The 72,089-nt window shown below is 29.4% G+C and overlaps 1 protein-coding gene across 4 annotated transcripts; it reads right to left on the reverse strand.

The window, feature by feature from the left end:
- Positions 1–15,474: 15,474 nt before the first annotated feature.
- Positions 15,475–45,582, reverse strand: LOC121120740 (FMRFamide receptor). Of its 4 annotated transcripts, XR_011780686.1 has the most exons (7): positions 45,508–45,580; positions 45,392–45,429; positions 35,241–35,440; positions 26,000–26,537; positions 25,516–25,932; positions 17,777–17,966; positions 15,475–17,717 (listed from the first exon to the last, which is right to left on the reverse strand). XR_011780686.1 is itself a non-coding variant. In XM_040715595.2 (6 exons), the coding sequence occupies exons 3-6, from the start codon at positions 35,426–35,428 to the stop codon at positions 17,844–17,846; spliced, it is 1,266 nt and encodes a 421-aa protein (XP_040571529.1). In that variant the 5' UTR covers positions 35,429–35,440; positions 45,392–45,429; positions 45,508–45,582; the 3' UTR covers positions 15,475–17,843. The 4 variants fall into 4 exon arrangements, 2 of the variants coding, with proteins under 2 accessions (XP_040571529.1, XP_071745375.1); XR_011780687.1 differs by lacking the exon at positions 45,392–45,429; XM_040715595.2 differs by having other exon boundaries at positions 15,475–17,966; positions 45,508–45,582.
- Between the last annotated feature and the right edge of the window lie 26,507 nt (positions 45,583–72,089).

Raw genomic sequence — 72,089 nt, forward strand, 5'->3', positions numbered from 1 at the left:
TCAAGGGATCTCACCTAAGAGGCTCTTTGTGCCTCATTCGGCAGATGTCATATCCTTTCATGGAATAATGCTCCATTGTGCAGATGCCCTTGCCCATCAAGGTCTGAGATAGTGAGTTTTGACTTCGTGAGTCATTGCTTATATACTGTAGAATATATACATTCATCTAGATCTTCTATGGAATCATGGTATACTTCTACATATAAGAACTATGAAGTTCCATAAAACGACAGAATAATTGACTGAAAGATCCAGTGAGGAACAGAGAGAGAGTTATCATCCTCCATCGACTGCTCCTTCATTGAAGTTCTTTAGTAATTTTCTCCTTAAATCAACTCTGCTTCGTCTCCTACTCTAAGAAAACAATTTGATTAATCAATAAATAGTTATATCATCTGATATCAAATAACCCTATATTTATATTATTGAATTGAAGAGTTACACTTTGAAAAATAATAGAAATGACAGTGAGGAACAAAGAAATTTCTCATCCTCCACTCACAACTCCTTCATTGAAACTCTTGTGTTCAATATTCATAAAATATACTCCACTTCAATTCATATCTAAAGTAAAATCTTTCCTTGACAAGAGTAATTTAGTGTCCTTAATTCCTATAACGCACGAATCACTACTGAATAGTCTCTATCACACATTTCAATTCCATTTATAAGTTTGAATTCGTGCTGTACTGCTAATATGGAAAATTATAGATCTTTAACACTTCACTCACTGCCCATTTATTACTCGTAAGACTATTTTGCCTTTGGAAAGCAAGTGGAAGATTATTTTAAACTCTCAAAGATAATAGGCTCCTCTTTTCTCCTTATTTTGGTCTGCAATGCTATATTCTATCATGCTGTTGCATGTTAATAGTTATTGGGAACTGTAAAGTGACTGTGTTTAAAAAAATAAATATTAAGTGACTTCTTAACTTCTGTAGATTTCTATTGTAATATATTTTAATAATTATAATATTAATATTGTTGCAATATCCAAAATTATTGACTCAGGAATCTTCTTCTAAACAGGTGAATTGCTTGATACCATATTGGAATATTACTCTCTTGAAGATCTAGGATCTTTACAAAAATAAATAAATTACTAAATGTGTGCCATAAGAGCTTATTTTTAAATTGTTTGTTTGAAAAAAATAGTTAAAATGTATGAAAATAATAATACGATTGTTTGAGTATTAATGGAACAAATAAAAATAATTGGAACATCAATGATATTCTTCTAAATTTAAATTCCCTATTTATGTGTTCTCCGTTTTTTTTTTTTATGTAATTGATTAATTAGATTTTATTTTAGACATGCAAATACTATTTCGTTATTGTCATTGTTGTGAGGAGAGTAGAGATTTCAAAATCCTTCCTATTATTAGTTGTAGAACTATTATTGGTCTGTATTACAAACTTTTTCAAGCAATTTGAGATTGGGTAGGCATCAGAAAATGTGATTTCCCTAGTGTTACTAAAATATATATATATATATTTACAGAGAATAGTTAAAATCACAAGGCAAAAGAGGCTTATTCATGGCATCATATTCGGTTATGTTAGCAAGATAATTACATTGAACTCTATATATATTATGTTCAAGATAAATGACAAATTAAGATCTTATAATAAGTATATGTTTTTCATATGAACATTTCATGTTTAATGTATACAATCCACTTATTCTTAATTTATTATTGATTTCTTCTGCTTAATATATAAAACAAAATTAAAAACCGTAAAATTTAAGAATTATTTTCATGTTGGTTTTATGAGTATGAGTGTACTAATATATTCTTTCACGCTATAAGGAAGTAAACTAATTGCTCTATTCTACGTCAGACGCCGAACTTGCAGGTCTCTCAGCTGCTTTCCTGAGCATCAAGAAACCCTCTTAATATTCCAAAATACAGGTTGTATTAGTGAAGTACTGGGCCCAAAATACAGCTTAAACTCTGCCGCTGCCGTGTTTCTAGGAACCCTTCTAATATTTTATAATACCCCCAGCCCATGGGTTGTACAGGTGAACTGCTGGGTCCGAGGCAAGTTCAATTTCTCCTCCACCCTTTCCCTGAGAATCAAAGAATCCACCTAATATCCCAAAATACAGCCCGGTTGTCAAGTTGTACAGGTGAATTGCTGGGCCTCAAGGCAGTTTAAACTGCACCGTCGTCGTATTTTTAAGCACCAAAAACCCCTTCTAATATGGTAGAATACAATGGGTGTGTGCTGCTGGTGCCTTAAGCAGGTTAAATTTTTTAACCACTGCTTCTCTGAGAATAAAAAAACCCTTATAATATTCGAAATACAGGTAAAGTTATGAAAAATGCTGTTTAAAGGGCGCCATCGCCTTGAAGCTAAAAAAATATATATTACTAGAACTGTTTCTGGAGCCTTAAGAACTTAAATACAAAATTTCAGTTAAATCCATTCATTGGTTTGGCCGTGATTGAAGGACGAACATCAGCACAAAGAAACTTCACATTCCCGATAGCAATTTTGCCGAATAGAATAATAAATATATTTGATTATGATTCATACTCCAATACTATGTAATTATGATTCCCATTCATGTTACTACAAAAGATAAAATCTCTAATTAATTGTCACAAATGGCAATATTTCATTAATTAATATTTTTTTTTACACATATTACATTCTGATTAAATCAGTTAAAAATCCTAAAAGTTTTTAATTGTAAAAAGAAAACATACAATGTCCAAATAATAATGATAAAAATAAGTCAATTTAAGGATTTGAAATATTATAAGCTTAATTACAATAATAAAGGTGGAAAAGAAAAACCGGTAGATAAACAATCAGATCAAGAAGTGAGGTTCTCGAGTAAGTTCTACAAGTCAATGTTAGTAAACAATAAAGGACTCAAGGTAGAGTGGACACTCAAGGGAAGGAAGGTAGGATTTAGTAGTTCTCAATTGTGATTGGCTTAAAATTAGAACCTGGTACATGTTCCACCAGGCACGTAACCAGTTTGAACAGGCCGTCTCCCCCCTAGTGAAAAGAGAAGAATAAGGGCGGCTACGTCACAACAATAACACAATATTATAATTTATAAGTAGTTGCTAAGAATGAATTTGGGAAGAAATGGCAATGGAAAAAATGGCAGAAGAAAAAGAAATAAACGGGTCTAAGTGGAAAAAATGCCAGATTCTTTTAAATTGATATAGTAACTATCACTAATATAAGTAAATGTGTATATCACGATAAAAGAAAAATAAACAAACACGACAGCTGTTCTAATGGAAGAAGTGCTAATCACTTAATTCTCCGTTATCAATTATAGTAACATTGGATATGATAGATCATTCATATTCAACCAGACGGACTAGCATTTGTATAATACTAGGCAAGAGGAACGATTTCCACTTCGTTATGATACAGGAGGTGATATAGAACGGTGGTCTTCGTCTCTTCATAAATCTTCTCTATTGTCCAAAAAGAACGAAATAGGCTGCATTATATAGTTACCTAAAGGATTCGAATTCTTGAAGTTATTTATCTAGGATTGTGAATTGATACTTCCAATGTATCAATACAAGTTATGAGAACCATAACAAGTTACTTATAGACTCTTCTAATACGAATTTTGTAGATAATACAATGACATTTGAATATGTAACTACGTTTGTAATAAACAATAATGGTATTTAGTGATATTTATGAAAAGAATATTCTCATTCTAAATTGAAATGAATTAATATATAGAGTTGTAATATTCATATACTTTGATAAATATCACTAAAAACCATTATTATTTATTAAAAATGTAGTTAAATATTCAAATGTCATTGTACAATCTGCTCTTGCCCAGTGTCATGCAAATGCTTGCCCGTTAATCCAAGATTCTTGTCAAATATGAATGATCCATCATGTCCAATGATATTATAATTGATAACGTAGAATTAAGTGATTAGCACTTCTTCCATTATAACCGCTGTCGTGTTTGTTTATTTTCTTTTATTGTAATATATACATATTATATTAGTGATAGTTATTATATCAGTTTAAAAGAATCCTGCCATTTTTTCCATTTAGACCCTTTTCCTTTTTTTTTCTCCTGACACTGATCCATATTTTGTTTATTTTTCAACTTGGTGTATACCCAAGTATAATTAATAGTAATAAGCGTTTTTTGTAATGAATTTGAAAAATCAAAGGTATTTATAGTAACGACTTTATCAATGTATAACAGTAATGATCATCGTACAATTTATTCTTCATTGAAGTAATATTGAATATATTTGTTGGCCTCGATATACTAAAAATCAAAAGCCGAATGTAAATGTTCGAATTTGTAAAACTTAAGTACGTCATATCTTGGACATGTTTCTTAATTTAGTGAATTAGTATTTTTCGTTAATTGAAAATGGAGATCAATTCCCGTTACTGGACTATTTAAGAGACTGTGCTATGAATTTTGAATTAAATATATAAATTTTTATAAAACTTCATTCTATTTTGTAATATTTTAAAAGTGAAACTTAATAATATGCATTAACTAAGTCTAATACTGTATACATGTAATATTTTATCCAGAACGTTGCCAAGAAAACGTCAGTTATCAATTACTAGACTAAATTTGTCTTAACTAGATCTTTAATCTCCGAGTATGAAGAGGTATTATTACATAAAAAATTACAGCTTACATTATTATACTTTTCCAGATATAGTTTAAATATAAATATAATGAAAAAATAAATCAAAATCAAATATACTTGGCTAGTACTTCAGTAATGATAAAAAATGAACTGACATTCGTCATTTCAATATATCGAAACAATTTTCAAAAATTAATTAATTTAATCATACTTTGGATTTACAAATTAAATTGTGAAGGATCTAGATAAAAATTGTTAGTTTCGTCAAACCCATTTTGTAAGTAAAGTAATTAGATAAAAATTGAGGTGTAACTTTTGCGTGATGAAGAAGACAAATAAACTCCTTGGAAATGAAATATATCAGAGCTTAGAGACTTTATCATGATGAATTGCTATGATTTGATATCTATGATAATTCTGTTCATAGTCAATAAAATATCAATAAATTGACGATATTTAGTTTTGGATTGAATGATTGAAACAAGTTTCAAGAGCTATTACAGAATAAGGATTCCATTTATGAATTCACTATTTGATTTGGTTCATGGAACTCATATCATCATATGAAACATAAGTCTCCCTCATTCCTCACCACCATCACATTGAGGAATCGCAAATGATCCTCTTCTTTGACAGATATGAAACATAAGTCTCCCTCATTCTTCACCACTGTGAGGAACGGCAATTGATCCTCTTCTTTAACGTTAACTCATATACTTCACTACAATGTCGGAGTACCTAAATGTATCATTCTTTTCAGTAAAATGAAGACATTGTCGTGATTATAGATTGGAATGCAGAGTCAGATACTCAGAGGAGAGGGTATTTTTGGATTTCTTGGATGACAAGTGATTCAGGATGAATTCCTTAAATTCCGAAACACGGATTCGATGATGAGTAGGAGTATAGATAATATCGACGACAAAATTAAAGATATTTAGATGTTAATCTCATGTAAAAATATAATTTGAAAGTTACTTATGAAATGACGTCATTAGTCCACAACCATCATTGGTATTGTTCTGTTCTAATATAAATTATTAAATCCTCCCTTAAACGATCCTATCTGTAAAGAAGCCCGCCCAAATAAATTCGATATAAAAAAACTTCGCTCAATCTAGCCTCACTGCCTTTATTGAATTTCCCATTAAAGTGAAGAGGCCCGAGTTTTCAATTATACATATTTTATGATTGATTGTTATTACAATAATAATAAATGTATAATTTAAGATAAAATATTGTAAGAGGTGGGAACCTAGACTCCATTGTTTAATATAAAAAATATATTTTTTCCGTTGCCATTTTTTCCTAAAATCATGGATCAACATTAATTTCATCCTTTTTCCACAATAAAATTACTTTCAATTTAAATTTAAACGAAGAAGTGAAGCAATTCAATGTAGATAATTCACCTTAATATGTTACACAAATTATTTTTAAACTGTTTAACTTGTTTTTTGCATCTTTGATAATAATGAAACTTCATCAGTTATGATTGAATTGTTTGACACGTGCAAGATCAAAGTCGACCTAATAAACTTAATATAGAATAAAAAAAGGCTTGTATTACTACTAATAATATAGATGACTTAAATGTTGAATTAAAGCACTATTGCCTTCAAATATCTATTCACATCTTAGGTTCCATCCATTATCAAGAAAAATCTTTTATCATTTACCTATTCTATTTTGTTGGATGTGGTGATAGGATCAAATGTATTTTAAATATTTAATAATAAATAATAAAGGATAATTAAAGGTAAATGGATAATAAAATATGATGATGATAGTTATTATCATTACATTTTATTCTTCTTTAGTGTAAATTATAACTTTTGAGAAAAATTAATGTAATAATATATTATTTTTTTATAAGATTAATATTTTTCAACAAATTATCTTAACAAAATTAAGCGACAATAGGCATGCCCCAATTAGAACAAAAAAATAGATAATACATGTTGTAAAGTGTATTAAATTGGGCTTAAAATATGGATGAAGGTTGTTTGGGATTAGTAGCTCCTTAGATGTGTAAATGATTGATCAAATTTCTGATTGAATTTGTTTCAATATTGTAGCAACAATTGAAATCATGTGCATACAAAGCCTAAACTAGGTGTTCTAGTCCAAAGGATATTCTTGTTTTATATGACATATAACTTCTTGAGATAGCGTTGACACTCATACACCAGCTTGTAGCTTCGACTAAACCACATCTTCAGAGGTCCAGAAGATTAGGAGAGAGTCCATGAGGAAATTGAATTCTATCATTTGAGATCCAATCATCTCAGCTTTCCTTCCAATGCAATTAGGGGAATTCTCAAGTACTTGACAAATAGTTGAACCGACGTAACAGTATCAGGCTAAAATATTTTATTTTTTCTAATTATTATAGGATTATGGTAGTAGTTAAATAGAGCCTGAGTAGTAGTAGCCAATTATATATCAAAGCCAGTCGTATATTATTTATTCAAAGGAGTGAAATTAAGTCCTTAGCTTGTACAAATCATATTCGGAAGCAATATTTCACGTAAAAAAAACAAAACAACTGAAGTTGAAACTTATTAGGTATGTTGAAGGATTTCAAAAATTTAGATTTTAATGAGACAATTAACTTTTTCTCCTGATTTCAGTAATACCAGTATTTTAAATATTTATTCGATAGGAACGGAGTAATTTGATAGTTTTCGGTAGGGAATCCTGACCTCCCTTTCCCACGGTTTTATTCAATGCTATTGTTTGGTTATTTGCCTATGAGGCTATGACGTATGTATTATGTTCATTTTATGTTTTCACGTTATGAGAGGAGAATAAAAGAAGAAGAATCATAGTCAACATTTTTTTATGTATGCGATGCGAAGATGGCAATTTGTTTTAAAATAATATGATTATTAAATATTTCATACTATAATTACTAATTAATTTGAGCTAATGTAATATTTCATACATATTATAATTATTAATTAATAAAAAAATTGTTTATTATATTATTATGTATTAACATTTTACATAAGTTACATTGTTCATTTTAAAAGTTGAAACTTTTTATAAATTAATATAGTATATTTTAATTATAATTATAAATTGTCAATAAAAATATTGGAATTTTAAGACTTAAGCTATCAACAAGTGATTGGAGATCTTCTAGGTTAAATGTTTAAATGCCTATAATAAATGAATTTACATTCAATTGCCACTGGCAATGTGCCCAAGCTATTGTAGGGATTTGTTTGACACCTTGTTTCCAAAATTTAAGGAGATATGAATTTAACTGCCACCTCAAACCATTAGAATCAATTGACAATTACTAAGGAAGTTTTAAATACCATGAAAAAAAAATGGACCTAAATAATCCCGTAGTTTTTAACCAACTACATGTACTAGGGTTAATTTGAATACTATGTTTAGTAAACTGGCGCTATATATAGACTTTATATTTCAGTATCGAAGTAAAATTTTTACTTTGTATACGAATAAACGAACTACATTGGACATCCATTGTATTAATAGTAGGCACAGTACACATAAGTTAATATCAAGGCCCTCGATAATAATCTCACCTCTAGAATGAACAGGGAAACCAACAAAAGAAAACTACGTCATACATGTACCAATCTTTATCTCAAGATCATAACCCCTTGCTATTAGAAAGTTACTTGTTGAAAAAATTTCAATAATGGATAAATCATTTAATGAGAGCAAATTAATAACTTAAAACTATATGGAAGATTTTAAAGAATACTACAGTGTAATAAGTAATTACTTATACGACAATAATAATATAACAATCATTGGCATCATGATTTGAGTATTATGCATACCCATAACAATAACTAATTAATCTAAATTGAAGCAGATACATTAAACTACATAAATATTAATAATTATCTAACAAAAATTATAATTAGTTGGAGTTATAAAAGTTACTGTAAATAAGATTGTGAAAATAAAAATTGGATAATTAAATTACACAAGTATGGTATGTTCTAGCTTCATGAAATTTTGTCAGGTGATAGATGACAATTTCAAATTATCTGAGTAAGGCGGGAAAAAGGATTGAAAGTACCACTTTGGAAATATAAACAATTATCCGTGACTTGAATTAATATTAGTATTAAGTCCATAACAATTCGGATTTAAAGACAATTAATCTGACAAAAAGTTGTAATCTCCCTGTGAAGAAAGCCACATTTAATTAATTATTTCAACTTATTCGACAAAATGTTTGGGATCCCCCACTTTTATTCAAGCCTTTTCTTCTCTCTATTTCCTGGCCTTTTCATCTCTTCTTGTCTTCCTATATAATAATTAAATAAATTTTTCAAATATGATAATTCAAACATAAGCTGTATCCCCGAAATATTACAAAGATATACATAATTTTCTGAATGGGGGATTTGTTAAATTATAGTTCAGACTTTCAGCTATCAAATGAGATATTTTTACACTTTCTGGATTTATCATTTTTGGTGTTATGAGCCTCTAAAAATAAACCCCCGTTATCAACTTTAAACAAGGATAACTTAAGTTCTAATAATAATAAATACATTTTAAATATTGTTTTGGAATTTTTTAGCATTAGGCTTTGAAATATATTAATATCATTTATCCATATTTTGAACAAGAAGTGGTTAAAAATGCTTTGAATCTTAAAAATAGCCCAAAATAAAATAACTTTATAACTTTTTTTTGAAGTCTTTGAAGATGATAGAGTAAAACTAAGACTATATTTGGAATTAGGGGATCAAATTCTGCTATTTCCATTTTGAGACATTTTTGCTGTTGAGCAGCAATAGTAATTACTGTCTATGTAAATGCCATTCAGTGTAGTTTTTCTTTCTTTCAATTATATGAATTAGGGCCAATTATGATGTTTAATCTAGCGGTATAATTTTTGTTTTTAGGAAAAAATGTGAAGGAAAAAATGGTAGCGGAAAAAATGGCAAGATAAAAAAAGGAAAAGTGTCTAAATTAAAAAAATGGCAAGATTCTTTTAAACTGATATAATATCTATCGACTATCACCAATATAATATATCATAAGAGAAAAGAAAAATAAACAAACACGTCAGCGGTTCCAATGGAATGAGTGCTAATCACTTAATTCTCCGTTATTAATTAGAATATTAATAGAGATGATGGACTATTCATATTGGGCAAGACTCTTGGATTGACGGGCAAGCATTTGCAAAATACTATGCAAGAGCAGCGATTTCCACTTCATTATGATCCAGGGTGTGTCGGAAGAAGAGGTAGTTGGCTGTGGAGCGACAAACCACTGAGAGGATTCGGGCTGGTAGTCAAAGATCGAGTAATTGGATAGAGCGAGGAAAACTGTAAAGCTCAGTAAAATTGGAGCAATCTGAAATTGCAATAGAACGATGATCTTCGTCTCTTCATAAACCTTCTTTCTTTCCCAAAGAGAGTGAAACAGGCTGCATTACGTAGTTACCTAAAGGATTCGAATTCTCGAAGTTGTTTATCTAGGTCTGTGAATTCATACTTCCAATGTATCAAGCCTAGTATGAGAACCATAAAAAGGTGACTTATAGTCTCTTTCAACGAATTTTTAAGTGTATTTTTCTAGTATGATACAATGCTATTTGAATATGTAACTACGTTTGTAATAAATAATAATGGTCTTTTGATCGGGAATTAAATGACGGGGGGTAGTTGGTTGGGGAGTAAGTGCCCTACAACCATTTAGAGTTTCTAAAAAAAAGCACCCCGAAAAAATCTTCGCTGAAAAAAATTTCGATAAAAAAAAATTCAATGTAATGTATGACTGCCAGTATTTTCTGATTATTTCTTTATAAATTATTGAAATATGTTGCTTTTATTCAAATAAAAAGGAATCTTGTCCTTGTCCTTAGTATTTATGGTTAGTTAACAATAACAAGTGATTTATTATTAACTTAAAGACAAAAACTTAAGTATAAATTAGTCCATATTTTGGCTATTTTAATGCAACAAATCGTTATCATCACCACTACTCAAACTAAAGAAACGACTACTAATTATGTTTGGTTGATATTTCTCTAATTTAAAATTGATTTTGATTATATATTGTGAATACAAGCTCAACTTTCAAATCCTATTAAGTAGCTAATATTTACTTATAACATTATACTTAAACATGACTACTATGAATCATATTCAAGTGGAATAGCTCATAATCTAGATTCCAGAACATAGATCACTTGATGTAGAGTAATTCATTTATACATAAAATAACGGCATGTTAGAATAAACTTATAAATTATGTTTCAATTCTATAAAAAAATATTTTTATTGTAAAATCCTATCATGGATTGTTCAATATCAGTGTTGAGTGATTAATTATCATGTTTATATTAATTAAAAATTGATGCTTAGTGATAAATCTGTTGATAGATTTAATATCATTATTTTTCGGTGTGGTAATATTGAGTTTTTCTTTGTTAAAAATTGAACTGACGTTTTTATTATTTTTTTCATTTTCTGCTACTACAAAGTTTTTCATCATAATGTTAAAAAAGTCATTGTATATTTTGTACACACAAAAAAAAAAGTAATAATAATAAAAAAAGGAATTGACATGAAAAAAAATTGACAAAATGTAGGACAAGACTGAAGACATGGATAACTTAATAATAGTTTGAATGCATAAGATTCTTCTGCAATATTTTGATATTGTCTAGCAATGAGATTGATCATGAAACATAAAAATGTTGCTCGTTGGTCCATTTTTGTAGTAATTTTTTTTTTTGCAGTTAATATATCATATTCTTTGAGCAGATTAAACTTTATCTAATATAATCAAAACTACTTTATCCTTTTTAGTTAATTTTTCATACCTTGCTTTTAAATAGTTGAATGTTTTTTTTTTTGTATCCCACTTTTGAAACATGGACAATGGATGATAGTTTAAAAAAAAAAATCATATAGTTTTAGACATAAGAATATCTTCTCTGGTTAGAAAATTCAATTGTCAGCATCAACTGGTACAAAAAATTATATATTTTTATCTAAAAATATTTGAGCTAGCTTGGAAATTATTTGACTGAAGCTGTTTATTATAATAATTGCATCTTGCTCGGTAACGTCTTCATATTTAGTCTTAAAAAAAGTATGTAAATTTAAAACTTTACTGCATGTTTTTATCAGATTCACAACTATGAAATGAATTATTTCATTCATAAAAATCTGATTGAAGGTAAATCTCCTTTGAAATTTCAAACCTCTTTGAATTATTATAGTAAATCCAATAACTAATGATTAATTAAATAAAAATGTAGTAGTGAAGTTTAAGTTATAATTAACAATTATCTTCTCATAAACAGAGTTATCAAATTTCACTACTTTTGTGTCTTGTACAAAATTTCTAGAGTCCATTTTGTTTAGTACATATATTGAACTTGATCTTTCATTTAATCTACTTTTATTTTTGTGGGTACACAATTAATATCTAACTTTGGTGTGTGCTCCGAAAAATTTCAAATGTCATCTTCTCTCAAAAATTTGTGAGCCCTTAATTCTATTTCATCATTTTTCCGTACACTCCTCACCTGAGCCATTGACCCCCTATTAGCCTATGATAACTTTTGTTGGAGAAAATCCCTACTTCCTTATTGCTTTAACAATTTTAAATATTACTGAGATAGAAGTATAAAAGTATATCTTGGACAAAAATATGATTTTTGACGAATGAATAGTTTTTCTGGAATATGTTGGGATGAGAAGGGCTTTAAATTAATATCTATCTTAAGTTATGAAATTTTAATTTCCTTTCTAACAGTTTTAAAACTTTGATGTAATTAGTGCTTCATAGGGTGTTATGATCCATAAAAATGTTGTTATGACAATTAATTATTAAATATATAATTAACTGATTTTATTATTTGTTAAATTTTATTGTAATAACTACATTTACTCTGCAAACTTATTTAATTTTAACCTACTTTCATACTATGAGTCTGAAATAAATCATTTGATTTTCTAAGTTGGTTATGTAAACACATGGCCAATTTTATTCAAAATTTAAATTTATCAAATTCTGTGTAAATAAGGACAGTCGATATACATAAGTTTGTTAAAATAAAGCAGATTCCAATGATTATACGACAACACTACTGTGATACATGTCTAAACGAACTTAGTTAGCATGAATTGCTCCGATAGCATATGACCTGTATAAACCTGTCCCACAGAACAATTTTTCCCTCACGGACGGTTGAACAAGTGTTAATGTAAGGCCCAGATGAACAGACCTTATTATAAGGTCTGTTCATCTGGGCAATTTTCTCAGTTATTATAAACTCAGCAATTTTCTATAAGTTATAGAAAATTGCAAAAGTTATCCCTTATACTGTAAAGAAAGACATAACAGGGAAATACTGTGTGTAATGGAAGTATTCAAGTATACAAGGTGCACAAAATATCTATGCTGTCGATTTGACGCGCTCTCTTGGGCAAATACGGATACTTAGGTCGCTGATTTGTGTTTGTTAGATGCTTATTCAAACTTGCAGGAGATTGAAATCAATTGAATCAATTGACGTATTTGTTGTCCCAAATATTTGAAAAAGACAGACAGCCCTCCTTGGAATCCACACCGGGAGTGACAACATAACAATTGCTCAAACTTTGGGAGTCAATGAGACGTTCTTTTTCAAGGTTAGGAGGGAACTTGAGGTATCTAAATGGGATTTTGAGGCAACAGCAATGCGGACTGAGGGGAAAGATTGAAGAGACTGTGTCTGAACGCCAGAATTCGTGATTGATCAGGGCCTCTAGAATAATACTGATGCCTACCTAGACGTGCTAGAGACCAATCTGAAGCAACTGGATATACATGGTTGCCAATGAGAGCTCTTACATGTGGCAGCAGGGCACGTTTCCCTGCCACACCTAAAAAAAAAGTTTCAAATGGCCCCAAAACAATTTTGACGAATTCATCTTGCCGGACTTTTGGCCTCCAAACTCGCCAGATCTGAATCTGATTGATTTTCTTTTATGTGGCACGATTGAACAACAAACCAACCGAACCCCATACAACACCAAAGATGGAATATTTCAGTCGGATCAAGAAGGAATTCCATGATTTGCCTAGGGACCAACTGATTAAGGCCTGCTCGTGCTTTTGATGTCTTATAGAGACGAAAATTGAGGCTTTATTGAATAAAATAATTCAAAATCCATCATGCTATCTAAATTTGGTTTTACTTTTTTACTTTGATATCTGGTTGGAGAGAAAATTGGGCTTGAAAAAAATGATTTTCACGGCATTTATATCTTGCGCACCCGGTACTATACTCGTATATGTATAATGTATATAATAAAATGCATTTTTGTACTGAATTTTCTCATTTTTACATTCTTCTATGCTAATAACTAAATTTTGTCTAGGGAGACTCTAGTTAATCGGCAACTAATCAGTCATAACTGCTACGAATTAAGTTTTTTTTTGTTGTTTAGCTACTTTCTTCTACTCCGTCTCCACTCCTTTCAAAAGCAATCCATCATATAAGTTTTAAAATGTTAGTTTGAGTACTGCAATTGTGGAGTCTATTTGCTCAGTTACGTCTTCTTCTTTATTTTCACCATTAAAATAATACATAATTATTAAATTAGAATCTTTTTATTCTTAACGGTTTATCCTTTCCATTACTTTTACAATCTATAGTCTATTCATTTATTTTTCCATCATATCTGTATTCTAAAGTTTTATTTGAACCTGGGATCTAATACACTTGATAGACACAATATATTTTTTCGAAATAATTATTCAATCTCTTTTTAACTTAAGATGGAAATTTTTCCACTATAGTCACGATACCGTTGAAGTCAATGCTTTTTTAGCTTTCAATATAAATATTGTTTGAACTGTGGGGAATTTCTTCAAAATATGAACAATTATTTATTTTAGGCTCCATTCATAAGTACTCAATGTTGCAACAAATAAATAATTGGACGATTGACAACAACAAATTAGTCGGTAATCAGCCAAATTGATTAACGGTGTATCCTTACTTTCAATACTTTGAATAATTATTAATTAAATATTTTGAATATGTATGTTTGTGTATCACTTGAAAATTAAATTATTAAAATGAATCAAATCCACATACAAATCTATTAGAAAACAACTAATATGTATATATATATATATCATATAATACACTTTCAAAAAAGAGTATCTCAAAAATTGATAATTTTTTTCAGAGTTTTAATTACAATAAAGAAAGTAAGTTGAAAAAAAATAAAATATATTTTACAGTGTTAATAGGAAATTAAAGTAGATACACTCCGTGGTAAGATTATATCAAATATGCAGGGTTTCCAGGCGGGTTTAAGCAAAATAAGCTATTCGTACTTCTAAATTCGGTTATTTTCAACAACAAATTGCTAAAAAATTTACTAAGTAAATTTTTAGTTTATAGCTTGAAGAATTTATTTTAAGTCAAAAATAAGTTAGGCTTGTAAAACTACAAAATATGTAGTCTACAACAAAATATACAACTGACCATGTCCCTAGAAATTGGTGGCCTGCAGAGAAGCTGTTTCCCCAGTCAGAACGAGACATATCTTTTTAAATTTGAAAATTAAGGTCGAAAGGGATATTTATTTCAGAGCTACATACTGTAGCATCTAGAGAAGTCCGTAAGATGTGGTTGGATTTGTACAATTAATTTAGTTTTAGATCGAGTAGGGACGAAAAAAGTAGGATGATAGAAGGCAAATATATTATTACTGTCGTTGTAATAATGAACTTATTGTTTACAATGTGGAAAAAAAATTGGATAACGATGTAGCTACATACTTGTAATACCTTTTAAGGTCTGATATATAATGAAATTAGATGATAGAGTTATATATTTTTGATAGACAGTAAGATTTAAGTCTTTTTATTTATTGATTCCATTTTGACATCCAAATAAAAATACCAATTATTTATTCTTACAAGATTTGATTTTTCGACCACCAAGATGGCGGACATCAACAATTATGACATCACATGAACACGTGTTATTTACTTTCAAATAATAATATATATTATGTAGAACATTGTATGAACATGTATTACAGCAATAAAAAAACAACCGTAAGGGGTGCGTTGAAATAAAAGGAATTTAAAGGACAGTCAAATTAATAAATATTATACACTTATTTTTGAAAATCTTTCTAAAATATATATACATATTGGGTTATATTTGAATTTGTGATTGTATTAATCATGCATTTAAATTTAATATCACAAAATATAATGTCCATGATACAAAATGTATATACTTTGTTCATTTTGAACTTATAAATGAAGTTCCTTGTGTGTAGTGTCTAAAGATACAACATGATCCTCTTCAAAAAAATAAAAATACAATAAAAAAAGAACGATAACAGCCCTACAATTTAGGCACCACTCGCTATTAGATAGCTTTAATGCTCTTCGGCATTCTGGGACTATGTTGATACGAAGGTATTGATTATTTTCGAGTTTCTAAAAAAAAATACTCCAGGAATTATGAACTTTACTCGTTACTCGATTGCATACTCGTTACTCGCCTGAATACTCGATTCTCACCCTAACACTTTTTGCTTGCTAAAAAACTTGTCAGTCAAAAAAATCATATTTTTTAATGAATTATTGAAACTTGTCATTTTAAAATTAGTATAGTTATCTGCAAGTCTATGTATTTGTAATTAAATATATTATATATGTACACATCAAAGGATCTTATAATAACTATTGTTGTTTTTGTAATTTATATTCCAGAAAGTAATCTAAGAATTAGTTTAACTTATTTGAATCCTGGTCATAAGTGTAATTCAACAGTTTATATATTCAATAAATCAATATTTCCCTATAGTCTGGTTATAACTTGTAACAAAAATGTTTTTAGTGACACTGATTCTTATTAATAAAAAGCCATATTATTGATAATATATTGAAAAATAATAGTTTTTAGACGGCGTAGTAATTCCAAACAATGTCGAGTACTCCCGCTAGTCTTACAAAAATCAAACAAAGATTATTTTTGAAACGAACTGGGATTAGAGTACACATTGCAAAAAATCAACACATTTCTACCTGTGGGAAAAGATAAATTGTAAATTTTTCAAATAAAGGAAGTCTAGTAAGATTTTCATGTCATAAAGGGATTGAAAAAGAAAAAAAATGATCCCAAGTTTTGACGAGTTCCGAGTAATACTCTGCTTTTAATGCCCACAAGCCGAGTTTTTTATGTCTTTCTTTATTTACTTCATACAACTCGAGTACCCAATGTATGTTTTTTGCTTGTGGAACATCACTAGTATTGATATATTTAAAAGGTTACTATTGGTTATTATAACAGCTACTTGCAGTGCCATTACGTCATAAGAATCTTTCTGAACTCCCTAATGCCTGAGTTATTCAAAAATTGAAAAATATCAATAATAAAAGACAAAATCAAATTTATGAGCCTAAATACAAGCAAAAAACTATATATCGGACATTTAAATATCGTATCGTAATCGCCGTTGAGTAATTGATGGCCAAGTTAGAGTGACCATGGACAAAATCCTATTAATAGATCGATAAATACTGAAAAAAATATAGCGCCGTGACCCCTTGTACTCTCAGTGATTATGGATTAGATATGTACAATACAAAATTACTGTTATTTTAACGACACTGGTCAGCTGTTGCCTGCAAAATGAAGTACATATCACGCTAAAACAAGAATATACAGAGTTTTATCCTGTCAAGAGTCTATCTTTCAGCTTCTTTTCTCCTTATTCAGTCTTCTGAGCGTTGATTGATTGAATTAGCTTCTTATAAGCTTTTAACTATAATAAAGAATAATTATATAGTTGGAAGAATTGGACCAGCATTGGCTAATTACCATCTGATTTTGGGTCTTTTTTTCTATATCTTATTGGAAATTAGGTTGGAGGACACAATAAATGTAAAGACTGTATATACACATATAAGCAGTCGGTAAATAATCAATAGATTTATACATATGATCATGCGAATTTATAAATGAAATAATTTATAAAAATAAACATATTTCTTCTATCTTCTACTCAATTGCTTTTTGGACCAGTTTCCATAACCACTTCTTTCAAATTATTTTATCTGATTTACAACCATCAACATTAGTAAAAAGAAAGCCTGGCTGTTTATTTTTGCCTTACTTTCTAAATGTAGTTTCTTTGGTAGTGTGAAAAACGTGTGCATAGGCAGCATACTATATCCACATATTTAAACTTTTGATTCAATAGAAACTTTGTTATCATCATGCTTGGTTATTTTTCCATGTAACGATGGGCTCATGTTATATATTTGCGTTTGGTTATTATCTCCACCACTTGTATTTGATCCATTCTAAAAAATAATAATTATATTCATTATCTTACATGTAACCTCCGTATACGATAATTCTAATATAAATATAAATTCAATTACCTATAAGCCTTTTCATGAAAATGAAAAGGTACATTTTATGAATCAATCAATTTAGTCATTTTTTTACTTTCAGTTAACCAATAACTACTTAGCATGTTATGAATACAGAGGAATGATTGAATATAATTAATGATCATTAATCGATTATAATGTATTTTTTATCAATTATATAATCGTATGTATAATGTTTTGATCGATCATTGGTAAAATTATATTTATTCAACTTCCTATTAGAAGAGGAATGTGCTGTAACATTATTTCTTGAGGTTGTTTATTCACCTGTTTATTCTATTTGGTTCTTAAACATAAATATGTACTAGGTTTTTTCATTTTCTGGGAAATCATTTTTGAGCAGGATCCTGTGAGCAGTGAATAATTAATAAATACTATTAAAATTTAAGTATTTCTCTATATACGCGTATTTTAAAAAGAAATAATCAATTTAAGCTATTTTATTATCATTATTAATAATTGTGGTTCGGTTAGTATTTTAGAGCCCAAAGGTAGCGATTTCTGGAAATCCCACCAAAGAAAAATAAATTATTGAATATACAACACAATCCCTTGGGTAAATGTCATTTTTTATAAAAATATGAGACATCTGAATACCCATCTCATACGGCTTCAAAAACACATACTATTTTCAAAATATGGAATTTTTGCACAAAAAGGGTACAATATTAATTAATTAATGTGTACATTCTTGTGGGACTGTACTCTATGAAATATAATATATACATATAAAGACGTTCTTGTGTTTTTAAAGAACACTTTCGGATGCAAAGGGACAATTGTTTGACATTTTTTAGCGGGTGAGGCAGTCAAAAAGCTTATGAAGTCCTTACTAAGGTACAACATATTTTGAACGCCCTAAGATCAAGGAGGTATAAATACACTTGAGGAGTTTTAAAAATTATAAAGCTGTACACTAGTGTTTTAAAATATGTCCATTTTACTTTTAATATGAGCTTCATTATGACATGGTGGATTGTTTATTATTGTTTTTACCTGTTTTGTTTGGTTTTTCTCTTTTGTCTATTTTAGTTATTTGTAAAAATTTGAAAACACTTGAATCCTAATTAAGGTCACGAAAAAAAATATAATTAAATGAAACTTATATAATGAAATTTGTGAATTTTTAGATAAAATAAGTATTATTTATTTATGGAGTAACATTCAAGTATATTCAACGCTCCCAAGTTGAAAAAACAATTGTTGTTGTAGCCAAATAAATTTTGATAAATATTAATCAAGTGGTCATCATCGTTTTGTTACTTAGTTTATAACTTTGAATAAAATGCCAACTTTTTTTGACGTGTTTCTTCAATATTTATCATTTATTAATTCGTATTGAGCAAAGTAAAAACAATTAAAAAATACTTTTTAAAGCTTCACAATTATCATTATGACTATTACGTGTTTCAAAAAAAGGGGCAAATACATTTTTTATCTGTTTTTGACGTTTGATTATTGCAATAAACTGTAATAGGGAAAACGTAAATCCAATTTTCTTTTTTTCTTGTTCGTTTTTAGCTAAATTGCATTTCCATATTTCTAAAAAATATCTAATCCTAAAATTATTATCCTTTATCTTATACAATAAGATGCTTCATAATTGAATAACAAAGCATTTTTTATATTTTCTTTACATATAGATGGATCATATCAAATAATAAAAAAATATACCATATTGGCTCAATAATTGAGAGTGATTAGTTAATGTATCTGTTTTGGATTATTAAAAGTTCCATAAATGGATGGTGAAATATGTTCAAAATAACTATATCATCCACGTTATGTTGCTATACAATAAGACTTTCTAAGCCTTTCGCTAGAGTAATCTCTAAATGATTAAAAAAAAAAAAAAAAAAAAAACATTCTTTGTATGGATAAAAGTAAATGGAAAATTAGAATGGTAAAAGTAATCATTTGTAGTTGGTAATCAAAGAAGTGTTTTTTATTTTATTTTCCAAAACTGTTATCATTATTCTTTAACTTTTGAGGGGATATCATTTAAGCATAAAGTAACGACTAGAAGAGTAACACTGAGGATGTGTTGTGGAGTTGTAGGTGTAAACCCTTGTTGGATTCAGAGTATAATTGAAGATTGACAACCGAATAAAATCCTTCTTGGATTCGAAGTGGAATTTGTGTTTATTTCCTTCCTCTCATAGTTCTTTTCAGCTAATTTCATGTCAGTTTAGCCACTCTTCTTTATACACCTTTTTTAGGATAACCATGTCTTTTTTTTAAACGCACAAGAACCTATATGATTTACAACTCTCAGCCCAATTATCACTTCTCTGAAAAGTATAATACTATACAACAAAATGAAGGTCTTGAAGCGCCAGAGGCTGAAATCCACAATTATTATTTTTATTTAAGCGTAGATTAAAAATTTCAACGGATATTGGGCTTCAAAGTCTTTAAAAAAACATCAAGTTTTAAGTGTATAACTACGATTCATTGACCTATTTTGACATGAAAGAACTATATAGATAAAAATAAAAGTAAACATAAATTCATACAAACATTTTAGAATTTGAAAAATTATCATTATTTTCATTAATTTATCTTGATTACAATTAATAAAAAATGTGTAAACCCACCAAAAAATTGAGTAAAATGAAGGACCTTAATTAGAAGCTAATATATTTTTTAGTTTCTTTTCAAGTGATTTATATCGTAGCTTAAGTTACAGAATATAATTTATATTACAATTTAAAAAAAAAAAAAAATTGCCCCTTAAAAAAGGTCGATTATGATTGATTTATGGTCAATATAGTTTTTAATATTTATATAAAAATTTAAATATAATAAGTTGGTCAGGTTGTGTGAATATAAATGACAATAATATTCCGGAGAGGTGGGGGGGGGTGCGATTGAATCGTGTATATACTATACAATATTATTCTAAAGTTATAATCAATGTTTAAGGGGTTTATAGATGCTTCATATTCAAAATAATTGATTAATTGAACTCATAAGTGATTCATTTTTTTCCCAGAAAATTTATTGTAATCTTTATTCACGCAACCTAAAAGTAATAAATATAGGTTTCAGCTTGTGGGCAAAAATACTGTTGCATGGTGTAATTAATTATTTAACGACATCCTCATCATACGTTTAGATATTAAAGTTGTGATTATTAATTAATGTGCAAGGAAAAAATGGTTTAATTATTAATCTAGGTAGATCTTTTTTCTCGTCAAAGAATTTCCAAGTACCCCCAAAACTAGGAGAGAAAATAGTTGGTGCTGTCGATCTTTTTTGCCTCTTATTTATTAGATCGTCGTGGTGTCAAATTGTATCCCAGAATTATGAATTTCTGCCTATAGTGGTATAATTTAAATAAAATACACTTTATAATATTAATATGGTTCATAACAATATAAACGTTAAAACAAGGAAAATTTAGTTTCGATTGTATTTATTTAGTAAATTATACGAAAAAACTCGATATTATAATTTTATGAAAAATACAAAAAAAAAAAAAAAAAAAATTGTCCAAGTTTTAATTTTGAAAAATGAAAATTTTTTCTACAAACGTTGAATTAATTTCAAAAGGAAGATAGACATTTTTTTCATTAAGCTTATCATTATTTAATTTTTTTAAGGAAAGTTGGTATAAATGTAAAATGTATATTTTTTGGTTTAATTGTATTCCAACAACAAAGGGAATATTTTGAACATAAAATGAAAAGGTAATTATTTTTAGTGTAATTTGCAATATATTATTACAACAAGTACTTTCTATCTTTTTTTGGCAGTATTTTCTTTTCTACTTTATGCCCTGTAATTACTTATATTTGCAGTACCGTAATCACAGTTTTGTTATTAAGAACCTCTGTGTTAGAGTAGTTTTTAGCACTATTTTCCTTGTTTGTTGTTTGCGGGAAACGTTGACAATTTAAAAAAAAAAAAATGGACTGAAAATTATTATTTATTAATAAACTATATATTTTGTATTTTCTATAATAACACATGGGACTCAACATATACACTGATAATTTCATATACTCCCTTATGAGACAATATCTTACCATGTTCCTCCAATCACAACCCAGTGCTGTTTGATGTATACAGTATATATAAGTTTCCATGTCTATTTGTTGGACGAGAACTCATTTTTAACAACGAATTCATATTAAAAAAAAAAGTGACTTTAGATAAGGTTTTCTGAGGAGCATTTGTGCGCTCAGACCCTCATCCATACTAATAAAGCAAAGTTTGTAAGCGTTTTTCTTTGTATATTTGTTCGGACGGATGGCGTAAGGTAATTTTCATTTTACAAAGAAAAAACAATGATGTGCAAAAGTGCGAGTCAAATAATAATAAAAAGTAGTAGTTGGGATTATTAATTAATTCCTGAGACGTGAACTTCCTTTCCTACTACATTCAATTATATTCAAAACCTGATTGAACATTCGTGTGTGCTCATAAAAGACGGAACGTAACCCTGAGGATTTGTTGCAAAGTTATAATTGTAAGTCCTCAGAGTAGAGTTGAGGATCGTCATCGGAGTAATTCTTTCCAATGTCCTTGTTTATTTCCTCCTCCCTTGTCAGAGCTGATTGTAGCTGATTTACTCAAAAACAGTCTTTAAATTTTCAGAGTTATCAGGTTGATTTTCGTTTTCTTCCGAACCCTGTAGAAGAGGTGGAAGGAAGTCTCGATGTTAGTCCCACAATTATGGCAAATTATCTCCTCTTGAATATATCGAGTTTTTTATCTCTTTTTTTTTTAAAGAAAAAAACAAAAGAAAAAAAAAATCTCGGTTCTTCTTGAATAGATCGACGAAGTTGCCTGTCTATACCTAAACCATTTTTGCTTTGCATCACTAAATGCATTTAGAAAAGGATGTACAAACTCACACCCCAAGTTTCCCAGTTAAGTTAAGTTATCTCCATTCTTCTTCTCACAAGGCCCCAAGGCTTAGTACGCTGTCGACTGCCGTATGAGGCTTTTCTAATTTTTCTGATTTTCCAGACAGCTTAACATAAAGATAAATGGAGTTCAGGGAAAACATTTATATCTATTCAACTATATCTATAACAACTCATATCTATTCATTAATCTTGGATTGAAATTGAATACTTCATAAGGTCCACGAGGGAAGCACATAACTGAAAATAGCGGCCAATGGTGAACTCATGTCTCACCAATATGTTATGCATTGTTTGGCCACCGGAAAGAATTCCCTTGTCCCCATCGATACTCTTTCAGAGAAATTGTATTCTTTAACTTGTCATACCTTTTCTTTAATTATTCTAGCCAAAAAATCCTCACAGTCAAGGAATATACTGATCCAGAAGAAATTTAATGTTAGCCAAGAAGTCTTTATTCTAGAGATCCAAGTCCCCAGCGGTGTGTCGGTATATTAACTCAATCTCTTGTTATGTAAACCCTTTAAAAATTCAAATACAAATTATCCCTGATCTCTTATACTCCACGGGAGTTAACTTCCTAACTTTATACTATCAACACGTCACTCGATTTGACTTGAAGTTTAATTCGTTTTAGAGGAGGTTAAAGTTCATTTTCACATTTTTATTAAATTAATTAAAAATTGTTATAAGTCCTTCCTCTTCTAAACCCGCATTTTACCTATTAGACTAGGCAAATTGGAATCGAGTAAATAACTTTCCATATTCAACTGGCTTTATGCATTGCTCTAGGGTTATATGGTTATCCTGTTTTGTAGTATCATCATTAAGAACAATTTCGAACAGTTAGCCATTTCCTTGTAATCCTTCCTACTGTAAATGTATTTGATATGATTGTTTCTAAGGTATTAGCTTTTCAAGGCGAGAGAAAACTTGATATACTTTCATTACACTCAGATATGTCAATTTTATTGATATTATTTTCCGTTGCTTGATATATACATTCCCAATTCTTTTGAAATCATTTAAAAAGAGAAACTTTATAAGACTTTGATTGCAAATACACTCTCAAAATTATCTCACCTTAGATTTTGGACGGAATTATGATACAAGCAGCTGTAATTTATCCAATATTTGATGATGTAGTGTCAAAACACATATTTACAATAAAAGGATAATAGTATTTCTATTTATTTGAAAAAGTCAAGAGGATTTTCAGTAATTATTTCACCTGGAAAATCCCAATCAGGAGAGCTTTCAAAATCATGCTCATCACGAGAACTAGATGTTTGATAACGTTTTATTCTATTAGTCTCTAATTCAATGCATTTTTCTTTTTTATGGTCCTTACTTAACCTTATATTGCCATCAGCACCAAACGATGCTAATTGGTCAGAATTCATGTATATAAAAAAATATAATGATGTATTAAAAGACTTTTGAAAGGGAAATTGCAAGTATTTACGGATATATATATCACTTTGGATACTTGAAAAATATATTTAAATATTTTGCTGAGGGTCTTTGGAGATATTCTATTCCCATTTCTATTCAATTTTAAACAACCCCCTTATTTCTTTTTTTATTCAGAAACTCAAACTTGTTTAATTTGCTTACCCCTAGAGTAGATGATAGACTCTACCTCTATAGAAGTATATTAGTTTGTTATTTACGTCTTCTCTAATGGAGAGAAAATATAAATTATAGTAGGATTCATTCTTCATTAGAGGCTTTTTAGAATAGTTATAAGAGTAGAAAAGGAAAAGAAACACATTAATGAAGTTTATGCTTAATAATTAAATCAGGAAATTAAAAAAAATATATATAAATTTCAGCAAATTCCGATTATTTCTTAAATATTATGACACACTATGTAACAGTATTTTCCTCTAAAGGTCTGAACCCCATATAATTTATTAATATTTAAGTTCCAGAATTCAAAAAGGACTATTAAAACCTTTCACAAACATTATTTTAGACTCTTCCATAAAAACATTAGGGGTAAAAGTATGATTTAGTGTAATATTTCAACGAGAAATAACTACATAATTGAAAATCAAAGTTAATGACAATTGATTTGAAGGAACTACAACATTTGAAAAATAAAAAAGAAATTTCCAAAGAAATGTGTTTTATCATTTTGAAAATGGAATAAAATGAAGGATTTTAATTGCAAGTTAATATATGTATATATTTTGGGGGTTTTTGAAAAAATAAGTCTTATTAATGATCCATTTTGACTTATTTTTTCAATCTAGTTCTTAACTTTTTTTTAATGAATAAACAAGGTATAATTGTATAGAAATAGTTTAAATGTTTTGAAGTTAAAAAAAATAACACATCAACTAATTGCAAATAAGTAATTATTAATGAATATTTTAGACTATGGCAAGGGGGGTTTAACACACATTTATATATACTAGACATAAGGCCAAACCGATATTTGTCAAATATTTTAATAGTAATTTATTTTGTTTTACGACTTAAATAACGTAAATTTAAGATCACGGCATTCCATGGCCTAAATTTTGGTTATTTTTATTATTAGCTGTTGAAAGATAAAAACATTTCCCGTCACTTACCTCTTGAGCTTCTTTCCGTAAACACGTACAATTGCAATTTAAAAGACCCTTTGGTGTTTGGAACATTGCCACAAAGTGTTTTCGAAATGACTCATTTAGAAAAATATACAAAAACATATTGACAGACGAATTAATAACAAGAAGAACATGACTAAATCCAGATGTAAGAAGGAGCCAAACTGGAAAGGAATGCAGCCCCTTTTTTTGGCAGATAAAGGCTTCTCGAATCACTATACATTCATACATGGAAAGAAAGAGTCTTGGGAAGTGACACACTAAAAACACAAGTACAATTCCCATGAAAACAATTGCAAGGTTATCTTCTTGTTTCCGACGTGTTTGCTGATTCGCTGAGGAAGTGTGTGTAGAAGTTCTTCTTTGTCGAGTTATGTTACGATCTTTTACATCTTGATATATCTATTAAATAAGTTGAAAACAAAGCAGTCAGGTTGAAAATGGATTATATAATATTCACTAAACTTACCTTATAATTGAAATAAATCAGTAGGAAAAATGGGACTATCCCAATCACCATGAGTCTTACCCAATTATTGTAGTAAATGACATAGTCTGGATTTTTCCTCAACTCAGTTGTTCTTATTGCCTTATAATATTCAACTTGTTCATGAGTTTCGTTGTACTGAGCAATGTTAATTTCATCATACACTTCAGCCTCAAAAATTTTGGGTATGTTGAAAATTAGGCTAAGGAGTGTGACTGGAATAACATACCTAAGAAGCCTTTTCTTACAGGCTTCTTGGCTATTAATAGCTTGTGAATAATCAATGGGATAATGAACTGCAATGTAGCGTTCTAGTGCGATCCCAACGGTCATGAAGACAGAAGCTGTCATTGCAACACTGAGTACTGGATAAAGTAGATATGGAAATAGATGGATGTGAAGCTCTGTTGCCATGTTAAAACTAATTCGAAAGCTTTCAATTATGCTGCTGAGTAAATAGGTTGAGTCCATACAAACAAGAGCGATGAGCATGAGATTAAATGAGTTTCTCATATCCTCTCTGAAAGGTAATTAAGATACATGAAATAATTATGATGAAGCAAGACTTCCAAAGAGATATTTAAGTATTTTGGAATGGCTCAATTACAGTAAATATTTTGCATTACTAATTTCAGGCTAAATCAATCATCCCAGCTCCTCATTATTTTTTGAAGCTTTGCATTAGAAAAACTCCCATTAATAGTTAAAATTCGTTTTTTACCTTTTTTCCAGAAAATTATTTCTTTTAAAAATAATACATTTTTGGACAAAATGCTATAACTTCGAGTTTGAAAAGGGGTTTTTATTGATATTGAATTTTACAAAGAAAGACAAATTATTATTGTAGACTTTATATACATAATTTTAGTTCTATTGATGTACTTTTATGTATATACATACATTTTTCAGTTCTTTTCCATTTAAACTCTTAAATAACACTCTTTTGGGGGCTTTCAACACCCGAATACATACATTCTTATTACAAAAAAATTACTTCTAATGGTATATTCCATATGTGTAAAGAACACTTAGAACATTTCTCAACTTTGTATCTCATCTCAGGATTTTCCCCAATTTTAATACGTAGTAAATATGAACCTCATACTGCAATGATAATTACATTGACCTTGAATTTGATATTTTTTTATGTCTTGTGATGAAATAAGTTGATATTAGTTAAACTAAAGCCTTTAGTTCATTATGTTCTTTTGTGTTCCCTCTTTAGCTCGAATCTAGAGCTCAATTCTCCCGTTTTAACGATTATAGAGCAAAAAAAACAAAAAAACAATATTTAATTTTTACATTTTCAAGAACCGACCAGTAGGACAAGGAGTTTGCCAAATGATATATTTTCTTCATATTTACGCATGCTTTTAGTAAATTAATATTTCCATGGATAATTTCATTTACTATCTTTTTTTATATAAGGTGAGCTATAGTTACTAAATTGTTATTTCTGGGGTCAAGTAGTTAAGACGTTCTAAAATATGAAGTGCGAACTCAAAAATAGTACTGACCTTCCATTTGAGAGGATAAAGTTTATTTATAAAAATTAAAATAAATATGGGTACTAAGAAAAAATCAGCATTAAATTCATTTTCCAAATAGAATAGGAGTTTCCTTTTTATTTAAGAAAATGTTATTTTAAAAAATAAAAAAAAATATTTAAAAAAATGGTTAGTAGCTGAAATATGCCAACAGTTATTAAAAAAGACCATTACATTAAAGGCTTGTCGTTTGATGGAAAAGCTAATTCTAAAAATAAAATTTATAATCTAATGAAAACGTCATTTGATTAATAATTTGAAAAATGTTAATAACAAAGGTCAAAGGTTTGGTCTTTTAGAACAAAAATTTTATTATTAACAAATGAAAATATTTTTTAAAATTCTTATTTTTAAGAAGTAAGGAAAAAAAATATCCTTCACACTTATCATTGCCAGTCTCCATTCACAATATACCATAACAGTAATCAAAAAATAACTAATTTTCATGCTTTGCCAAATTAGTTAATACCTTTATACTGGGCAAATGAGATACTTGTATATTTAAAACATGGGAGAAGTTTTATTTCAGATACTGAATCAATACCCTTAATACGTTTTACATCTGTATCAAATTTATTTGCTATATTAAGAACCTTATCATACAAATAAAATTAGTTTGAGGGTGTATATTTAATGATTTACACAATATATATGTAGTGTGTTACATTAAAAATACTAAATATGATACAATTTTACGAATAATTGTTATCTTTTCTACGTTTACGAATAATTTTTATATTTTCTATGATAATTGAACATTTTTTCTTTCATGGTTTGGAGAATTTTAATTTATAAAAGTGATTCCCATGACCTACTCATCTGTTTTCAGTAGCGACCACATTTTTTCACCACCCCAAAGAACTCCAATGGTCTCATTAACACATAGACTTTCAAAAAAATAATGTATAGTTTCTCTCTTGATCAACATAGTCCAGAAATAACTACTTGTGTATAATCTAGTAAATTTAGAGAAGGTCAGGACTTTCCTCACAGTTTCAAAATTTGCTTTGCCCCAAACTTCGATTCGCGTATTTATGCACCCTCTAGAAGCCCTCAGGAAAGTCAAAGTGTGTCAATTGTTCGATAATGCATTTATGTGAAACGGAGTCAAATGCTTTCTCAAAATCCACGAGGACCGCTGCATACTTACTTTTTGTGGAATTATCAATAACATCCTGAACTGAATTTAGAATATCTTATAATAGACAGAATTTCATCAGCCCTTTCTGAGCCGGGGAGATGATTTATGAGAGATCTTTATAAAACAAAAAACTTCAATTTCCTTCGATAACCACGCAGAAAAACTGAGAATTTCATCGTGAGTAATCGATAAATCCAATTCCTATATGGTGAGTAAAATTGCTTATTATTCTTTCTCTCTTGTAGTGGCCTATTCGATTCGTAGTAAGGGTTTCCATTTAGTTGGATCCTTAACAGTGTCCATCTGTAGTATAACTCACAGAGGTTTTCAGAAACTCAGTATAGAAAGCATTACAGGTTTGTGTAAAAATTGCTAATAAAAAATTCCTGATTTCCGAGGGCTCTTCTGTGATCTCACCTGTCAGTAGTCTCAATTTAGATATTCTCTTTGATTGTTCCGCTTCTTCCATATTTTTAAATGATGACTTCCCTTTTAAGTTCAAATTTATCAATTCTTTCTTAGAACCTTTCAATGCCCCCTTTTTATCGTAGTATAGCAGAATCTCTTCCAGTTTTAAGGCCGAGGTAGAATCGCCTTTGTTTAAAGTCTGTATTTAATAGAGCGTTTTTCTCATCTCACTACCTTTTTCTCTGCCTTTTTAAATACAAATCCTACTAGCTTAAAATTCAATGAGTCTGGGGACAAAAGTCAGCTTTCCATTTTATACCTAAATCTTGTAAGTTATAATTTCATATTATTTGTTTCAGATCTGAGTCACTATTTTTATTGTATGAAATATTACAACCTTGGGTGTCACGATTTCATTTTTGGGTTACATAAAAGTCCCCGATAATAATAATTTCTCTCTGTACAAACGGCCTCCCTAACTCTAACTAGTTTTGAAAACTATTTTTAGAATCATGGTTTGGGTCGTAAACTGTAAAAAATGTTGTTTGGTTTCCAAGGAAATCCAAATCGACGATAACGTGATTGGTATCAGTATCTTTGGCTTTTTCATTAGGATTTAAATTTTCATGTATTAAGGTTATTACTCCTCTTGAAAGGTGTGTTGATTTCTATTAGCCTTTGAATAGAAAAGGACTTGTCTTTTCGTTTATATTCTGCACTCCTGGATCGACCAGCGTTATAATATCCGGTAAAAAAAATGCTTTGATGTAAATAAATACTATATGAGGAAATTGAGTTTATAGTAAAAGACAAAAGAGTTGTCATACTCATAATGGAGGTTTCAAATTTACGAAAAGAAAAAAAAAAGCTCGAGAAAGCTATTGAGGAAGGTCAAAATTATCCAGGGCCTTAACCGATTAGTCATAAAAGAGCACCAAGAGACAACAATCAACGAAAAAATATTTGTTTGTTGATTGAGTGAGATTATTAAACGTACACTTATTTTTGAAATAAAAAATAAATTCATTTAATTTAAATTTTAACATATTCGATTGTTTTTATCCTCCTACAATTTTCTAGGTTCTTTTGAAAAGTAATAAACATAAAGAAGATGATTTAAACAAAATTTCTTAACTAATTTTTAATTTCTTTTAGGTTTTGTCATTTTTTTCTCATAAAAGTTAAGGAATCTGGCTATAATGATACCTATTATTTTTTTACAAATTTATAACAATATTTAATCCCAAGTCATTGTATTAATGATGGTCATTTTTTAAGCATTATATACTTAAAAGAACAAAAAAAAAATAGTCGGAAAATAAAAAAAGATACAAAGTTGGAAGGTACTCAAAGTATTCATGATCCGAAATATGTAGTAACGTAAAGTTACGAGTACAAGACTTGTTGTAGTCGCAACCTGAAGTGGTTTTTTTTATTATCCAAAGCTGTTATAATTATTATTTAATTTTTGAGGAGGGAAATTATACGTATTAAGTTCCATGGATAATTGAGGATTTTTTTATTTAGTTGTAAAAGTAAGTCATTGTTGGACTAACCGAGGGTAGAATTAGGATCGATATCGGAGGAATTCCGCCCGATATCTTTGCAAGATACAGAGTTGGATTTTTGTTGCTTTCCTTCGTCTGACGCCTGATTCCAGCTAATCTAATAAAATATAATAGCAGCTAATCTTTTTTCTTCTAAACATTTTCGAAATGTCAGGGTTGACTATATTAATTTTTGGTTTCTTTTATTTTTACAGGTTATTAAATTTTAAATTTATCTAATGCCTCTCCAACGGAAGTGTATTGGAGGGATGGGTATATTTTATTTACATTAATTTTAACATCTGTGTCTCATAATTTTTTCTACTGCAGGATGAACTTGAGTTTTTAAATTAACTTAATTAATTTTAGCATGAATCAAGATACCTCTTAAAAAATCACAATTCAACAGAAATACCTGTAAATACTCTATGGGTTGGAAGGGTTAAGAATTTGTTATTTGTTTTCTAGAAATACATTATTAGGTTTTATTTATGTTTAAAAACTTTTCCGTAAACCCTTTGGTTATTTATTTAATCTCATTAATTATTTTAATATAAACATCACAATGTTTTTTCTTCTTCTAGTATACTGTAAACATTATAAGTGCCTACTTCAGCTTGAAACACATTTGTAGGTGAGATAGGTAAATAGAGAATGATATTCAATTTTTAGATTGATTTTGATTATGTTGTATGGTTAGCAAAAATAACAGTATACTTTTTATTTTTTTCCTTTGTTCTCAATTAAAATTTGATACTACATGACATCAACAAGATATAACATTTTCTGTTTATTTTAATGATTAAACATCAGACAGAACAGCAAAGGAGTTAAACAGTCACATTTACAAACTAAATTGCTGAAATATTTAAAAAGTTATTATCGCAGTTTTCTTTGGATATATTGATTTGGATGGTGAATATATCATTTTGTTTATCACTTCCATACAAATACTTTTCCCTAGAGAGAGGGTCTTGAACTACAGAGTAGCATATCTAGCAACAGCAGCTAGAAATATTGAGCAGTGTTTTGGGAGAAATGGGTTGATGGGATAATAATCTGTGATTTCACTGCCCATTAGTGCCTTAGAATTAAGAATCTTCAAAATTAAAAGCTTTCACATATGATGAAGCTCTTTGACTACTATTCTAAAGCAAAAAAAAATTATTCCTCTCTAGTACATTCCAGCAGCTTATCCTCCCTACTTTTTAAAGTTAAAATGACAAGTTGATTCAATATATTGATCGCATAGGACTACTCAAACGCTTGTTGATTTTTTTTTGCGAAATACCTTTGCAAGGCGTCGAAAACATAATATAGTCATTTAAACTTTAGAACTGTGTCATAAAATCATGGAATCAAGTTGAGTCGATAATTGTACACACTACTCAATATTCAATAAATGTTTTTTCCACTGTGATGTAATACAAAACTTTGAGTAGTTCATCATTCATGTTATTTTCCTTTCAATTTGAATATAATGGCTTTAAGTCAAATAATAACTTTACTAAAAATTTGATATCCTTGATACTTCACATTGGCAAAATGCTTTCTCTTTAATATCATTACTATTTACAAAAGCTATTGAGGAATTTTACCCTCCATATTTTTTGCAATGGAGTTAGATTATATAGTAAAACATTTTAGGACTTGTCTGAATTTTTGTTTGTTATTTCTGTGATGTCTTCTCGAATAAATTTTTTTGAAGCCGTTAATATAAAAAAAAAAAAGTATAGCTTAAATATTTGGATAGTATGTTCTTATTTAAAATTGATAATTTTATACAATTTGGAGAGACCAAAAGAAAAAAAAAAAAAAGGATCAAAAGTATGAGAAAATTGAGTAAGGGTTTTTCATATAAAAATATCATCGTCATTTTGATTTTTACAGCGATAAATTTATAGTAAATTTCAAAAAGGGTTCTCAATCAAACTATATGATTTTGCAGATTAGTGATTTTGTGTTGCATTTTTTTAAAGACACTTTTTGGGTGGCATTCCACTTGACATTAATTGGTTCGGGAAGTCTTAAGGAGGTATATTTTTTGTGATCCATTTAACACACATATATGTCACAATAACATATGATGAAGTATAAAAATTAAGTAGTATATATAAAAATAGATTTGTGATATATATACCCCGAAATAAATTTCAATAAATATACCCATCCATTTTGACAAATATTCATTGGAAAAATTATGTAGACCTTTATTGGAATTATTCATTAGCATAAATATGTATATCCAGTAAAAAAAGGAAGACATTTAAAAGCCTTGAGCAAACTCTGTTGTGGCACAGATGCTAAATGAATTATTGAATATTTATTTATGCCTTAAAAATACTTGATAGGGTATATACACCTGTGCTAATCATAAAAAATAAAGGTATAATTAAGCAAATATGTTCTGATAATAATTTTAGTAACAAGTATAAACCTTTAAATATTCTTTATAATAGATTTGAAATAACCAAAAGAATATGTGAATGTAGGATGCCCTTTCTTTATAAATCTAATAAATTTATAATTTTTCCCACAATGATACAAATCATAGTTTGTCGTAAAAAGAATGCATGCAATGTCATCTAAGGAAAAACACATTTAAAAAAAGTTAATATTTTATTAGTTGCTTGAAACTTGTTGCCTGAGCTTTTTGACAGTAGTTGACATTTTATACTCTGGGGATGACCATTGAAGCCATTTTGGATTATATAAGAGATTTTATTCATTTCAAGGTAAGTACAATGAAAAAATTCAGGAAAAATTGAGCTTTTCTTTAGAAATCTAATAAATTTATAATTTTTGATCACAATAGCAGAATTTTTTAAAATTATAAAATCCAATTTTATGTTTTTTAAATGTAAAAACAATCAGAATGATGTACAGCATTTGAATCCAATGTTATTTATGTTAATGTAGATTACTCTTCCATTATTTTATATACGGAGCATACAATGTCTATAGAAAGGTCTGATTATCTTTTATTTATTTATGATTTATAGCATATATTTTTCATGTAAAGATTATTCCAATATATCACATGTGTACTTGTAAGGTAATTAAAAGCATTCTCAATTATAGTAATTAATTGCCTAGTTTCTCCATTTATATACTTCTATTTCCACTCATCCATAGATACATGTGTATATTAAATAGCATTGATTATAACATTTCTCTGAGTAATTGTATTTTTTAAGGAAGACTATTCTAATTGGATTTAATTTAATTAAAATATCAAATTTTCAATTTAATTTCAAGAAAATTATATAATTAAATTTGTTATGTACAGTATTAAAGTATATAGGATAGCAGCAGTGGTTCTCAAACTGTGGTAAATGAGCTTCTTTTAGCAGTACATTGAGACTACGAGGCGGAGAGGTACTTACCCTTGGGATCTAACTGTGTTATAGTTTTTGTAATATTTTGTATGAAAGACAGCTTTTGTTGTCAAATAAATAAGACAATTAAGTTTGTATCAGTTCATCAAATAATCAGAAAACAACACATAAATTAAGTTTTATAAGGATTACTCTCCATCTTTCATGAACATACTCTCACGAAGTCAATTTATACTTAAATATTATATCCATAATAATTAAGAATAACGATAACAGCTTTGGGGAAAAACAGAAAAGAAAAAAAAAACAATATTCAGATTGTCAATTACCAAACTCGCCTGATAGAAATTCTTATGATTTATTAGATACATGAGCTAATACAAAAAGTTAATTAATTAATTTTTTTAAGAGAATGGAATATAACATTTATTAGAAACGTCAAAAAAGAAGTTTATTAAGATAATATTCCAAGTTATGGGTGGGGCAGCATTTGTAGTCACATATGTCCTCCTCTTCCAACAGCTGTGTAGTAACTAAGTAAGAAACAGCGTAGAGCTAAGGCAGTGCTGACAGTGAAATTTTACTAGAAGAAGAGGAAAGGGTACAACGGAATTAAGCCCCTTGTTAATATCAGCTGCTGGTTATATGATTTTGTGAGATAAAATGAATTACTGCTATAAAGAGGAGAATTGCATTAGCGCAAAGAAAATATAAATTTGAAATAAAGGCCAAATTTAATGTTTCAAGGCCAAACTGCTTAAAAAACCTAAAATGTCAAACCTGTTAGAGTATCAGAAAATACGAGATACCGTCCAAATTTTATTTTTATTTTTGTACATTGCATTCTACGGCTTTTGATGATATTGCAACTATTTTGCTAATAAAATACTACTTTAAGTGAGAATGAGTAGTGGGCCACACCTAAACATTCGGCGGGATGCAATGTTACCTGCGATCCACAGGTTGGGCATCCCTGTACTAGGTGATCAAATTGCTTGCAATGAAATTGTATCTTAATCAAATCCTTAATAATCAAATTGCTTGCAATAAATTGTTTAATGATCAAATTACTCACAATCATTTTAGCTGACAATGTAAAATAAGTTAAAATCACCCTTGGACACTATTAGATTGCCCGGACATTTTTCACATTACCCGGGCGTTCTCCACATTGCCAGACATTTTGCAAAATGTCCGATTTTTCACATTGCCCGTAACATATATATTTGTAATCAATCTTACTTTTTCAAAATCCTTGCAGAAACAAAGTTTCCAATGAGTCCAGCAACGGCAAAAACACATTTAACAATCCCTTCCAGCCAAAAACTGAATTGATTGAGAAGATATATATCATATGAGCCATAATCTGGACATTCAATCGTAATGTTGACATTCTGTTCCGTGATTGTAATGATTGAAGAATAGTTCATCTTGTTGCTTTTCTGAAAGAGTCAGTTATTTTTTTATTTCTTTATTATTTGTAAACTTTATTTTATCATGCTCTAACATTTTTTTATTGAGATCGATAGTTCAAATTTAATATAAAAAAACTTTGTAAAAAAATGCATTTAGTTTATATTAAAAACCTTTTGACTATTATTTATTTATTTTTTTAAGAATTACTCATTCTTTAATTTTTAAGTTCATTTCTATATTAGTAGGTAATTTAAATAACTGTCTATTAGCAAAATGTATTTAAAAAATAATGGTAAAGTTAGAACTTCTGAATTATCCATTTTTTTCTCTATTATTCAACACTCGTAAATAAGCATAACGATATTTATTTTGTAGCACATAGAAGAACAATTTTACTTTTTTTCAAAACTGTAATTCGAATTTCAAATGTATTATAATTACATAATCCACAGTGACACTGAAAAGTGCACAGTCGCTATTCTTAGATGAATGCACCTTTATAGAATAGTTATAGAAGTTGTACAAATGTAGACTATGAGTTGAATATTTATACAAGTTTGTGGTTGTAGCAACATTTTTTTTTGTCTGCTACGAGACTTGAATATAACTTCACAATTAACTACGCAGCCTATATGAATTCCCCCTTTTAACTGAATTAACAAGTTATGTTCTGCCATGGGAAGAAAAAGCTTCATAAGTAAAAATGAGGCAAAAAGATAAAGATACATAATCTGTGCTATCATAAAAAGCGAGATCTTGTGTGTTAAAAATATATTTATAGCTACGACCAAATATCTCCTCCAGCTATCAGGTGCGTTTTGCTAATATTGTTTTAATGCTTTATGCTGCCTATATATATGTATGATTCATTATTCTCCATCAAATATTATATAACAGGCACGATAATATTTTAACAATGGTAAAGATAATTATTTATTAGTTCAAAACTAACAAGTCCAATCTTGATTGTGCCTTTTTCTCAAACTCTTCAAAATACACATCCTTAACATTGCTCATCGCCATGGGCAATCACTACTAATGATTCGATGAGTGATTTATGATGTACATTTATGTTCTAGTTTTAGTCTGTCTTTTTTTTATAGTACACTTTTGATTGTACCATCGTTTATAACTACGAATTAATCACCTAATTAATTTTTACTCACTAATTATAAAGGGTGATTCAAAATGAGCGGTTTTTTCCAGTAGGGATTATTTAACAGGTGCATGCGAGTTCTGTTAAATTCATACGTCATTTTTACACAGTATTGTTTTACAATTCTTCATGGAAAGATATACGCCACAACAAAATGTACAAATTGTTCAATTGTACTGTGAAAATCAGCGTTCTGTGAAAGTAGTTTTTTGCAAATTACGTCCACATAATCGACCTTCAGAATCCACAATTCGCAGAATAATCGAAAAATTTGAAGGGGCAGCAACTTGATGGGATGTCCAGTCGTCTGGTAGGGCACGTAGAGCTCGCAGTGTAGAAAATATTGTGGTCGTAGCCGAGAGTGTAGCCAACACGTTACCGTCAACGGTGAACGTTATCGCGCCATGGTAACATACTTTTTGGTACCTCAAATTGAAGCACATGGTTTCCACAATATTTGGTTCCAACAAAACGGTGACACAGCCCGCGTAGTAAAGGACTTATTGGGACATCATTTTGGTGAGCAATTGATTTCACGTTTTGGCACGGGGAATCACACCTTTGGACTTTTTTCTTTTGGGCTACGTAAAAGCAAAAGTCTATGTGGATAAACCAGTCACGATTGAAGCATTGGAAGCAAATATTGAGCGAGTTATTTGTGAGATTCCTTTCACAATGCTCGAACGCGTCATCGAAAATTGGCGCGAAAGAATGGACCATTTAAAGGCCAGTTGCGGCCAACACATGAAGGGGATTATTTTCTAGAAATAATGGTAAAGGATTGTTTTTTGGTTCATGATAAAGTTTTGACCATAATATAATATTTTATGTGTTTTATTTCTACAATCCCAAAACCGCTCGTTTTGAATCACCTTTTATATTTAAGATATTTTGAAATAATTATATTTAAAATCATTTGTGAAATATTTTAAATGTGAGAAAATTTGAGGATATTATTTTCATTATTATCTATTACACTCATTCCAAATTATTACAAAAGGGGGTCAATCAATGGTATGCCATTCATAGTCACTCCAACCAGGCATCTCAATAAAAAATACTCCCCCTAAAAACCAAACCGTGATTACAGCATCGATCATTAAGACTGCTTTAATGGTAACATAGTCAAACCTAAATTGCAATTAAAGATGTCTCTTTTTCATGGGAGAGTATTATAAATAGCTACTTCAAATATCCACCAACAAAATATTAGATTTGCTTAAGATCAGTGGAGTTCCGGAACCAGAAATAAATTAAATTGATGTTTTAGTTGTTGCTTTCAAGTAATATTTGAGTTAAATCTGTCTACTGGATCTTCCTAACATCCCTCTTGGTCCTTTTTCCTACGACTATTAGCAATTTTGTCTATAATCTTATTGTTTAGTCAAATATGATTCTATATGGGAATAAAATCATACAATATTAATAAAAATACGTAAATATACAACCAAAAATAGCACATAAGTGTTTTTTTTTCATAAGGAAAATTAATTTATGTTTGAACATTTTAGTAACCTTAAAAAAGCTATCATAATTAAGTTAATAAAAATTACAATGTATTTGAAATTCAATTCATGTTTTTGTAGGGGGAGACGGGGAAAAATTCCAGAACTTTTTTTATTTATTCAATTACTCACAAGAGTACACGCAAAATTTGACAAATACTATCGTTCTTTTATAAAATAAGGTTATTAATTGAATATCTATTGGGAACATTTCAAATTACCGAAAGACTAGGAACGAGACTTCTTAGAACCAAATACTCTTTTGTAAATGGAAACTGTATTTTCTCTTTCTTGCTTCAAATGCACTTTTGTGGCATAAACAATTGAAAATTAAAATGTAAATTAATTATTGATAAAATTATTGAGAAAAACAAACAAACCTTTAATTAGATTTGAATTTGGTAGTTTACAGCAACTTTAAAAAAACTCGACTTTACCAGAACAACCATTTTTTTAAAGATTACATAAGCTCACTCGAAATTTTTTAGCAGGAAAGTCAAATTAATTTGAGTTCAAAAACTCAAAATATAGGTTTGACCGATCAAATGTCGAAAGTTTCAAGTCACAACTCAGAAGTACATCAAAAAAAAAACTAAATACATACACTTTTTCTTAATAAACTACGTGTTAAAGTATTTAAAAGGAAAATCAGATTAGTTATTCAAATGGAATTCTCAAAAACTTGAACTCAAATGACCTTTAAAATCAATTGATGCTTCTTATACAAACTCGACTTGACGCAGAACTCAAAACCTTCAAGTTAACCCAACTAAATTTTTTGACTCAATTCCATTACTACTTTTAATTAATAATACCATTTAATTAATCAAGTAGCATTGACCACTATATAATTTATTTCTAAGAACTTTGCATATTATAATATTCAAACTTTAACAAATCTTCCTCTCAACATAAAGAGGTTTTGACATTTAAAAGGTGTCTTGTTGTAGAAGTGAGAATCAAATGATAAATTTAATTTTGAAAGTTCGAAAATGACTAACGTGGTATTTTCTCTTCCCAAACAAGAAATATTTTAAATCATGGAACCTTCTTTAATGAAAATATAGCAAAAAATGAGTTTATATATGTATCGATATGCCCTATGAACCTTTCCTCTATGTTTTCATTATATGTTAGAAGTAAATATTTCATCTAGATTCATGTAAAAAAACATTATTTCGACTAATGATAAAATAATGTATTCTCTTAATCTGTCAGTTTTATATTTAAGATAAAGAATTGTTGTACAACATCATTAATTTGTGTTGCCATCACATTTCTATTGTGTTCAATTCCCTCCTCTTACACGTTATTATCTTCATCTACGATTTGTCTGTTGATAAACTATCAGATACATAATTACATAGTTTGTATGTATTTAATTATCAACATACATAAATCAGTTCACTCTATTTCGTCTTATTGATTTTTCTCCCTTCTTGTGTCCTGAGCATAAATTATTATAGAAATACATAAATTTAAAAGTCTCTCCAATTATTTTCAATATAAAAGGAATATTATTTTACAATAACATATTACGCAAATTTTTTTTCTATAATAATTATTATAATTTATTTCTTGAAGAACAGTCCTATCGTTTTTCATTTTGAGATTTAAATCAACTTGATCAAGAACAACATGTAAATTTTATCAGAAGTATTAAATTATACCTCATAATATCATATAAATATATCTCCTTCTGCAGCAACCATGACTTCTAGCCTGGTCCTAAAGGGTTTGGACACCTAACGCAGACATTGGATATATCAGCCCACTTCTTCTCAACAGAGGCCTTCAGGGAATCAATATTGCTGTAGAGGACTTTGCGGGTCTTGTTCTCCACATACCCTATCTTCCATAGTCTCATGATGAGGGGGCCACAAGTTTGTAGCCCATAATTTGCTGAGGTTTTCCTTGCACCAAGCTTTAGTTGTTATGCCCTTATGCCAAGGTGCTGAGTCTTGTTGCCAACAGTAGTTCCCTTTGGGGTACCAGGGATTTACAACTTCTTTCATCACTCTCTGGTACTCTGTGGCTTCAATTTCAATGCTTACATTCGTCAATTCTTCGAGTTTGAAAAAAATCCACAATATATATTCATAAGGTGTTTCTCTATTAAGAATTAAGAATCTGACGGTTTACAATGTTTACTTTCCAAATTTTGAAAAGAAGGTCATTCTTTTTTTATTAACTTATATATCAATCTATACTTGAAGAAACAGACAAAAAATATAATATAATAATAATAATAAAATTGATTTCTTGAGACTTTTTAAGTTCATCTATCTCTAAGAAGCCTTGCAAACACTTAAATACTCAAAAATTGTTGGGGAAAATGTCGTTTTAGACATTGCATATAATTTATTTTCATTTATTTTTTTGCCATTGTTCAGCCTCATTATTTTTAATGGACATGACAGTTCGAAGTCGACCAGTTTTGACAGGAGAACGATTCTGATAAGTGCTTGACTCCTCAACCAATACTCTTATTTCATTTACACGTATGTAGGCTTGATCTTTAAGAAGACGGATGCCTATTCTGGTAAGTTTTGTTTTAGTATCATTGATACCAGAATTGTGAGAACCTTCATATTCCATACCTAAACTGGTGAGGATGGCTTAAAGTCCTGGAGTTGATGTCTAAGAAATTTGTTATAACTGGGTTTGTAATAATTAATACAATATTTTCTGAGGTTGACCCATTAGGAGGCATATTTTGGAAAAGTAATGGAAGAGTGACGGGTTTGGAGATAGAGAAATCTACCCATATCAAAAGAACCATCTGTTACTAAACTAAATGTAGATTTACTTCCTAAACCATGATTCTCCAGCCAATTTAAAAATGTCTCATGCATTATTAAAAGAGGATCACTTGCATTAACCGTTTTAAATTTATTGAAGAAATCGCCTAGAAAACTTTTAAATACATGGCCAAAAACTTTGCATCTTCTTTGAATGAGAATGTACATGAGAAAAGGAAATACGGAGCAGAAAAGATCCAGCTGCCAAAAGGCGAATAAGAAAATTATCTGAATAAATAATTGGTGTCTTAAATTTTGAAATATTAAATTTTTATTGTTTAAATATATGATCAATAAATATTTCAGTATATGTAGTTTTTTGATTGATACTTTCAGTTCCATTATGGTTATTTCGTGAAACATAAGTCTAATGATCTCACATTTCTGACTCAGGCTTGATTTATTCATTAACATGCCTACTTAAGTCTCTTTTAAAATACACAGAGTAGAGGGATAACAGTGTATTTCTTTACTGAATACACAAAAATCCTTAGGAGATCAAAGCACATTTATCAAAACACTCCTTCATACAAATATAATAACTTTAGTTCGTCTTACGATTCCGTGATTCCTCTTAAGTCCTTTTCGCTATCTTGTCCGAGTTGAGTATGATTCATGAGACTCCGGTTGGAAGTTTTGAATAAAATGAGACAAATATGACAGCCCGGGTGGTATCCAACTTGATAAAAGTACATGGAGACGATATCTATCACTCTGCACACAAAAAATATCACTTCATTATTATTACAACGCTCTGAGATGGTAATTATATCCTTATTCACTTAATATACATACAAAGATCTATTTACCCACGAATCGACCTCTTGCCATGCACACAATACATCATCCATGCCATGGCACGGGTATAGCACATACTTTTTTAGAGTCCAATTCCCAGTGCTCCGAGTCCGATATGAGCTCAAGTCATGATACCTCTGAGATCTGAGTAAAAATTAGGAAAATACTAGGATGAAGTGATTTTTAGAAGTAAAATAGTATAAAAATCAACAGCTGAACTTCTCCTTTTCACTTCCATTGGTCTTGAGTAAAAAAAGATGTCCCTTCCTCTATCCATAGATTTTCTTGAGTTCGTGTATAATATTAAAACAGGGCTACACTTAGGCTTTAATATATAAAAAAATATATTTTTGTTGAGTTTTGAATCTCCAGGAACGTTTTGACCCGTATAAACCATTTATCAATCCTTTAGTTTTATATAAGGCATCAGCTCTACAATTATTGACACATTTGGCAATCACAGAGGTTAGAAAATGGCTTTTGTGCCTCTTTAGCAAGACCTATATTCCGGCTCTTAAAAGACTCAGAAAGCCTTTTGGTGGGGGATTGATACTCCTGAACAGAGTTTTACCCAATATAAAAATTTATAAATTTTAATTGCTATGTCTAATAAACCAGACCTTGAATGGAGATTGACTGTTTGTAATTATAGTTTATATTCTTTGATTATGCTCAGCTCTGACTATCAAACAGTTTTTTTGAGTCTATATTTCAGACTTGACAAGCTATAGAAAGAATTATATGGCACGGGGATCTTGTCTTAGATTCTACATCAACAGTGGATATCGTGAGACAAAATGTATGGAAAATATATTTTCAATAGGATAAAGAATCCTACGGATTTGTAATGGAAGAAATATAATTACTTTTCATGACCTGAGCCCACCACAATCTACCTGTTTTTCTTTACAAAATTTGCAATACATCATTTACATAAAGGGCCTTGGCACTTAAAGATGAGAATTTAGCCTTCATGTGCTGATGTATACAACAAGATATATCAACAGTTCATAAGAAAATTATAACTGCCGGAGTTTTGGGCAAACAAAATAGGGAATTCTTTGTTTGGAGTTGACGAAGCAAAAAAATTACGTCAAAGTTCCAGATTTTGAAAGACTGTATTATTTTCTACGATCCCTATAAATATTATGAAAAGTTTTTCAACAATATTTTGTATACTTTTGTCGAGTGTCTTTTGGTTTCTTTTTACTTGAATTTGTTTCTCTTAATGTAGAGGGGAGAAGCGTTAATACCTTAAAAGCAACTATTTTGTTCGGCTTGTCGACAAAGCAAAGACGAAAAAGCTATGAAAATCGGGCTCTTTTAAGGGCCAAAGCTCTTATTGGAAATAAATTGGAATATGGAGAACCAATTCTTAGAGAAAAATTGACAACAATCTCACGCTAAATATCGTGATTTTTCATTAAAAAAAGCTAGGATGGGTGTTGATTTCTGGGATCTTACTATTGATATTTTCACATACAAACTATCAGATTAAACTAGATGTATGACTATTTTAAAAAGGTATGAATACTTCCATTGAGGGAGAACAATGGATTGATTATTATGTTTTGAATTGTTTAGTGTGTGATTTTTTTGTAATTATCTGAGGTGTTTGGCCACCTCATCATCAATGTTTAAAAAAAATCAAAAACCCTAGATATTTTAGCAACATAAAACTAGAAGCATCAATATAAAATTAAATACTTTTTATACTTTTGAATATATTGGTACTTGTACTCAAGTGTCTTGAAGTCATATAATTTAATGATTATACTTATATTTAAGTATTCATTAAACACGAGTACTGATACTTTGTTTAGAAATTAGTATTTATGAATATTTAAGTACTTTTGACAGGAAATTATTAAAAATATTTCAATTATTTCGTTTTAAAATATTTTCATAAATTGTAATATGCACTTTTGTATAAATAATAATGGTTGATATAGGAAGTCTTTGACTCTAAACAATTTATCTCATTGCATTGATTAAAAAATCTATAATTGATATTGAATTTTGAAAGATGAAAAATGGCTTTAATCTGACATTATAACAAAATTGAATTTTCAGGTAAAAATGATTTGATCTGTCCTCTGTATTTCAGACGATAAATTGTATTTTTTATAAGGAATTTTTAAGCTAACCCCAAGGCCTACTTTTTACAATTTTTAAAACGTATTTGTCCTGTTTAGAACTCAAATTGTCCTTGTTTCAAGTTGAAAATGGTATTTTTTCCTTCATAATAAATTTATTAATAATATATATTTCAGGGCTATGTAAATAAATATATCAATTTTGTCAACCTATTTTATAAATTTAGATGTAATATAATAAAAATATATTCCTTGCTCGTCTTATATGACTTCCATCAAAATCGATCATGAACTTTTTCATTATTCCTATAGACAAGCAAATTAATAAAAAGAGGCGAAAACATAACTTCTGTTCAACTTCGTTGGTTGAGTCTAAAAGATTTCAAATTATATGATGGTTAGCAATAGCATATGTTGGCTTATTCTTTATTTAATAGGAGAAACATATTCACGACTTCACAATAAATAGTTCAAAATCTGTGTTTGAAACTATAATACCTTTGAGGTAAGAGAAGAGAGATCAAAAATTACAAAAAACAAAACAAAAAAAAACTCATTAAAATCTTTCATGTTAGTGCGAATTAGGAGGACCATTATTTATTGTTATGAATTTTCATAAAATATTTTTTTAATACATAACTATCCAAATATTGTATAAGATCAAAAATGTATAAGGCGTCAACAAAGGGACTATAAAATAAGATGAAAAAGAAAAAAAGAGTTTGTATAAAAATGGTACGTCAAAATGAATTAAATCCCCTAAATTGACATTTAGGTTGAGTCATATTTTATACAACTCTATAATGTATAAAATATGAGTAGAAAACTCATTTTTAACAACGAATATGCGTTACTAAAATTCAATTAAAAAGAAAAGGGAAGTCCATTTAATAAAAATAAAGAATTTTACCCTAGATGAGGGTAGTAATGAGTGTGGTGTGGAGTCAAAGCTCAACCAGGGAGTACTTTAATCTGTTGACTAAATTAATAGTCTCTGGCTCATCACGTCAAATTAAAAAATATGAAGTCGTTATTATTATTATTTTTATCTCTAAAGGAGAACATCTAAGTATTGAGTAAGTATGTGTAAGTGGGCTCATGAGAAACGAGGAGTGACACGAAGGATTTCTTGAGGAATTATCTTCTATATTATTAAGTAAAGTCTTTTTTTCCTTGACGCCTAATAACAATGCCGGTTTTTACCTCTAATTCCTCAATAAATTTATAAAAAAAACCCCCATATTTTGTATGATATAATACCCGGAAAATAAATTAGTTTAATAGGTGTGTATAACGCTTAAGTTAAAGTTGAATATCTGACACTAATAATAACACCTAACGAATAGTTGTTATTATTTATTTTCTGAATAAATAATATATTGGTTTATGAGCTAAACATTTCTAAATAAATAGATAATATATGGAGCTGATACAAAAATTAAAAAGGCTCTGAATTCATAATTAATTATGACATATTACATTTATTTAGTATAAGGAATGAAACAATGAAAATTTTACAAAAATAAAATTCACATTTTGTTATAGTATCAAACTTCCATTTAATTAAAAAAATATATTAAAAAAAATCAAATCATAATAGAAATAATTTTACAAACAGTACCTGTGATATATCTCCGCCTATGTTTCCTCCCTCTAATGCTAAGATATGGTAAAAAGTATATATTCTCTTTTCAGATACTTTACTACAAAACACTCATAAATGTTACTAAAACATACCCTAAGAAGCGTCCTGTTGAAAAACCCAAACTAGAATAATTCCTCTGCCCTTTTTAACTTCTTTAATGTGACTACGATATGTTTTTTTTTTCTTTCTTTCTCCTAATTTTTTACGGAGAATAAATAATTTACTACTGCGTTGGTTTGTCTCTCTGAAAGCGCTACATCTCTTTAAAATCGTATATATGTAGATTACTTAACGAAATTTGTGTTAGGCTAAATAAACACTTGATAACATAATGATACTTAAAATATATATGCACATCCATTTTCAAATAAAACCTTTTGTTATTTGAAAACAATATGCCAAAATGTTTTTTTGCTTTTTTAATTTATTCATTCTAAAGAGATTACATACATAACATACTTGTATAAATAAACATTTTAGTCTATAGTTTGGCCTCAAAAAAAAAAAAAGTTATCCACATGAAAAATATTATAACATTTGAGACAAATAATGATAAATAAAATTGCTCTTTTTTGAAATAATTGAAAAAGATGACTTCAAATGCAGGGCTTTTAAAATGAATAGGAACAAAATGTAAAATTTATTAGGGTACTACAAAGTATTGGAAAAATAAAAATAAACTAAATATGAGAAATGGATTCATTTTTGAAACTTTCTAGAATTGCAAAGAGGGATAATATCTTATTAAATCTCCAGCATAGCTCCATGAAGTTAAACTAATATTAGGAATCATGATTAAAAATGATGAACATCTTACTGTAGCTTCAATCCTGATTTTTCTAAGATTTTCTACTCTGATGTGCTCTGCAATAGTTATTTTTTTCTACAATACAGCTTTTGCAGCTTGAAATAGCATCTTCAAATACTTGATTTTTAGTATTACAACTTTTTGAACGGAGTTCAAATAACAATAATGAGCTCACAAATTTATCTGTAATCTTTGGAACATTCAGTGTGATAAACTCTCTTACAATGTTGAGAGCCAGCCAACTATTTTACCACAATCCTTAGAGGGAGCCTTAAAATAATGTAGCCAGATCAAATTTAAAGTTGGATGGTAATTTTTCCCCCCATCCTTTATGTTCGAGATAGAGACCATAATTCTGTTTGTTCATTCCCAAGGTAAATCTAGTAACTCAAGAATTCACATATTCTTGTATCTTCCGCTTCTGTTTGAGACGAAAAAATCATTACCAAGTGCGACAATATAGGTGACAAATGATTTAATGCTGCTCTTTTAAGTGGGAAAATAGATTTTACGTAATTAAAAACTGAGCCATTGAGAATATCGTGAATTGTAATTCTTGATTAAGCTTTTAATTCTAGCTATAGTGGGTCTAATTTATTGTTAAAGAAAAGCTTTTTCCTTACAATTCCAACGGACAATGTCGATGGTTGAGTAAGATATAAAATTCGGAGTACCTCTCCAAATAATTCTCTGGGTAGTTGCTATGGTTTGGAAATGTATTAAAATCATGTTATTACTCAATTCAGTGCATATGATCAACCAATTATAGATCGGGGTAGAGGAAATGGACGAACGCCATTCAGTCTCTGCATTCTTGGATAGATCAATAATATTTTTTTTATATTTTTGGTATAATTCTCCACCGCAAGGCCAACCCACCTCCTAGTTTATTTTTAGATCTTTTCAGAACTGGTATGTAGCTCCAGTGAAATAAGTTCTTGAACCAACAATTTTCTCCTTCAATTGCCTTCTCATTGAGCCAGGGAATAGCTGTTGTTTTATATAATATATTAGGAACAATTAGGAAACTATAAAAGGTCAATCCTTTTTTGAAGATTAAAATTTATCTATTGGTAAAAGAAAAAACCCCATTACTTTTTTAGGAATGCCCAGTTTGAATAATAGTGTCCTTAATTGAACAGCTGGCAATTTTTATATCCTTACTTGGGCTCCATTTAGCAATAGGAAGAAATACGTCTTTTTTATATTTGATCTTCAAAGAATAATAGCAACAAATAATAGGATGGCTGAATGACAACCTTGACGGCAACTTTTTCTTAAAGTAATTGGGTCACTTTCTCCATCACCCATCGAGATTGTGGACGTTCCATTGAAGAGAAGAGTTCTGATGGGATTTAAGTATTCCTTTGAAAGAAGTCTTTTAACCGCTTTAAATATATGACTGTGTATGACAAAATCAAATGCTTTGCTGAAGTCCACAGCTATAATTGCACCAAAAGTTCCCTTTTTGCGTACAAATTCAACAGCACACATTTCTTGAAACATCTAAAATATTTCTCCCCTTTAGGAAGCATTTTGGTTCTTTACCAACTTGGAGTTCAAAATTGGTTCTATTTACTTGCAAGAACAACCGACAGAATGCGATAGCTCTCATTGAGCACCATGATTGGGATCTATATCTAATTGTTGATATCGGTAGCCACCCTTTTTTTAGGGATCAGTACTATCCGGCCACTTTTATGGATTATGGAAGCTTCCCACAAATTTCCAAAGACTTCCCTAGTTTAACTAAATAGGGAACAACCTCATCCACGCATTGGGTGAAAATCTGCCCACCAATGCTATCTGGACCAGAAGCTTTTCCATCCTTAAAATGTTTTTTGATGTATTTGGATATCACCTTTTTTGCGAAGATTGAATTTTTTCCTAACTTAGGATGGGGGGAGTTAGGTCTTTCAACCCCCAACAAGCTTTTGGAAGCCCCTATGTAAGAGTTTCAAAATTCCCTGTCGGCCAGTTATAGTTTGCCCCTCGTCAACAATTTTCTTGATTAAGATACTTGATCGATCTTTTGGGAACAAATCTTTTAATTTTCTGGATGCGTTTGTTTCCGATCAACTTTTTTCTTTAAGCTCTATCTCAATAATTGCTGAAGAACAAAATAAATTGGCAGTTTCCTCTGTAATTGAGCGTAAAAATGGAATAATCAATCAATCAAATGTGATATTTTCGTAAATATATTCAACTAATTTTTAGCTAAAAATTAGAAAAAAAAATATATTAATATATATTTAAAAAAACTTTAAATCTTCAAATTCCCCCAAAAATATATATTGGTTAAATAATACAAATTATGGAACTTGTTCAACTTAAATCAGGTCTATAAATTTAAATAAACGATATGTAAAACTTTTTAACTGTTTTTTTGGTGGTAGACAAAATAAATATATATTATGCATCTTTATTTTGAATAGATAATTTTATAAAATAAATCCTAAGGAATTTAATATTACATGACGTATTTCAATCATCCTTACTAAACAAATAAGGAAAAGGACACGTTTTTTCTTATACACTTGTTAAAAAAAAGATTGTTTTTGTCCTGAAATCTTTCCCAAAACTTTTAAAGACTGTTGTGAATATTTACTCAATTTAAAGAGTTTAAGAAAAAAAAAAAATAATATATAGATTATTTGAGAAAGTCGATGTTTTATATAGAATTTTCCTTATTTATTGTTATTATTTTTTGTATCAGTACAATCATAACTTTTTTTCTTAACAACAAGGTCTTTATTTATAAATATTAGATGTAAAAATCAACATATAAAATGAAATTTGCATTTGTATAAAAGTATTTTTAAAACTTAATGTACTTAACGAAAAAAAAAAAAAAAAACAGAAGAAAGAAAGCAAAACAACTCAAACATATAAAATAAAATAAGAAAATTTTTCTTTTAGCCTAAGAGTACTTTCACACAGAATTCATGTCAAGGAAAAATATTTAATTCATTCGGCGGCAACATTCCACATGAGTTTTGTGACTGGGTAATCCTCAGGGTTAAAGTGATGTAATTAGCGACATCCGATTTAAGATGATCATTCAATATCTTTTGTCAATCCCCTTATCTTCTATGTGCTGTTGAGTAATAAAGGCTTTACAGTTACTTACAGCTGTACAAATTACTTTTTCTTCATATGAACTCTGCTTCTTGTTACACGGAATACAAAATTGCAGAAACGCTTCCCAATTTTTTGGCTCAAAATCTACAATGTACTTGGAATGGAGTAATAGAAAATCTTTTTTAATTTTCAGAATTGGACAACAAACGAAAGCGTGTTTGATATGGTTTTATATTCGTCCACAGTACTGACAATATACGGAAAAACTAATCAAACTAGTTGATATCTGAAATTGGGAAATGAAATTCCGGCCATCATTGATGCCTTTCAAAGAACGCATAATCCTTCTCTCCTATGTTAGTGGAAGATCTAAGCTCCTTATATATTCCTTAGTGACAACAGTAGATTTCAATACTTCAGAATTCAATTTTAGATACCAAGGATTTAGAGGAAGATGCGACTTTCCTGATCTCTGCAGAAGGTAGTAGAATTTCAAGTAATAAAAATTGTGAATCATATCATGAAAGTAAGATCGTTCCCAGTCTTTCGGTTGTTTTTAAGGTTCATAAAGAGTGATTTTTTGTTTTCATTTTAGAGGATGATTTATATTGCCCTATTGGAATCAAAGACGAGTTAATTACTTCATATAGTTCTTTGTACTGCTTTCTAGAGCATTGAATGCTGTACTACTGCCCCTTTGGAATAATATTTACCAAATATCAACATTTTATAGGCAGATGACTCAATGATAAATCTCCTCTATTCCAAATGAGGTTTGGACGTGAGGTCTGTAAAAATCTTTAGATGCATTTTTAGTAAAGTATTCAAGAGTAATAATAACCTTCCTCCAAGTTGAGGTCAAGGTCTCTTCAGGGGAGGGACGTATCTCTTATAAAGTACTGTATTCAACCACCTTTCTTCTTCCATTAAAACACTCTGGCCTACCGATGGTAAAGCTGTGGTATAAGTTTATTCTCTTTTGCAAGTTAAATCTTCTCCAAACCTGACACACTTGTCAGCTTAAGAGTTTAGCTTTACTCCCACTCTTTTTTCAAATTCTTTACGTACTCGACTACTTTACATCATCCAATTATTATGGTAGGCGCAGCGCATCATTGACCAATAGGAAGAATGCAAGTATTTTCCTCATTGATTTTCCTCCATGAAAATAGAAAAATTTATCAAAATAGGAGAGAAAAATCTCGATTCTTTTCATTACTTATCTTTACCATTTTCCCTCTACCATCAGTGTAACGTCTTATGCTTTTCCCTATGACTATAGGGTTACTCTGTAATCCATCAATCACAATAGGTGAAGTTCCATTCAATAGGAGAGCACAGATTGGATTGGACAAATATATTGTATAGCATTTCTTTACAGACGTAGAATCGCAATGATTACTACAAAAAAAATTCGCATTTTAACGGAATCAATAGTTGTCTGAATATTTCGTGAAAAATCGGCAATATATCGCTTAAAAAATCCTTTTTTTTATAAACTTTCCTTTTCATCCCTTCCTTGGACATTTTGGCAATCATAAATGTATGCATAGTTTCCAAAATTTGCATATTGACTAATAAGGATCCCTTATCCATGATTTCATCGATATCTTCCTATCATTGCTTAACTCCTTTCCTCTTCTTACTGATAAAAGTAAGGGTTGTGACCGAATAATTTTATTGAATAATTTGTTACAAGTTGGAGTATGAATGTATGAAATTCTTGATCCATTATTTAATTTTAATTCTTCTAAATAAATTAGCCTATTAGGAATCCTAAAAATTTTGTTCGCAAGAGCTGAAAAAATTTCTAAATCCACTAATTTATGGGCAAAAGAAGGTTCTAATTGGTAGTATGCTTTTTTAGTATAGGAACATAAGCAAGGAGATATCAATGCAAGATTGATCCTTGATGACTGCTTCCCATTCCTCCAAGAGAAAATAACATTATAATTATTTATGCCATATATAAGGCATAACGGACAAGAACTTAAATAAGTTTACTAACACTTTAGATGGTATATCCTGTAAGCATATTACACCTGGTCCAATTGTCGATCTTGAGGAGATTAGACTTCTTTACTAGTCTTCAACACTAATATATTGCCAAAAAAAAGATTGGGACTGAGAGAAAAATCAGGAAGGAAGGTGATATATATGAAAAAGAACTGAAGGATTTGACAAAAAGATTTCTCTTAAGAAATCTGCGAAGATGTATCTTAAAAACTTAAACTCAAAAATCCCTCGGTATAACCGGATACACCGCGGGATTTTACAAACATTTTCCGCAATTAACCCTATACCTTGCAAAACTGTTTGACAATGTTTTTTTGGCCCAGTTCTCTCTAACGAAAAACGGGGCTTATGATTTTAATACTAAAAAAATGACAAGAAATAACTAATATTAAAAATTGGAAACCAATAACACTATTAGAAACGGAGTATAAAATTTATTATGTCTGTAGAACAGAAAAATTAAAATCGATTTTAAATAACAAGCTTCCAAAAATTTAATTCGGTTTCAGTTCCAGTCATCAAATGGAAGAAGAAACGATGTCATTTAAACCCCTTGTTGGTGGTTCCTAGGAAAAGGAGATTATATTATTTTGATTCCTTTATATTTTGAAAAGACGTTTGATACAATTGAGCCTTCCTTCATTGTAGATAAATGAACCAAGATACATTTTCCTCATGTCATCTTTGTAGCTCTGAAAAACACAACGATTGAATCAGAATCGATCATTAATCTAAAAAAGCTCGAAAGTAAGGCTACAGTGGGATGTGAGACAAGGGGATCTTGTGAGTTCGATAGTTTTTTCTTTTGGCTGTCCCCCGCCTACAAAAAATGTTCTTAGTGTTTGCAACATTGAGTCGTAAACTTATAGGGTAGGAAAAGTGTGGGAAATATTTGGAGAAAGATCTGCTTAAGGGTGAATACTTTTAAATCTCAGATACTTGGATATATGATTACGATTTCTCAAATCTTAATCTAGTGGAAGAAGCAACAATTCTGGGAAATACGATCTAGATCAAAAAAGAAATAGTAAAAAACCTAAGGAACATAGATAACACTATTATCAAATCCGTTGTAGATTATCTTATAATTCTAAAAATTGTATAAAAATAAATGTTATTTTAATATTAAGTATTTTTATGCTTTATGCTTTTGTTAATTAAATGAACTAAATACATCTTCATAGGTGATAAAAATACTTACTATAATTTGAAAGTAATAATATTTTGTAGTAATCTTCGACTTATAAGTTTGTTTTCAGTATAAAAACATCAAATAACTAAAGACTATTTCAAGTTATCATAGTTTTGATTCAAAGATTTCAAAATATCACACCAATATTTAAATTTGTATATTATCATTATTTTTGTACTGCGGCTTTTAAAATTTTCTGGACCAAGTCTCCCATGAAGGGAATACATGTTCAGAATGTTTGTATTCTGTCATATTTTTTGACTAGTCTCTTATAATTTTTATATTTACCATGAAAAATTTGACTCCAAAATTAAACATAACAAGACTTTGTATACCAGTGGTTGAAGACTTCTACCTATAGTAAAGATTGACTACTTTAGGGTAAAGAAAATATATATATAACAATATAAACATACATTAGAAAATATATATGTATATCTAAGAAGACCAAAAAGTCCTAAAAACTTGATGGTGAAGTTTCTTATTACAAGATTGGAGGTACATTATGAGTTACTTGAAGATGAGCTATATAATAATTTAGTTTTTGAGCTTAAATTATGTATCTTTTAAAATACTCTAGATAATTATATCAGGAAGGAGTGACTTGTAGGCTTAAAAAGCTATATTCGCTCCAATTTCTCCTAAAAATGTAGTGTGATCGTAGTAAATAATAGGAAATTGGAATACTATACAGCAAACATGGGTACTAGAGTACTTATTTTATTACAAGTGACTTAATTTCACTTGAAAAGCCAGACCCAAAAAAATAAACAGGATTTTTTTTCAAAATCTGATTTATCACTGGCTCAAATTTTTGGAAACAAGATTTCGATGTCTTATCTTAGCTTTACAACAGGCAAACATTTAGGAGGGAAGATAACTTTAATAATTTATTCCTCAGCTATAAAACAAAGTTGGAAAAACTGCTTGTTATCTTGAGGAGATTTCCTAGGCTACGTGATTTTTTTTCTAAACAAGATGTCGCTTTTGAAAACCATAGATGGGAATACTTTATTATTTTCCTTGTGAAGTATTCAATTATTTCCGTGTTCACAGAATTCACCTGATTTAATAATTAAAAAAAAAATTGAATTGGAACAGATCGTGTAGTCAGTTTTAGAGTGATATTCATGGCACTTTGAGTATCTCAAGTAAAATTATAAGTATTATCGTAGGCCACAAATTTTTGGAAAAAATGATCACGCGGTCGTCGTTTTGCCACTTTGTTTGAAGCTTTGATGTATACATATCGTATAAACAACAAAATTTAGCAATGAAACATTTATTCTATGTTCTTTTATATGATCTTATGATCATGTTTGTTAATTTGACATTAAATGACGTACTGATTATTGGCCTATAAGTTTAACATTAAGTTTCAAACATTTTTTTGCTCTATTAAGAATATAGTATGAATTTTTCATGTCTTATTAGATTGCTGATAAATGGCACATGCGTAGAAACAATAATTAATAGACTTGACTTTATTTTTATAATTTATAAACCTAGTCATTGGCCGAAAACAAATTAATAGTCTTATATATATAATGTAGACTTTATAGTATATTACAGAGTAAGTTAAGTTCGCTTTCAAAAATACATACCTGCTTGTCTAAATAATATGCCCAAACGAAGGGGGAAAAAGTAAATTCAAATCGATTTTCATCAAATATTGAAAAATATTCATTTAGTATCACATAGATTAAAATTTATGCCAAATTATATCGTGAAGCATTTTAATTTCAATAATAAATTTACATTTTTCACAAGCTAATCATTAAAATTGTATAATCTATTGATCATTAAAGTCACTATGTAACTAAAATATGACACTTGAATACAAAATTATTATTTGTAACTGTTTAAAATGTCATATTAAGGAATTAACCACTGGATGGTTTTTTTTATTGATGTTTTTGAATTAGTTTATTTTAACGAATAACTTAATTCAATTCTAAATTTTACCAGTATAATTGTATGTGAGAATTAATGATTTTTTTCCTTCTAGCATTAATGCCGTAGACATCCACTACAACCAAGAAATCTCTTCAATTTTTTTAAAACCCCTTGAGTTTGTGTACATATATAAATCTATTGAAGATAACTAACCCAAGATATATTCCACACTTCATTAATAGAGATGTGAAGCGTGTGTTTGGTAATCTGAAGAGTGAATTATCTTTTCCTTAGCAGATGTCATTATTATTTAATTCCTGAGTAGTGAACTTCCTTTCCTACTGCTTTCAATTATATTACAACCCTGATTGAACATTCGTGTTTGCTCATAAAGGAAAAAAGTCAGCTTGAGGATTTGTTGCAGAGTTATAATTGTAAGTTTTTGTAGGACTCAGAGTAGAATTGGGAATCGAACATCAAACTAATTATCACCAATGTTCTTGTTTATTTCCTTCTCCTTATCAGCTACAATTTGCTTGTCACAGCTAATTATAGCTGATAGAATCTCCTCAAACACATTCTTCAAATTGACAGGTTTAACATGTTGACTTTCGTTTTTTTACATGCCTTAAATACACATAATTTTCCTTTCTACGTATATAGTGGTGTCGGTACAGGATGGTGGTGATATCCTCAACATACACCAGCAAGTCAAATAAAACGGAATGTGGATGTTTTTTTCTGTAAAGAAACAGTAAATCTTCATTCCACCTATTTCATTCCTTTGATCGAGTGAGACCTCGATTTTAAAGTCGAAACAATATTTGCAAAGACACTCACAATTATCTACGCTTGTAGAACAAAAAAGGCTCCTCTTCCTGCAGGTTTGAAATAAGGATATGTAGGGGGGAGTAAATAAGTAGTGCCAGATCTTCTTAGAATGGGAAGAGAAGTAAAAAAGGCATCAAAAGTATAATTTATTCAACGAAAGTTTTCTGTTATATCTATTGTTTTTATTCATCTATACATTGTTTTGTTTTTCTGTGTTTATATAAATTTAAATAGATTGCTTGAGGGTGCTGATGTTTTCTCTACGTGATAATGATAATCATCCTGCAGGGCGTTTTATTATTTTGTAGTAATACGACAATACTCTCACTCGCCTTATTTACAAACTGATACAAAGTAAACAATGCTCATACCGTATTTTAGAACAGAAGAACTAACTTGTCTTAAAAAGTGATGAATCATGAACACGGAGCAAGAGATTTAACTTATCGTCCATGGAAAACCCTCATTTATGATCTGAGTGATTAATCAAAGAGCTATTTTATGAAATTTTTGGCGGAAAATTTCCTTTTTTTTTGGTCGTGAAACTTGAAAAAAAGTTTTACAAAAGCAATTGTTAAGTATGATTCGATTTCCTTGAAGGAAAAACTAATTATTCATATAAGATTTATTTCTATTCTTTTCAAATCTAATTTATAATCGCAGATATCTTTTATTCGTGAGTATTGTGGAAGGAACTCTTATTAAACCTAATGGAAGGAATACTTTTCTAAGGGAATATCCATGACATAATTATTATTTATTAGACTGCCAGTTCTTTTGTAGTTGATCATATTTTTCTTGTATTGGAGAAGAGCGTCTCTTGATGATTTTTTTTAATCTATAGTAGTGGTTCCTAACCTCCTTGTGGGGAATGGCAGAGTTTCTAATTGTGGAATTACCAATAAGACAGAAGAATCACTACTTTTAAATTTCACCAATTTCACCAAAATTTTCCAAAATTTTTTCAAAATTTCAAATCCCTACCGTTAAGATATTGCTTTAATAACAAAAACATCAAACATATGAGGTCTTGCAAGTCATGTTGATTAATAGTGATACCACTGTTGGGTTACAAATGTCAACTACTACTCTCCAAAAAATCGCTTCTGTTGCGTCTCTCCTTGGTGTAATAGGTCTGAAACAGGGCTCCCTTTACTCAAGGTTAATAGAGATACAAGGTTATACCATAACACATATACATACTACCGATGTTTGACTTCCACCAAGCTTTTAATATTGACGTCATAGTAGATGAGTGGCTGCGTGTCTTGTCAAAATCTGTTTTTCTTCGCCAACAGTCGTTATTATATATCAAATGGAAAGTTCTAGCAATATTGACGTCATGGACAATGAGTGGCTACGTGTTTTGTCAAAATCTGCCTGTCTTGCCCAGCAGTCGGTGCAATAAATCAGATTGAAAATTCTAGCAAGCCCGATTACATGATGGTCTAACCTTGTATTTCTATTAACATTGTCATTAATAAGTAATTACTCACGTATGTAAATAGTGTGTGTCGTGATTATATTCTATTCTATATTATGCATTAATGGCCGAATTATTATAACGCTGTTGAAAAAAATCGACATTTTAAAGATGTAACCTTTTAGAGTTTTTAAATGAGATCAGATTATTTTTTAAAATTTTTAATCATATTTTAAAATATGACTCCATATGGTGTCATTGGTCCTTAATATATACATATAATTATATAAAACAGATTTTAAATATAATCTATATTATCAGATCTATTTATTCTTAATTTCTCTATAAAAACTTAAAAATAAATTTAATAGCCTTACTATTATGAAATTTAATAGAACAATTACGATCAATTACTAAACATACATTTAGAACATGTACATCTACTTTTGGAGTGGTAGAAATATTTTTTTTTGTACTCTTACCCATAGTTTCAATATTATTCTTCGTGGGTTGACCCTAATTACTTACAGTTAAGGAATTTTTATGGGTGTCGATGAGAGATTAAGATATTTCTATTTTAAATTCTGCTAACGATTTTTGATTTTTTGGTGGCAAGTTGAAAAGCTTGTAATATCTAAGATATAAAAGCCATGTACTCATTTTGGTAATATCCATCATATCCCAAAACATTTTTATCTAAAATCGTGGAGTTTTAACTTCAGTCCTATAACGATCCTCTTTTTTGGTTTTTGAATAGTATAAGTAATTTCAGAAGACATACTTCCAAGCGATTTTGCTCTTAAAGTGTAAATTGCTTGTATGCCATTCTTGATTTTAAATAAATCAAGAATGGTAAACTAATTGCCCAAAAATACAGATTTGTTGTCAGTTTTTGGCAAATCTGTTACATAAGCGAGCAATAAATTGAGAACACAGAGAAAGATAATTATAATCAGAAGTATATGCTGATTCTTTTCCACAATATATATATAAATCTTTCATTGCACCAGATTTTCCAGTACGTACCATATTGTAAAATACTCATTTTTTTTTTTGGGTGATACTGTCTTATCATAAAAAGTTTAGTTTTTAACGTAATTATTTACTCATCTATTGAATGAAGTGTTACGAATTCGACTTTTAAACATTGTGATCTTATAGCCTCAATAAAAGGTTATATCTTGAAGGACTTTCCACTTTCATCAGCGAAGGAGGAATATCAGCAAGATGTAGAAATTGACGCAGAAACTTATGTCTTATATTATTATGAATAAAACCATTACTGGCCAATGACTCCATTTGGAGTCATATTGATTTAATTCATTTTTAAACATGTAAATAATATTGCAATCATGTAAAAAAATAATAAAATCTTAGAGTGAAACATAGAAAGAGTTTATCCTGAAAAAAAATAATTTTCTGATGAAATGAAAATATTGAATATGATGGATTTCAAATAAGTACTCATAGTACTCATTGTTTATTACGATTTCCTTCACGCGACATTTCCAAATACGATACCATAGTTTGCACAAACACTACTAAACTGAGTATAATAACTAATTTATATATTCTAAAACATAAATACCAGACTTCAAAAGTGACAATCCAGTGATAAAGTTGATGAGGGATCCATTCAGCTTTCAAGGCGACAACCTTCCGCGTGATGCAGAATACATCAAATAACATTTTCTTGACCTGATACATGAATCTGCAGCGAAACCGGCTTTTGCAGAGAAAACCCTGAAGGCATTCTGGGGCACTATGCATTGTGCATTGCGTTGCTGTGGCGGTGCTCATACTACTGATTGCATTTCCTTCCGCGTACCAGTGCAATTTGGCGTATTCAAGCATGGTTGAAATCAAAATCAAATTGTAAAACCACCTGATGGACCTTGAATTTGATTGCACCATTTTAATATTAGAACCGAACATTGAGGCACTCGTCAAGGCAAAACAGATACAAAAGCCTTATTAACCTTTATGCGTCTAGTGTTGTATTTTTTACAGGAAAAATAAATCAAGAAATATCATAAAGAATCTTTTCATATGTATTTTTTTTCCATATCATAACTTTTAGTAAAAATATAATTTATAAAAATAAAAATTAAAGTTTTTATAAAATGGCACAAAAAGGAAAAACATGTATTTAAGTATTAAACACTGCATGGTTTTAGATATAATTTGTCAAAGACAGATGCTGCTGTGGAAAATGGAGAGTTGGCTCACTAAAAGGTGAGGAATTAGAGAAAAAAAGGTTAAGAACCCCTGATCTATCGATTATTTTACATTGATTAAATAAGTAATTAATTTCCAATATGAATATATGTTTGTTGTTTATATTTTAAACAATGTATGATCAAGGACGTCTCGTTCTCTCCTGTACATATAAATATAATATATACTTGAATCCTGAGATTAAAGAATCTTTAACCTTAGGAATTTTAAACTTATTTACGAAAAATTTAAAACTCAAGTTGTTAAGCGTTTCTTCAATTAGTCCATCTTTGTCTCTTTTACTGCAACAAATCGTTATCTTACTGAAACTGAAGACACGGCACTTTATGAAGAACAAAACAGAGGTTTCTCTTATTTTTTCAATTTGTGCTAATACAAAGTTTATTATCATAATTTTACAAATTATATTGGATATTATGGACTAAAAAGATACAAAGGAATAGCCTAATAGATAGGATGCAGTGCAAGACAGAATAACTGAATCAAGAGAGTTACAAATATACCGTTAAAGGCATGGATAATTTAGTATTAATTGGAATGCATGAGATTATTCCACAAATTACGTTACATTTTGATAATTTCCAGAAATGTAATTGATCATGAAACATAAAAGAACCATTTTTGTTGTAACAATAATTTTTCCCTTGATATATTTTGTTCTATAGGTAGAGTAGACTTCATCATATATCCAACAAATTTAAACAGTTATCTTCTCTCAATTTTTTTTGCCCCCTAAACTATATTTGATAAGTATTCTGTTTACGTCTCACACCAGTCATTGATAGTGATGTGCCACAAGCTGAATTTTGCTGCATGAGTATTTTCGAGTTTCTAAAAAAATACTCAAGGAATTACAAACTTTATTCGTTACTCGCCTGGATGCTGGTTACTCGTCTGAATATTCCTTACTCATCCTTACACTTTGTTCGATAAAAAAATCGTCCGACAAAAAAATCATATTTTCAAATAATTATTGAAACTTATAAATTAAAAATTGTTTTTCTAACTAATTTTCCAAGATTCACTTAAAAGCTTGTATTAATTGGTTTACTTTAAGATGTAACTACTATTTTAAAGAAGATAATGATAGTTACTAAGATAATACTCAAGTACTGAAATACTGCAAGTTCTAGCTCAATGGGGATTATGTTAAAGCTTAAATCTCAAGGGATATGGTCAAAGAATTAGTAGTTAGTAGATTGAAAATCAAACTTGACGATTCAAGTTTATGTTTAATAGTGGCTTCTCCCTCATACATTCAGAAATATTCATTAATCTTTATTAATGCAAGCAATTTTGTCTTATGTCTATTGGTCTGAGGAAAACTTTCTGAGTGTGTGCTTAAAAAACTGCATAATTCCAAGTAATGTCGATTATTTCTGCTAGTCTAAAAAATCAAACAAAGATTACTTTTCAAATGAACTGGGATTAAAAGTACAGATTGCAAAAAAAGTCAACAACCTGTTTCTACTAGTGTTGTTGCCTGTGGGAAAACATAAATTCTAAATTTTGCAAAGAAAGGAAGTCAATCTAATATCAAATATATATGTCATAATGGGATTGAAACCCCCCAGAAAATCCGGAGTTTCGATGAACTCCAAGATTTTGATGGGTACCGAGCTTTTGTCGAGTTCCGAGTAACACTTGGCTTTTTATGCCTACGAGCCGAGTTTTTTGTGTCTTTTTTTATTTACTTCATAAAACTCGAATAGCAATTTACGAATTTTGCCGATGGCACATCACTAGTCATTGATATAATATTAGTAGTTGGTTCAAGTATCGCTTCTATTTTTTATCCTAGAGATATTGTATCATTTTTTGTTAAAATACTTTTTTTAGTTATCCATCTCTCCATCTACTTCCTGTTTCAAAATCTTGATTTTAAAAATGAAAATAGCAAATAACTTTTTTAGCACTATCAACTGATTTATTATCTTTAAATACAAAAATCATTGTATACCTATAAGTAGTCATCGGATATTGCTTGAATTTACATCTAGTATTTTTACCAGGTATCTTATTTATTAGTATTGTAGATCTCCATTTGTTAAGAATTTTCATATTTAATATTGGAAATTTATGCAAATAAATTCTTATCATTTTATCTTTGAGCTTTCCAACTACTAATTTTACTACTTTGAAAGTAAAGAACTACAAAAGTTGAGGGTATATTTCACGTCACGGACAAATAAACACAAAAATATATATGTTTACCTGACAATTAAATGAAATAATTTATTGAATCAAGGCATAATGGTTATCATAGAGAGGTTGTAACTATGATTTTAAAAGTGAATAATTTATCCAGCCTGTAAGTAATCCAAGGTATAATTAAAGATGAGATTTGTTTAAGAGCAAAGAAAAAGGGGAGGAAAGAAACATATGGTATTACTGAATTATAATCCTTCCTAATATCGGGTCATTCCAAGTGAAATCAATAAAAAAAAGGGCATTTTTTACAGCACCATCTTCGATTTAAAAAAAAATAAAGACATATTTAAATATTAGTTAAAAACTCAAATATCCAAAATTTAAGCCATTTTTGACTACCAGCTTAGGATTTAGAGGCTTACAAAGTTTTGGTCCTCACACCACCTAACCTATTTTTAAATCATTGTATTTTGAATATTTTTGAATATATCAATCTCTTTTAAAAACCCTTTGATAGATACTTGTTTTATTCTTTTGTTGTATTTTATTGAATAAGCCAACAAAATGAGTCTTTCCAATAAGGTCACAAGGTCATTTTGACCTTAAAAATGAAACATGTTCATTTTCAATTTCATTTAAATTTTTATATGTTAATTATTAATAAATCATAAACATATACAATAAGTTTTAGAGATGCATTCAATTTCACATAATAATTACATGCTAAAAATCAAGCATATATATTGCACACACTTAATCATAATATTTAGTATATCAGGTGTGCAAGCTCAAAACGTCGTTTTTTTTTTCATGGAAAGAAAGGAATTATTTAAGAATAATGGTAAAACTTTTTTTATTCAAAGTATTGCCCTTCGATTTTTACACATTTCATACATCTCTTGGTAATTTAAGGGTACCATCCCAAAAGAACGCTTCATCTTTCATTGAAATCCATTGATTGAACCATTTTTGAACATCTTCTAAGGTCTTGAAGTGTTGCTCAGCCAGTGCAAGTCCCATCGTGATTACAGCGGTGTCGAAGGAGTTCACAGCTAAGCAAAGAAATCGTTTTTTGACCACTTTGGCTGAATGTGCAGGAGCGTTGTCATGCTGCAGAATGACTTTAACGTGTCTTCGATCCCATTGTGGGCGGTATCCGATCAATGTGTTGTTCAAATTTGAAATATGAAAAAAAGAAAAGAAAGAAATGAAATGTTGGAACCAGGGTTGAGGAGTCTCTACGGTTGGAGTAATATCGCTACGTCTCTATAAGAATTCGATAACTTTCCCATGCCTTTTTGAAGAAAATCATTACATCACTTGAGTAACAAATAATTTCAATTGTTTTTTGATTACTCATTGTTTTTATCTTTTTTTTTTTTGATAATTGATCAGTTTTATGTGGGGAAAAAAAAGAATAGAAAAAAAGAAAAGAAAAGAAAAGAAGGAAAAACAAATATAAGATTTATATCCTTCGTATTTTTATTCATTCAACAAGCTTGCAAGAAAAAGATAAAAAAAGGAAAAGTAATTTTACTGACCGTGTGAGAAATATATTACCATTTTCATAACTAAAATTATTGTATTTTATACAAGTTTATAAGCAATAAATCCCCCCCCCCTATTGAAAATGAATGAATTTGTAAAAAATATTTTATTATAATTTTTTTTTTGGTGTGTGTTTATGTTTTTTCAAAAATTATCTGCACATTTTATTTATGTTCAATTATAAAAAACTTTGTTCTCCTGTTTTGGTTGAGAATAATAATAATTTGGAATGAATTGAAGAACGTGTTCAAGTCATAATCTTCTTTTAAAGAATTTTGTATTGGATTTCCAAAGGAGTTTGAGCTTCTACAACAATTGGGTCTTCGTATTTGTGGGATGAACGAATCAACATGGTTTCCTGAGTCTTTTTTCTCGAAGGTGATTATCTTAATTTGTAAGAGAGTAAATATTTTTTAACAAAAATAAGGCTCACTAGAGCCTATTGCAGTTTCTTGTTGCGGCCATAAAGGCACTATCTAATTTGTGTTCTTTTGCTAAAAACCTATATGAAATATTACTTGACGCATTGGTTATGGGACTGTGGGATAAGTCATCAAAAATAATGAGATAGTACAGACAAGAGAACCTGCATGTTGGGATGTTGCCTCTATCTAATTGCCTTAAAATAAATGCCTTTTTTTCCTCTTTTTTTTTTTTTTAAAGAAGAAGTATTTTGGAAAATAGTGCCATGAGTGCATAAAAAATAAACCAAAAGTGGTTTCTGTAAATTATATTCATTCCCTCTTTCATATGAAATTTCAATCAACATAATTGAATACATACTTATTGACAGATTGATACTGTTTACGCAAAAACCAAACAAAGTAGGAAAACGTTTAAATCTGTTTATAAAAATTATATGCCAAAAATCATTGAGTCAAAACTTCAATGATCAAAATATGAATAATATTCAATAATAATTCCATAAAATTTAAAGGAAGGGTTGACTGTGTGTTGTTCAAATTTTAATTATAGAAGATGGTGGTTCTTTTATATTAGGGCGAAATGTCTTAAAAACATTAGGTTTTTAGTGAAAGTATAAGTTTTATGTAAATTTAGTAAATGTTAATTCACTCAAGGGAAAGTATCCTAGCTTGATCAAAGAAGAATTAAGAACACTTAAACCATTTCAGGTATCTCTTGAACTAGACAAACATCCAAAGCCTAATTTTAATCAATCTAGAAAACTTTCTTATGTATTTAAGAATACTTGTAAATACAGAATTAGATTCTTGATTACATTAGGGAGTTCTATACTTATTATATCTATTTTGAAGCCGTGTAAAACAAGAATGATAACTTTTGGAGTTTATAAATTTATTATAAATTGAGATACAGCGCTAATTCAAAATGAAAAAAAAATTAGAAAAACTATTTTTTTTTCCTCAAATTTTTTTTTCTTCTTCTAAATTTGATATTTAAGTAGTCCTTATAATCCGTTGTGTTTAGATGAAAATTCCCTGATTCTGACCCCATAAACACTCATTTTGGTTTGCTAATGTTTAATTGTTACTTTCCAGAGTGGAGCCACCTTTTGGTAATTGAACATAAAACAAAAAGAGACACAAAGACTAACTTTACAAGGTAATTTCAAATAAATGATCCTATTTAAATTTGTAGTATAATTTTATACATATTCACCTATTTTTTTTTTTTTTTATTTACCAAGTCTTAATTATACCGAAGTCAGCATAAAACAAAATATATTTTTATTTAATGGCAATTATTAACTTATTTAGTAAAAAGAAGCTATATATATATATGTATGTATACAGCCAATAAATTAATAAAGAAAACTTAGTATCAAATTTCAGTATTATTCTATCTATATCTACCAGTGGTGTCATTAAATTTTTCTGCTTCCATTTCACTACCACATTTTGCATATTTCGTTGATAGCTATGTCAATTTACTGACCAATTATCTTATTGGGATTTTTGCAGTTACAAAAAATCCAACAGATAATTGTTTTATCTTCCTTTTATATATTATAATTGGATTTGCACACTAAATTAACTTACGGGCAGGGTTGTGTAATTCAAAATTATTACCTCCAGCTTCACAAAAAATAAGTTCTTTGATCGTGTACTATTTAATCATTATTGTGGGTCGGATTGGGTTACATAATTAAAAAAATAGGATGCATGGGCTTCAAAAAAGCAACCTTTGGAGTATTAGTGATAATGATAAAATGAAGAACATGATAATTTAGAGTATATGGCTAGAATTTATTTTTCCTTCTTAAAGTATAAAAATAAAAACAAATAAATCCTGACAAGCCTAGTTTCCCGATATTAAAAAACTATATTTTCGAGATTCTGCTCAAACATAATTTCTCAGGAAATAAGTTGAATTTAATGGAATAGCCTCAAGGAATAACCATTATCGAATTTCTTCCTACCCATTATTCCTGAATAAGTTATTTCAAGATCCATGGAAGAAAATTTGGTCTTTTCGTGTGGGTAAGAAACTGAGAAAAGTACACACATGTTCTATTAGTGCTCAAAGATTTAAGGTATTTGGGTGGTCGTGGAGAGGAGAATTTTCGTGGAAGTCGGTATCAAAGTAAACTGGCTCATATTGACTTCGAGCTGGAAATCAAATCATAGAAAAATATAAATTTTAGATGTGAGCATCCTCTCCATTATGTACAATATACGATATAGAGGAAAGGGGATCCACAGTGGCTTTGAGAAATATATACAGCAGTTCCCCCCATATGTTCTCAGATGGTTCCCAGATGATGGAGTCCAACTTATATCGAGAGAATGGGCGGAAGGAGGTGTGGAGGGAAGAAAGCATAAATTAAATGTATATGCATTTTTTCTTGTTAAATTATGAATTGTGTTTACATAGTCTCCCTAAGATCAGCTGCTGCTCATCCACTCTCTCTCCATTTATCCGTCTTTATACAGTATTAGTTTTTATTTTTTTCATTGCTTTTTTGTACCTCAAAGGACTACCCATTAAAAGACTAGTATTATGTATTAAAAAGTATAGTTTTTGTCCAAATAATAACCATAGTACGGGTTTCTAAAAAAAAATATAAATATCTGATTTTTTTTAGCCTAATACGGTTTAGTATTTCAAATGTTTTTTAGAAATCTGAACCCTTGTTACTTTATTTAAGAAATAAAGCACAATATAGGTATATGTTACGCCGAGTTATTGATGGATTTGTGAAGTTGCCCAAGGTAATATCATTTAATAAACAATTTATTACATTTAACAAGTATTCCTTTGATAATGGTAGGATATTGAAATAAATTAAGCTTTTTGTTTGCTATGAAATAGGAGATACAAAGGAGTACTACACAAAGAATATATTGGTTGTATCCCGCTCAATTAAAAAAAAAAAAGAATCACATTATTTCCTGCAAATTTTTCTTTTTTGTTGAACATTTTTATTGATATATTGCCAAATCTATATTTACAATATTAATAACAGTATGTCAATAATATTTTTGCACAAGTTCTGAAACCTATATTGATTGAAGATAAGGTATATCAGTTCTCCAATAATATTATATTGATTTTTTTAACTGATGATATCTTTTATAAATTGCATTCAAGATAACGTAATAAAAATATAATCTTTCAAATGCTGAAATGTTTTTATCTATTTTTACTCACTTGGATTTGTATCTATTTATATTGTCCTTTCACGTCAAAATATGTCTTTGAATTGTTATTATATTCTAAAATCTTCATTTTAAAAAAAGACTCTAAAGGCAAAATGTATGTTTTTATAGATATTTATGTCTTCATAACAATATCAAATGTGATCTTTAGCCCCAGGATATTTCAAAGCCTGAATATTGTTACATAGCGTAATATTAATTGAAACAAGATATATACTGTTTGTATAAGTTCAAAAAAATAATATTTAATATTATACATAAGGATGTTTTTTTTTGTAAGGGAAACCTTAGTTTATAGATTAAAAAGGGAAAAACTGTTGATGTGTGTGTTCTTTCTTTTTTTTTGTTTATTATATATTAGGTCGTGGTAGTATTAACTTCTCCCTTTGAACTAAGCCTTTTAGCCTATCTTTGATGTAAATTATTTTAAAGATGCATAATAAAATAAATATTTATGAATTCAAATATGATTATTCTATTTTCCCTGTAATAATGTTGTTTTAAATGTAGAAGGTAATAAACCAGTTATTCATTTTCTCACCCACAACAGGCACTGATATTCACAAGGGTCTTAATTCTGTATTATCATAAATTTCGCGACCCACCTTCTCCTTGCACTTTTACAAAAATGGCATCCCTAAATAGGTGCTCATCATTTATAAAAAAATAAGTTTGCATAATACAAAAATACAACATCTGTTTTTTTTTTCCTTGGTGTAAGAATTTACACTTTAATTTCTTTTTAAAGCTTTTAAGAGGGAATTTCTAATTCTTTAATTACTTTCAGTCAAGCTTTTAGTAAATAAAAAAGGAAATTACAAATTTCCTATTCCTGTAGTGTTAGCTTCTATAGGTAATTGATATACAATGCTCATTTGTTGGGTGGGTTATGCATTAGCATATGCCACCTTGGTCGCAGTTTAGGTTTCAAGATGCCTCTTCTTCAGTAATAGATGAGTTTATTTTATTTCATGATATTATTCCAGTTTATATAGGGTTAATTTTAGTTTCTGTTGGCGGTATACTAAGTGCCGTTTTTGTAGATTTTCTCGAATCTATTAAAATCAGTCTACATCAATGTAAACGGACTGAATTTCAAAAATATTCCTATAAAATCCCTATGAAGGAGATAAACCTATTTATCAATATAATATAATTGACATTCTGTTACAATGACTTAATATAATTATATTCCGGGAACAAATTATAACATGTAAAAGCAAATGGTACAAGGAGCAACAAGTATAGTAATTTTCAAATAACCTGTAGACTGGGTCGGTATTAGCGTGAGCGAGGTCTGAGGTAAAGATAATTGTGCATGACCCTTTCATTCGTTAAACTTGGATTTAAAAAAAATAAATAAGGGCCCTTCCTTTGATTCTAATTGAGCACTTAAAGAAATATAAATCCTTTTTTATTATTATGGGATTTTTTAAAATATGCTTTGTACGTATTTCATTAAATGACAATTTTCCTAAAAAAATAATTATTTAATTTTTGAAAATGACAGTTCTTTTTTTATTAAATGGTCGTTTTATTATTTATGATTTTTTTTTGTCGGGATATATATATATATAAAATTTATTAATCCTTACCTCGGAGTAATTTTTTCAATTATCATTTTTGGACTATGTGCGCCTTACTTTAAAAAAATATTTATATAATATGAACCGGTCTAATATATAAAACTGAAATCGTTATTTTTGAAATGACTATTTAAAAAAAGTTACGGGTGACAGAATTGGAAAAAAACATAATGTTATTTGGGTTTGCTAGAGACAACTTCACTTTTAAGGTGGAAAATAAAAAGATTACAACCTGCATAAGGCTCATCAGAATTAATATAATTATTAATTATCTGCATTTTGTATGGATATTTTTAATTGATAATTTTTGTGGATTTTTGTTGATATAACTAAGTACACTAAGATAATAATTTTTTTACCTTATCTCATTGGGTCCTTTTTAGACTAGTTTTACGTAAATTTAGGATATTATCTAACTTTAATAAAATGATTTTGAGCATTAAACTTTACGCATAAAATGATTTAAAAATTTATGTTATTAGCTTATATGTATATGGAGGTATAAAATAAATCATAAATATTTTAATATTATAATTTAATTTTATAAGAATGATATAAACACGAAATAAAATCCAATTCCTTCGGCCTTTCAAAAATCTAAATTAGTTGTAATATATGTATACAACAAAAAAAAAATCTTAGGGATGAGCTATCTGCAACAGGATCTGTACAAATTTTGTATTGATTTAATTAACTCTTACAGCACCGATTGAAGGAAAAATATCTTTTAGAGATTTCTCAGTTTTCCCCTGCACTTTTTTTTTTATTCATCTCAATGTTTCAGCTATTTTTATTAGAAATATTTAAATGTAACAAAAGAATAAAACAAAACAAATGAATTTAATAACATTGTCCAACAGCAAGAATTTTACAAAAAAGTATATGCTCTATTAAATAGAATTTGAGCCCCTGATTCCAAATATGGCTTTATTTTTTCTCTCATAGTCTTGTGGTCTTCAGAAAAAGGCCATACATTTTTTGTTATTTTTGACTATTTTTATGGTTCAAAGTAGTTTAAAGCTCTCGGTGTTGAAGATAGGGATAACTTATGCAAATATATTTGAAAGCCGAATGTTAAAAAATTCTAAAACCCTTTTTAAAATGTATGCATCATAAAAAAATTCCTCAGTGTAAGAAATATCTTGTAGTCTTGCTCCACCTCGTTAATGGTACCTTTGAGAGGTGAAGAGAGTTTCAATACTAAAGTGGGACGCATTATTGAAAATCTGTTGCTGGCACCTTTCAATCGAGATATTGCAAAAAAATATATCTCATTTCTGGAAAAAGATAGAAGCAAAAGGTTGGAGATTGCAACTTTGATCTGCGCCGGCCATGACACCTTGCACATCTTCAAGCAGCTAGAGGTCAACAACCAAACCAACTATTGCGTTTTGAGGCACCTGGAATACGGATTCGACATTAAGGATCAACTTCGAAACGATAAATCTGTAAATATAACCCACAAAGTAGCCGACCACCCTTATGAGGCAAGCTCGGCCATGATCAACCTTAAAAAAGATGTCCCTCTTTTTATGTATCGAACAATGAAATAAATTAATAAACCACATTTCATTAGTTTAAAAACACATTTCTAGTTGTTAGTTATAATCGAAGTAAACATTTTTTTGTGCATTCGTAAGATGACTTTTCCCTTCAGACTCTGAAAATCGCGCGGTTAACTTTCCTAATTCATCAAAATTTAACACAATATGTCTGAGGTTTATTATTTATTTATCATTTGTCTGCTATAGATTAAATCTATTTATTCATTAAACTCTAGAGTAGATTTCCCATATTTGAATTCGAACGTCATATGTTAGAACTGTTCCCGTAGCCGGGGACTGTTGCAACCGTAATAATCATAGACTTAGAGAAAATTTGACAAAACAATGTATTATAACAGATAAAATATGAAATTATAAATCATTTATCGGATAAATTCACTAACATAAACCTTTTATCATTACCCTGACTAACAAACATGTTTGCTTTGAAGTGTAAACATATAAAATAATAAAAAAGAAAATACGGGTTATACGGTCAACGAGTTAGTATAGAATTTAAATAAAATTCAAAACCAACTTAACGCAAAAGTGTAGAAAAATCGAATAATAAAAGTACAGGAAAAACAATGAATAACCAACAACATTGTTACAAAAATATTGCCGTCTTCTTCTAAAACTTACTTTTACCACTCAAAATCAGTTTTTTTTTGTTTCTTTTTTCTCCCAAAAAATTATGTGCAATTCATAACATTTATACGCATCATACTTAGTTTTGACATAGAAAGAAAACGTATCTGTCTCTACCATGAAAACACAAACAAAGTTTTAAAAAGAAATTATATATACACTATTGGATTTTTAAAGGGCTTATAGAGTTTTAATAATGCAATTAGACTGTGCTGATCCTTAATTAGGACTAAACAGTTTTGTTTCGGTCCGGTCCAGTTCTGTCCGTCCTAGATGTGAGTCCTAAAACTGACAAAGTACGGTACTTGATGACGTCACTTAGCTTTATCTCTTCTTTTTTTAATCAGTTCTAGTAGTCTTAAGGACCAATCCCAAGATTGGACTGGACTGAATAAATAAAGACTGACACAACACTATTTGCAATCGAAGTAATAAACAACCTTAAGATCAGGGTAATATTCCCAGGAAGAGTCCAAGTTTGAACAATACACAGAGTTAAAAACAAGAAAATCTTGTGGAGAGTGTGTTATCAAGACTTGAACTTCCAAATATATATTGTTAATGCGAAATTATATTCCAAAATGGCTAGGATATAGGCTTGCAACCTGGTCGATGTTCATCAGCATGCACTGAGAGCCGAAGAACGCATCATGTATTCATTCTGTCAAGGTGAACAAAAAAGAGATAATGAAAGGCAAAGGTCCATTTAAGTTGCTCCAATTCATAAAGGATATGGGTATGTTTTGGTGGTAAAACGATGGAATTAATTCTGAAATTTCAAATAAAAGTTTTATCAACTATTAAATAACCTGTGGATGGGAATCCAAGAGTGGACTACATGACGAATTCATTAATTAGAAGGAGACTAGACTTTATGGGAGAAGTTTGTAATAAATACAGTTTTTTTACGTTTAGTGAAGAAATGGAAAATAGGAAAATGTTGACAAAAGTGTATTTCAATAAGATGCCATTTGGCCTAAATGATAGTTTTTTTTTAACTACATGAAAGGAACAAAAACCAAAACAATTTGAGAATTACTGATGGTACAAAACGATAAGAAACACTTCTTACAGTTGATTGAACGCCTACCATTAGAATCCAAGAATTGATTTTTCCTTATATTGGTTAAAATATCGAATAATTAAGAGCACTCTCCCTTTGGTAGTACTCCGGCGTGGTCTATCTAAGAAAGGATCTGCTTCTTCTGTGAAAACAATATAGAAACGCCCAGCCATCTTTTGTTTGAATGTAAAGCAATGGATATCATATGGGACCACTTAATCTGGGAATTTTTTTCAAAATTCAACTTGATTTGAAGGCCAAAAAAGTTCTGTTTTATTTATATTGGTCTTGGGTCAGAAAAAATAAATTTTATTGTTATCAAAATACAGCATATTAAAACTTTTTGGGTATTCCCTCCCCTTTTTTTTTCTTAAATTAAACATTGCGAGATACAATACAAAATGGAATGGGCACTCAGTAGAGTGCAAACCTCCTAATGTCTTTTTTCCTAGATGAGATCTTGTGATTTAACACCTTGCAACTTCTTCCTTTTGGGCCACGTCAAAGATAAGGCTTACGCCACCAGCCCATCGTCGATTCAATTCCTGAAAGATTGAATTCGTGAACCTATTGAGGGCATACAACATCCACTTTGAGATTTGGTGATGTAAAATTTCATAAAAACGATAGGGTCCTGTAAGTGTAGTGTGTCGGCCATTTGGCTGTTATTATTTTCCATTTTTAATGGCCTATATGTATTGGTATTGTGTCCCACAAAGAGATGATTTCAGCTCTGTATCTCAATTTGTTCAAAAATGAGGGTCGATTATGCGTTTTGACTTTTTGTGGGGCTTTTAGGTCTAATCTTGACCTAGGGATATTTACTTTATGGAGCATCTTTATTAAACCAACTCAAGGGTACCAATTTGAGCTTTGTACCTCAATATGGTCCAAAGTTATTGTGGATTATGTATTTTTAGCTTTTATACTACCTTGACATTTCAAAATTTAATGGCTTCTTACCAAGGCTGTGTCCGTTCAGGTTCAGCAGTTCTATCGGTTCCGTTC

Source organism: Lepeophtheirus salmonis, chromosome 6, assembly GCF_016086655.4.
Source record: "Lepeophtheirus salmonis chromosome 6, UVic_Lsal_1.4, whole genome shotgun sequence".
NCBI classification, from domain to species: domain Eukaryota; kingdom Metazoa; phylum Arthropoda; class Copepoda; order Siphonostomatoida; family Caligidae; genus Lepeophtheirus; species Lepeophtheirus salmonis.

What these genes read in the sequence shown, in the direction of transcription:
- LOC121120740 (XM_040715595.2), bottom strand. Translation starts at nt 35,428, where the DNA reads ATGAACTATTCTTCAATCATTACAATCACGGAACAGAATGTCAACATT. An exon ending in TCTGCAAGGATTTTGAAAAA is followed by an intron (nt 26,538 to 35,240) that starts GTAAGATTGATT and finishes ATTACCTTTCAG; the next exon opens with AGAGGATATGAGAAACTCAT. An exon ending in TGATTTATTTCAATTATAAG is followed by an intron (nt 25,933 to 25,999) that starts GTAAGTTTAGTG and finishes CTTATTTAATAG; the next exon opens with ATATATCAAGATGTAAAAGA.